Source organism: Lepisosteus platostomus, chromosome 4 (assembly GCF_059453375.1).
Source record: "Lepisosteus platostomus isolate fLepPlt1 chromosome 4, fLepPlt1.hap1, whole genome shotgun sequence".
Taxonomy (NCBI): Eukaryota; Metazoa; Chordata; class Actinopteri; order Semionotiformes; family Lepisosteidae; genus Lepisosteus; species Lepisosteus platostomus.
In genome coordinates, this window is record NC_142614.1 from 28,114,012 (window position 1) to 28,186,100 (window position 72,089).

General features: G+C 39.4%; 1 protein-coding gene across 1 annotated transcript; it reads right to left on the bottom strand.

Moving 5' to 3' along the window:
• Positions 1-10,552: 10,552 nt before the first annotated feature.
• On the bottom strand, positions 10,553-56,240 carry LOC148673081 (uncharacterized). Its single transcript, XM_088627275.1, has 3 exons — positions 56,024-56,240; positions 55,094-55,267; positions 10,553-12,719 (listed from the first exon to the last, which is right to left on the bottom strand). The coding sequence occupies exons 1-3, from the start codon at positions 56,238-56,240 to the stop codon at positions 10,792-10,794; spliced, it is 2,319 nt and encodes a 772-aa protein (XP_088483401.1). The 3' UTR covers positions 10,553-10,791.
• Between the last annotated feature and the right edge of the window lie 15,849 nt (positions 56,241-72,089).

Genomic DNA, 72,089 nt, shown 5'->3' on the forward strand with positions numbered 1-72,089 from the left:
ATTGTTTAGTTTGAGGTTAGTGCCTTGTGACACTGTATTATGTATACATAAGACTATGGACATATAAAGTGAGTGATCACCTCCAGACTTGGTTGTTTGATTATAGAACTCAATCACGGTTTTGTTATTTTAATTGATCTTACTATGATGAAATACAGAAGTCAACTGTTCTCCAGAAGCCATTTTATAGTCATCACGTGTGCAAGTCACAATATCACACGTTTTTTGTTAATGTCAAATCCTGTTCATTACTGTACTGTATGTATACAGTATACTATCTATCAAAACTTTAGCTATCCTATGCACTGCATACCAGTTTTTTTATGTGCTATGTAATTTTTATTTAATTAAAACAATATAATTTCTCTCTGCGTTCCTTCATTGCATCCTTCAATGTCCTCCATTCTTCCATTTCTCTTACTGTAGGTGAAAAAGTTTAACCTAAGTGATGAACCATGATAGTTAAAGCACAATAACTCCTCCTTGTTATGGTCTGATTTATTCATTGATGTGTAGTAGACCTTGCACATGGTGTCTGTTCAATAATATCTTAAGGGAGATTACATTTTCTATTAATAATTTTCTACCTTTCTTCTTTTTGTAAATACAAAATCTTGAAATACCACTAAACTGAGAGCAGCATATAAACCAGAATCATATTGAATGGTAATTGTTTGTAAGTATTGATGGCAAGATCGATCTTGCAAGGTTCTCTTAAATACATCACTTGCCTTAAACCAGAGATAACAATAGTTGTGACCAATTAAGTAAATAATTGGCTAATTCAGTCTGAGTGCAGGGCTGTGCAATTCTGGGGCTTGTGCAGGTTTTCTAGGTCTCTTTTAAGCAGCAGCATTTGAAGAAAGGGGGGAAGCAGTTAAATTGGTCAAGTTAAGCCAATAACGAGCTGACAAGGTCATTAGTTGAGTTGAAGCGCCACTTGGGTGGAACACAAAAAGACTATTGACAGCCTAGATTTGAGCACACTGAAATCAACCAAAAGTGGCCTTTGTCACAATGTCTGAGTGAAAATTCATTTCCAAGTTGCAGGAAGACACCTTCCTTTTGTTCTTTGATCTACACGTATATCACTACTTCTGGCATATGGAAGAGCATGATCCAGACATACATGAATATAGTGATAGCCTGTGCATTCTTGTTTTTTTCCTTATCTCTTAAAATGTGCTCTGAAGACAGAAAGGTAATTATCTACGGTAGTTCAATTAATGCTGTTGTTATCTAATAGTTTAGTTGCAGATATTCATTACCCGTTGACAGTGAAGTTTTTTTATTGATTGATTTCTTTGAAAATTTGAATTCGGACTAACAGTCCTGTTCTTCCAGTAATTCTGGGAACACACATACACATGATAAAAGTGAATCATCACCATAAAGCAACAGCTGTCACTGTCATCCCACATCATAAGTGAATGAGTAGTAATATTTGGGTAAATGTTGTGTTCTAACATAATGTGTATGTAGAAATGTTACGATCCCTGCCTCCCGGCAACGGAAGAGGCAGAAGGCGTAGCCTTACTTCATCAGTCTACCTATCAGTTTTCTTATTCACCACCAAACCCCCGTCTCATCCTGTACTTAAATACCTGTCTTTTCCTACCTCATCGCTCAGTATTGGTTTTCCTTTCGAGCTTCCTAGTTGCGCTACTCCTTCTGCTTTGTGTCATTCTTGGTTTTCGGATTACGGTTTTTCCCCCTTTGACGACGGTTTTTCGGATCACGGCTTGGCTTCGGTACTCACGCTCTGTTTTGGATCTCTGGCTTCCCCTGGACTCTCGGATTGCTCTATTGTCTACGGTTTCGGATCATGGTTTGGCTTCGGTAACTCATTCCCTGTTTGGATCTCTGGCTTCCCCTGGACTCTCGGCTCGTTTCTTCGACTACGGCTTTCTTTGGATCATGGCTAGGCTCTATCAGCTCCTGCAAGTGAGTTCATTCACTGGTTTCGGTTTCTCTTACCGAATCCCTGACAGAATACTAAGCCATTTAACATGGACCCAGCTGAGCAAGAGGAGATTCACTCGGTTTTGGATCAGCACTGGGAAGCCTTACTCCAGCTACAGGCTTCCGTCCAACAGATTTCCGCGCACCTGTCGGCAATGCCGCCTACCGGCAATCAAGAAAGCAATGCTGGAGGTGCCGCTTCGGCTCCGCCCCCGCTAGCTCCTACACCTGCCCCTCGACCTCTTCCACTTACTCCACCTGATAGGTTTGACGGCAACCCTACGAAATGTCGGGGCTTCTTAGCACAGTGTGCGCTGGTTTTCAGGCTCCATCCGGAAACTTTTTTTTCTCCTCAGGACAAGATTGCCTTCATAGTTTCACTTTTAACCGGCCATGCTTTGGAATGGGCTACTGCCCTGCTAGATCGTGGGGCCCCCGAAGTTCAGGATTATGATCTCTTTTTAGGAAAATTTAAGGGGGTTTTTGTCGTCCCTTAGTTGGTCAAGACTCCGCCTTCCGCCTCTCCTCCATCCGCCAGGGCCGCAGGTCTGCACAAGACTATGCCATAGATTTTCGAGTAGCAGCAGCGGAGACTCACTGGGATGATGAGGTCCTTATTTTTCTTTTTCGTCAAGGACTTTGTGAAGAAATAAAGGACCACCTGGTAAATATGCCGCAGTTGGGCAGAACCTTGGAGGAAGTAATTTCCCAGGTGTTGGAATTAGAGCTTAGAATTCGTCAGAGGAGTACAGAACAGATCTCGGACACCAATACTAGAGGCTCCTCGGCCATCACCTATCAGAACTTTACACTCAGAACAACCTATGGAAATAGCCCGCACCCGGTTAACCCCTGGAGAAAGAGAGAGACGCCAACGAGAGGGTCGCTGCATGTACTGTGGAAAATTAGGACACTTTAAAGCTGACTGCCCTGCTTCATACTCATCCTTGAGGCGCCGCCCACTTTCTCAAGGTCCTAAGGTGAGTGAGATAACGCAATCCCCTCAGTTTTCCTCAGGATTTTCTATTCTATCTACACTTTTCTGGGGGTAATAAACAGATGCTTTTATTGACTCAGGGGCGGCAGGAAACTTTATTGACGCCTCCATCGCTCAAACTTGGAACTTACTCTTGACCCTGGTGAGTCCACCTCTTCGTGTTCAATCTATTGATGGTTCCCCAGTATCTCCAGGACTTATTAGGTGGCAAACTGAAATTATAAGCTTGCAGATTGGCCCCACCCATGTGGAAGACATCTGGTTTTATCTCCTTGAGACCCCAACACATCCCCTTGTACTAGGCTTTCCTTGGTTACAACAGCATGACCCTAACATTTCATGGTCCCATAAAGAAATTTTAACTTGGGGACCCCGATGTATTAGGAATTGCTGTCATCTACCCGTAAGAATTGCACTCATGGCGACGTCCCCTTCTAGTGTTCTTACCATACCCCCTCAATATTCTGATCTACAGGAAGCATTTAATGAGCAGGAGGCCTTGGCCCTCCCACCTCATCGACCATATGATTGTGCCATTGACCTTTTGCCAGGTACTATCCCTCCTAAAGGTCGTATATTTCCGCTCTCCAATTCTGAATCTGAGGCCCTGAAAGTATACATACAAGATTCTCTGAAGGCTGGACTTATACGTCCATCCACTTCACCTGCATGTGCCAGTTTTTTTTTTGTGGAAAAGAAGGATGGTGGGCTCCGTCCCTGCATTGATTATCGTGGCCTCAACGAGATCACAATCAAGAATCGGTACCCTTTGCCTCTAATTCCAGCAGCACTCGAATGTGCACGGGGCCAAGATCTATCTTCACCAAACTGGATTTACGAGGGGCGTATAATCTAATCCGCATTCTGGAAGGGGATGAGTGGAAGACGGCATTCATGACTACCCATGGATTCGAATAAAGTCTCCGCAATTACTGATTGGCCCACACCCAAGAATCTCAAACACATACACCGATTTCTCGGCTTTGCTAACTTTTACAGGAGGTTTATTCGAAACTTCAGCTCGGTGGTCGCTCCAATAACCTCTTTAACTCAAAAAGGACCAAGACAAGGTAAATGAACCCCTCAAGCAGAAGAGGCATTTCAGCGCCTGAAACACCTATTCACAACAGCCCCCATCCTAAAACACCCTGATCCTTCCTTGCCTTTTGTTGTTGAAGTGGACGCTTCTGGCCATGGTGTGGGTGCTGTTCTCTCTCTCAACGTCATGGAGAAAAACAGATTCTTCACCCCTGTGCCTTCTTCTCTAAGAAGCTATCCCCTGCACAGATGAACTATGACGTTGGTAACCGTGAGCTCTTGGCCATTAAGTTGGCATTGGAGGAATGGAGGCACTGGCTAGAGGGTGCTCATCATCCATTTTTGATTTACACTGATCACAAAAACCTGGAGTATTTGCAATCGGCCAAACGTCTTTGTCCTCGCCAGGCCAGATGGTCCCTTTTTTTTACCAGATTTAATTTCCTTATCACCTACACTCCAGTCTCCCAAGAACATCAAAGCAGACGCTCTCTCACGGATCCACGACCCTCCTGAGGCCGAATTGATTCCTGAACCCATCATCCCATCTGGTAAGTTCCTGGCAGCTGTAAGATGGGACATTGATCTAATAGTTCGACGAGCCTTGGTTGGACAGACGGTACCTCCTCAGTGCCCTCAGGACAAATTATTAGTCTCGAATCCAGTCAGATCTGCAGTTTTACAATGGGGACATGACTCCCGTTTCGCTGGACACCCTGGATTCCGACGTACCTTGGATTTCATCTCCAGAGACTTCTGGTGGCCAACTATGGCCAAAGATGTCAAGGAGTATGTCCAGTCCTGCTCTATCTGTTCTCGAATGAAGTCTTCCCTGATGAGGGCGGCAGGCCTTCTTCAACCCTTACCCATCCCTGACTGACCTTGGACCCACCTCTCAGTTGATTTTATAACTGACCTTCCACCTAGCCAAGGACACACGACTATTATGGTAGTGGTAGATCGCTTCTCCAAATCTGCTCATTTTTTTTCCCTGCCTTCTTTACCTATGGCTCGAGAACTAGCAGAATTGTTCGTACTACATATCTTCCGTCTGCATGGCATCCCTAAAGATATTGTTTCAGATGGGGGCCCTCAGTTTGTCTCCCGATTTTGGAGGGCCTTCTGTAAGTCGCTGGGCGCTTCAGTTTCACTTACTTCAGCTTATCACCCTCAGGCCAACGGTCAGACGGAACGCATGAATCAAGAACTGCTGACCTACTTACGGACCTATATCTCCTCTACCCATGATAATTGGGTGTCCTTGCTTCCATGGGCAGAATATGCACACAATTCGTTGTATACTGCATCTACTGGCATGTCTCCCTTTAAGTGTGCCTTAGGTTATCAGCCTCCTCATCTCCCAGACTCCCATCCCGACACGGAGGTCCCATCTGTTCAGGACTATATCGCAAACCTGCAGACCTTCTGGAGAAAGGCCAAAGCCACCCTCCTTCGCACCGCAGCTCAGCAGAAGAAGGTGACTGATCGGCGCCGCAGAATCCCACCCAGATTTCGACGTGGTCAATTTGTTTGGTTGTCTACCTGTAACCTTCCTCTAAAGCAACCTTCTGGCAAGCTTGCTCCCAGGTACATTGGTCCTTTTCGTGTCCTCACCCAGGTTACCCCAGTAACTTATCGGCTGGCCTTGCCTCCTTCCCTTCGGATCCACCCTACTTTCCATGTTTCCCTCCTTAAGCCCTTTCACAGATCCACCCTGTCTAAACCACAACAAAAACCCCCACCGCCTCGAGTAATTGATGGACTCCCTGCCTACACTGTCAATAAGATCCTGGATTCCCGATGGTCTCGTGGATCCCTGCAATATCTAGTTGATTGGGAAGGCTACGGTCCAGAGGAGCGTTCGTTGGTTCTAGAGAAGGATATTCTGGATCCCAACCTCATCCGAGACTTCCACCTCAACTTCCCCGATTGTCCCGCTAGGGCGTCAGGAGCCGCCTGTAGAGGGGGGGGTAATGTTACGATCCCTGCCTCCAGGCAACGGAAGAGGCAGAAGGCGTAGCCTTACTTCATCAGTCTACCTATCAGTTTTCTTATTCACCACCACACCCCCGTCTCATCCTTTGCTTAAACACCTGTCTTTTCCTACCTCATCGCTCAGTATTGGTTTTCCTTTCGAGCTTCCTAGTTGCGCTACTCCTTCTTCTGCTTTGTGTCATTCTTGGTTTTTGGATAACGGTTTTTCCCCCTTTGATGACGGTTTTTCGGATCACGGCTTGGCTTCGGTACTCATGCTCTGTTTTGGATCTCTGGCTTCCCCTGGACTCTCGGATTGCTCTATTGTCTACGGTTTTGGATCACGGTTTGGCTTCGGTAACTCGTTCCCTGTTTGGATCTCTGGCTTCTCCTGGACTCTTGGCTCGTTTCTTCGACTACGGCTTTCTTTGGATCACGGCTAGGCTCTATCAGCTCCTGCAAGTGGGTTCATTCGCTGGTTTCGGTTTCTCTTACCGAATCCCTGACAAGAAATTCTGCTCATAAAATCATTGTATGATTTTTTCCCAAATGAAAGTTGCAACCTTGGCATTGTGTTTTCTTTTTGACAAGAGCAAGAAATCATCATGGAATGGAAACATTATTAAGTATAGATCCTAGATTAAATGTTCTGGCCAATCTTCTAATTATAACCCTTTAACCTATAGATGTAAACATTTATATTCTAAAACTTACCAAAGAATAAATGTTTGGTATTACTATTCTAACAAACATTAGTCACTTTGTTTTTCTATATTGTTGATTGTTGTATTACTGTCTGTTAGTTCAGATTCTTCACTTATGATTAGCCTCTCTTTTTGGGAATTAAAGGTATAAGAGCCTAAAAATTGTTCTCTGAAATTTTGATTGTGTTTGTTAAAGTTAATACCTCATATTATACTGAAGGGGCACCTTGAAGTGCCAAAGACTATACAATATAAAACACTTTATTATTGACATAACCACAAAAACATCATATCAAAGCAGCAATGGGGAGGTAATCACATACAACTCAGTAAAGTGGAAATTTACAAGGGAATGTAACACTTTCATAGGTAAATGCATTAAGACCACGATCATACAGTGAAGGACCATGTATCATTCTTTATACATAATGCATTACAGATCCAGGGAGAGTTTTGTTGCTCTTTCTGCTACTTTTTTCTTTTCTTCACTTGAATTTATTTTTTATAGGAAACCCTACTTCTAAATAGTCGGTCTATACTTGTTACTGGTTTATATGCTTTCTGCTGTGGTTATTTCACAGCCCTTTGTATGTCCTTCTGAACATCTAACATCACCTGCTTGTGATTTTCTGCCTCCTGCAGTTTTTGCTTGATTTCTTATTAAATTATTCTGAGCACAAGGCTGACATTGCATGATAAGAGCACTTAATACAATACTCAAAAAAGAAATGTAAAGAAGTAAGAAATACAAGAAATTTATATCCGAGTGGCTACAGTATCTGTCTTAAAATGATGGGTAAAAAGGAATATATTTCTGCTCGTACAGGTTAAATGTACATGATGAGAACTTGTAAATTATGTTTGTTGCTTTACAACTGACCTGTAGTGAGATGAAGTCAATAATGTTAAAAGACCTCTAAATTGGAGGTGTGGTGGCAGGGTAGCTGGTGTTGCAGCCTCACAGCCGTCGGACCCTGAGTTTGATTCCAGACTTAGCATGTTAGCATGTTGTTGCAACTCTGTGTGGGCTTTCTCTGGATTCTTTCTAAAGTGGCCCTGATATTAATGTGCTGTTACGCATTCCACACGCGTTCTCGCTCTCTCTCTCCTGATTCCTGACTCCTGCACAGGATCCATTCTTCCTACCTGTCCCTTGTTACATGTGCGAATTAATGCATGTGTCCATCCTGCAATGGACAGGCATCCCATCCAGGGTGTACTCTGCCTTGCATGATATGCGTGCTGGATTAGGCTCCAGCTCCCCACGGCCATTCGGGGATAAATTGGTTGTTGACAATGGATGCACGGTTGGGTGGACAGATCCCTGATTGAAGATTTGTTCATTTTTGATTAATATGATTTAGATATTTAGATTCATCTGTTCTGAACAAACTATCCTATTCTCCTCCCCACATGTCCGGATGGTGCCCAGAAAGGAGATCCATGGGAAGTCAAATGTCCAGAACCGGGTGGTCCATCCATGACGGAGACAAAACGAAATTAAAAGCCAGAGCGGGATTCAGCCCAGATTGGTAGGAGCGTCTTGCTTTTGTAGGAAAGGGGCTGGAACCGGAGGCAGGTGCAGGAAATCAGGTAAACAAGGAAGGGCTGGAGCGTCCTTAAGAGGAGGGGTTTACAATCGTGACATCTGCATGGAGTACTGACACACAAAAGACATGATGGATGGATTAATACCCTCATTCATTTATCTCTTTTTTAAATTGTATAATGTTAGCATGCCCAAAGGGGTTGGGCAGCCAGTTGACCTTGGACCCCTAGAGGTTTTTGTTTCTCCTTACTAAGGAGTTTTTGGTTCCTCTCCTCCTTTGTCTACTGGTCTTTTCTGTTTTGTATTCACAACATGTATGATCACTTGCATTGTTAAGTACCTTAGGGCAACTTTGTTGTGAAAGGTGCTATATAAAAATAAATTGAATTGAAGAATTGAATTGAATTTAATATTTGATCAAATTATGGGTGGCATGGAGGTGCGCTGTTGCTTCCGGCAGAATCCGGACGGGAGTGAAACAGACACGGGGAGGAGACAACGAGGAACTGGGGTGGTAGATGAACAGGGGGGGTTTGACAAGTGTGCACTGGTGCTCGGGGGGGCGTGGTCCAGGACAAAACAAGACAAAGTAAAAAAATGGAATGGGATACGGTGCAGGGAGAGGGAATAAAAATGGGGATAATGGGACCAGGAGCTCTGAGCCCTGGACTCAGCTGGGTCAGGATGCCAATAGGAGGCCTATGCCCTCAAGCTGTGGGCGTAGGGTGATTTGGTGGTAGATGGACTTCCAGATGTTCATCTTCCAATGCAGAGCCTGGAATAAAGTGAGCATCTGGCTTAAAGGAGGATCTGGATTGGAGGCAGGTGCACATGATCAACTAAAATGTGAAAGAGCCGGAGTGTCCTTAAGAGGAGGGATTACAATCGTGACACTGGTAACCTGCTTTTCTCCCACATTGCAAAATCATGCTGTTCAGGTTAACAGGGTCTCTAAATGGCCACCTGATCTGTGTGTGCATATCTTGAAATACCGGTACACTGTCCAGGTGCAAGGACGCCCGATGTCCTGTGATGCTGGGTCAGATAGTTAAATACTAGTTTTAAAATCCTTTTATATTATTTATATATATATCACTATAAAATGTATTATTAATGTACAAAGTATATTGATTTCAAGTAGTAAATATAGTTTAATAATATATAAATATTAAATCAATGTTCATGATGTTGAGTACATTTTCATGGTGAGTACCATCACAAAATAATGATTCAAACGTTCATAATGAGGTGCAGTAGATGACTTAGAAGCAATACAGAAAGTACAAGAAAGACAATTTTATGTTACAAAAAAATCAATTGCATTAAAGTAGTAAACTAACTCAGAGCAATTTCAATAATTTCCCAGACACTTACTGGAAGCTAAAAACAATTCTGTCCAAGGTTAGAAAAAAAATCCTGTTCTATTAAAAAATAGCATTCAAGGAAAACAACAAAAAGGGGCACAGTGGTTAGCATTGCTAAAGTGGGATTGTATGAGTTCCCCATGTTTGTGTGGGTTGTTTCCAGCTTTTCTCACACAATCCAAAGACATATTGTTAGGTTAAAAATTGGATCTGGCAGGAGTGTGTGTATGTGCCTGTGTGTGTCCAGCAATGGACAGGAATTCTGTTCTGATTGTATCCTGCCTTGCATATTTCGTTTGCTGAGTTAGGCTCTGGCTCCTACCTACAACCCTGTTCTGGATAATGCGAGTTGGATAATGGATGGATGGAAAACAAAAAGAGATAAAAAATGTCTTCAGACTTTTTATGAATAAGAAGGTTGAGGTCTCTTTACCACTACCTGACTGGGAATTCCTGAGTGAAGACAGGAGTAAATCATCAAAAATAAAATTGGGGAATTAGTGATACAAGCAGAATCTGAGGACATCTCTCTCCGCCCAGGAATATCAGTGGTCTATGCATGTTGAGTGATGCACAGAGTGACAAAAATTGGAAGAGGAGTCTTGAGTGATTTTCAGCTTAATGATGTCAACTTTCTTTACCAACTTTAGCCTGTTGCTGGACTGTGATATAGCTCTTGCCTTCATAAAAGTAAAAGAAAATTAATATTTTCAACAGAGAGAGAGGGGGGATAATAAACAGTTTTAGATATAGAGAAGGGAAAAAGGGAGTATTTCAAGAGATGAGTCATGTTTCCAGAGGTTAGAAAGGAAACGCCTGTAAAAAAGGCCTGTGGGACACCAACAGTATAATCTTTAAACAGAGAAAGTCCTGCAATGAGATATATACTGTAACATTCAGTGCATATACAGTATATATATAATTATCAAGCTGCTAAAGGCTAAATTTAAAGACGCAAGTAATAGGTTTATTCCATGCTGAAAAAAAGAAGAAAGAGAACACAACGTTTCGGCCGTGGAGCCTTCTTCAGGTGTGAGAGAGACAGGGCAGTAGGCAAAGGTAAAGTAGCGGGAGAACAAAGGTTGAGAGGGAGGAGGAGTGAGAGGCGGGAGCAGGGGACAGAAAGAGAGGCCAATCAAGAGGTGTGAAGTCAGAATGGGTGCAGAGAGGTGTGAAATGAAACTTCCAATGAATGGAGAAAATTTAAAAGAACAGTAATCTGTCGTTAAGGGAAGGGAGAATGTGTGATCCTAGCTGCAGAATAATTTTAGTTTCTGTGGTCTTTCTGATGTATGAGTTCGGAAAACCGTCTTTGAGAACACAGACGGAGAGATTAGAGTGGTCGTGGCCGTCAGAGGTGAAATGAGAAACAATGGGCTTGGTGAGATCTTTAATCTTCACAGCCCTGACGTGTTCTCTGAAGCGGTCTCCGAGTCTCCTTCCTGTTTCCCCAATGTAGATGGCTGAGCATTTACTGCAAGAGATACAGTAAATAAGGTTGCTGGAGGTACAAGATGCTGTCTGGGTGATCCGGAATTGTCCTGAGGGGCCTTGAATGAGTGTGGTGGTGGCTGTGTACTTGCAGGTGATACAGCGAGCTCTTTTGCAAGGGAAAGTGCCTGGTGTGGATGGTTGCTGAGGGCGGTCAAGGGAGCTGTGGACAAGGAGGTTACGCAGATTAGGTGGTCGGCGATATGAGATGATAGGGCGATCAGAAAAGAGGGCCCCAATGGAGGGATCATCCTGTAGGATGGAAAAGTTCTGGTTAATGGTCCTGGGGATAGGAAGTGTGTTAGGGTGGTAAGGAAGCACCAAAGGAATGCGGTTGTTACGGCGGGAGTTCCTGATCCGGTTGATGGTCCGGGGGGTGTTTTTGGCTCGGGCAAGGGTCCTGTCAATCACACTGCTGGGGTATCCTCTGTTGATAAAAAATGAGTACATTTCGAGGGCTTGGTTTTCGAAGTCGATGTCGTCACTGCATAATCGTCGTAACCTAAGGAACTGTGAAAAAGGAAGAGAGTTTTTAGTGTGGTTGGGGTGAAATGAGCTGTACAGGAGGTAGCTGTGTGAATCCGTGGGTTTGTAATAAACTGAAGTGGACAGTCGGGGGTAGTTGATAGACAAGTGGATGTCTAGAAACGGAAGAGTGGTGGAAGAAATGTTAACCGTATATTTGAGGGACAGGTGGAAGTTGGTGAAATGGTGCAGGAAGAATTCAAGCTGATCGTTGGAGCATGTGGCGGCACCGACGCAGTCATCGATATATCGTTTGTAGAGGTCAGGGACATAGCCAGTGTAGGAAGCGAAGAAGCGTTCTTCTACCCAGCCGACAAAAATGTTGGCATAGCTGGGTCCCATTCTGGTGCCCATGGCAACTCCACTGACCTGTTGGTAAAAAAGATTATTGAAAGAGAATGCGTTCAGTGTGAGGACCAGTTCTGCAAGGCGTACCAGGGTGTGGGTGGGTGGATCAAGCACTGTGCGCTTGTCCAGCGTGTGCTTGAGGGCTGTAAGGCCGTCATTATGGGGAATGACGGTGTACAGAGATGTGATGTCCATGGTAAAAATGTGGCATTCGGTACCCTGAAATTGGAAATCATTGAAAAGTTGGAGCGCGTGGTTGGTGTCTTTGATGTATGAGGGAAGATCTTCAACCAGCGGTCTCATGAGGCTGTCGAGAAAGGCTGAGATGTAAGTAGTTGGACAGTTACATGCTGATACGATGGGGCGTCCAGGGGTGTCCGGTTTGTGGATTTTGGGGAGGAGGTAAAATTGAGATACCTGTGGGTGTTCCATGATGAGCCGGTTCGCCTCCTGGGGGAGCTCGTTGCTGCTGATAAGAAGGGAAATGGTGGATACCACTTCCTTTTGGTAGTCAGTGGTAGGGTCCTGTTGGAGAGGGAGGTAGGCAGAAGTGTCAGTTAGTTGTCTAGAGGCTTCAAAGATATATAGATCTTTACGCCACACCACAACAGCACCTCCTTTGTCCGCTGGTTTGATGACGATATCATCCCTGTTGCGGAGAGACTGGAGCGCCTGATTTTCTCCTTGGGTGAGGTTAGACCTATGTTTACTGGGTATAGAGAGTGCCTTGGGAACTTGATTAGTGCATTGGTTGATGAAATAATCAACTGGTGGAAAACGGCCAGAGGAGGGAGTCCAACAGCTCTGTTTGGGATTAATGTTGTTAATGACATCAATAACCGGGTTGTTATCAGCTGCCTGTGAAGAGGAATTGTCGGCAAAATGTGCTCTGAGACGGATCCTGCGGTAAAAGCGGTTAAGGTCGACATTGGTCTGGGGGATGTCCAGCTTCCTGGGAACTGGTACAAAACTGAGCCCTTTGCTGAGGAGGGATCGCTCATCCTGTGAGAGGGAAAGGTCAGAAGGTATGGTGACAACAAGGTTAGGGTTGGTGAGGGTGTCCGGGGTGTTGATGGTTTAAAGACATCATGCTGGTGTCTGTGTGAGCCTTGAGATGGACCAGATTGCGCCCATTGCTTGCCAGGATTGGCTCTGGTTCCCCTGTGACCCTGTATTGGATAAAGCAGTGAGAAAATGGATGGATAGATAGAAAATGTAAGAATTAAAGAGAGAAATCTTGTGAGAAATTGTGAATAATTAAAAGGACTCAAAAGGAATCTTTTTGCCAGTCACCATTCTTCAATTGATTTATGCACACTGAAACCCATACTGTATGTTTTACCCAATTCAACATGAGGGCTACACTTAGGTTTATTCTTTGTGATTTAGTTGCACAGTCATTTGTATATATATTTCTGACAAGAAAGTGCAAATATCATGCTTGTCAGGTACCCCTACATAATCGATCAAATAATATGAATTCAAAAATGCAACATTTGTGACACACACCTGAAGACACATTGTACAAAGATGAATTTTGTTTCCTACTGCTATATATACAGTACCCCAGTACTAGTAAGAGTTCAAAGTTAGGCTAAGATATCACAAAGCACTTGCGACAGTGCATAATTTTGATCCCAGATTTATAGAGAAAGCCTTGTCCTGTGGGGACAAGCATTATCACAGGGAAAGATGAATGAATCAAAAAGCTATTAGGCAGAAAATCAACAGCAAGTTGACTCACAAAGCTATTAGAGTTTCAGGTATAAGATCAACAGAAAGTTGACACTTACCACTGGTCAAATCCAGTTCCTTAATTGATTAATTTCTGCTCCAGTTTCCTCCCAACAGTCCAAAACATACTGATGGGTTAATTGGATTCTGTGAAAATCTGTGATGGACTGTCGTCATGTCAATGGTGTATCTTGCCTCACACCTGTTGCTTGAGAGGTTAGGCTTCGGCTCCACCACGACCCAGTATTGGAGAGATTAAGAAATCTCTGATGCATTTATGCCAAGTAATTTATATCAGTAACCATTTACAGAGTATTTTAATGATGTACTGTAGTCTGAATGAAATATAGTATATTGCTCAAAGGTACAACAGCAATGCTCTTTGTACAATACCTGGATTTTTTACCTACAATTTTCCAACAGCAAGCCCAGAGCCCTTACCCTTTTCATGTCAAACACTTAAACAGTTTAATCAGTGTTGCACAATGGATGATAGGGACTGAAGAAGTGTTTCAGAAGCACTTGTGTTTTCTGAAGTGCTTCAGTGTAATTAGATTTCTTTAGAGCAGTTGATTTCAATGCAATTCATCTTAAGCTTTCCTGGTGGAAGAACTATATGGCTTGATCATGGTTCTAGCAAAAGTACACAGAAGAGAAACCTGGTTTATCTTTACCAGGGTCGAAAAGGCACATCCTTAAACTACAGAATGAAAGACATGAAGAGCTAGAGCCAACTAAATAAAGACAAGGATAAAGTTACTGCAGATAACTCTCTTTCCTAGATCTTAAGCTTTAAAAATAATAAATTATGAACTGAAAGACAAAGGGAAAATTTTTCAAAAATAGTTTTCAAGGTAATGTAGAAGCAGAGACTATCACTACCTTTATAACAAGACTATACATATACTGTATATATTTAAGACTGGTGCCTGTATAAGCATATAACCCTTTCTATAAAACCGATAAGACTTTTCTTCAGCTGAGATAGGATAAGATGGTGTTTTTGACATAGACTCCTCAAATGTTTTTTCTTTCCTAGTTATTTATGAAGGGTTTTTAGTTTTGATTTATTAAAAACTGACAAATCAGACTGAAAATAAACAAAAAGAATGCAGAAATGAACTTTGGACTTCCCTATAATGCTATTGTATTTTTCAAAAGCCCAGACTGGCCTTCAGATACATTCTGGGCCTTATCCTATTCCACAAAATAAAATGTACTCTTACTGTATACTGTATGTTGCATTATGCTTGAAAACTCCATTCTAATGGATACATTGTATAAATACTGTAGCACTGTGTCTGTTAGATGTTTCTAGTCATATCTTGTCTTTGTTATTATACAAACAATGCTGCTCTAGTACAGAATTTTCTTGTTATATTGTGATCTTGCAAAGATCACAGAGGAATGCATAATTCTCAAAGATTGATATGTGGGCTATGAATGAAATAAGATAAGATTAAAAATTGCTTTTAATATGTTTAAGAACAAGAAAAATGGTCATTTAAGAATGATACAAGTCAAATTGCAAATCTCTTTGCTTAGCTGTGGTGCTGAGGTCACACTAGACTCATGACCTTTTCTTCCAGTTCCTGGCTGACTAAAACAATTTGACCCTGTGTAGGATGTCTGCCCCTAAATATAGACACTGAAATTTTTATTAGTGAAGCTGATAGGTTTTCACATTACACCCATGTAGTGAGAACTAGGGAAAATATTCTGCTAGGAAATCTCTTAAAAGTAACTTTTAAACCTCTTTGTTCTTCTCCAAGATTCTCTCTAAATAAGTGTTCGTCGGTTAGTCCTCTCTTATTGTCAATATTTTAATTACATTCAAATTTTAAACATTCAAACATTGAAATTTCAAACAATTTCAATATAGCTTATAGAATACAATTATTTTATATGCCGTACTGTATATTTGTGAAGCTCAAAGTAGGAAATGCTTTCAGCTCCAATGAATTGTTGAAGTAAATAAAAACAAACTTTGGTATAATAGAATACTTCCACCTTTTTCTTTGTTGGTTTAACTGCAGGCAATTATTAATCAAAGGCAATAGAAGCCACATTGAGGATGGGATTTTTAAACTGAAAATCAAAGGGGTTGTTTTCAGTAAACAGTGTTTATACAGTATGTGTCATATTGTGTATACAGAGACATAATTAACTAGAAAAAAAGAAAACTAAAACAGAAAAGAAGGTTATTGATTTCTAACTTCCAACAGAAATGAACACCATCAAACTAACAGCTAAACTGATCTTCTCTTATAACACAGAAACTTTAACTTTGACTCACAATACTATGTATCAGAAGAAATGCTTCTGTATTTCCTGTTGAATCAAGACACAAGCATAAAATCTTACGGAGTCTGCTGTCAGTTTTCAGTAGCAACCGTAGCACATGGGCACCTTCGTAGTTATGTTGCTGAGTCCAGTGCTGCCACGTAATGGTGGATAGAATTAGAGAAAAAATTCTCCAGAGCAGAGATGCAAGGTTTAACTGTGTATCCTCTGTGTTAGCAGACAATTAAGCCTGTTTTAATACCTATTCTAAATTAAAAATGCAGTGAGAAAGTTAATAAATATACTGCTTAAATAAGTAAATAAATAAATTGTTTACGACATGTACTATAGAAACTATACTGATTCCAGTTTTTATCTTTATTTATTGATATTTGCCTGGAAAATCTTACATTTTTTGCAGTTTTCCACAAACATTTTTTTGCAGTTTTCCGGTTTTCTCTTTGGTGAGCCATGTCCTGAATGCTTTTTGGTTTAAGATGCAAATTGGGCTACTGGAAGGTCATCACCAGTAAAGCATCTTTAGAAACCTGTGGTGACTCCCCTATATCACTTTGTGTTCTAGCAATGATTTGCAATCCTACCAGCTCTTCTTTTAAATGTGCAAAAGTAATATTTCATTTTGTCTTTGACATTTATCCATTATGTATTCAGCCTATGTGTGGGTGTAAAGACATACACATATATAAAGAGACAACCACTGAAAACCTGTTAACACTGTATTATATACACATTACTGTAAGTATATTCTCTTTTTTTATTGATACAGTATATCATCTCATTTACCAATATCAGTGGGAAGTTAATTAATGTAAACTGCATCAGTTAGGTTTTTTTAAACATATATAGATATCTAAAACCAGGAATAAACACAATCACAAATACAAATGATAAATAAAAGTTATCTCAAGGTCACATTGATACAATCAATATTGATGGTGTAATTTGATACTTTTCACTTAGTTTTTTTAAGCTAACCATCAAATGACCATCAGGTAGCTTGAAAGAAAATACAAGAAGAACTTAGGAAAACGCCTTAGGAAAAGTTACACTTTTTCATGTATCTGGGAGGTGACTCTTTCATCTTTCCGCATAGTGACTTTGTACCAGAAATTTCCTCTGCATTTTAAGACACGCATTACATCACCCTCTCCTTTTAGCGCATTATGTCATTTCAGCTGAGATGCATTATCCAAAGATGGATCAGCACAACTGTTTTTGTGGGTCTGCTGCAGTACCCTCTGAGGGATCACGACCATCTATTGCTGAAATCTGAAACAGTCTCTCAAATGCAGAAATAAGCTCTGGAACATCCTTTTCTGCCTTAACAATGCTATCAATTAAACTTTAAGAATCAGCAGCCCTCCTCAACTTCTTACACTTAAATGTTTAAGAATTGTTTTTTTTTCCCACTAGCTCTCAGATCCTTTATGCTATTAGGCCTCATTATCCATAATCTGATAATGTGATACAATGTTAAGTAATTTCTGACAAAATATCTTTGCATTTTACTCACCATAGATTATACATAGATTGATTCCAGTTCCTTTACTTAAAGGTAGAAGAGAAATAGGATCAGAAAATAAAATATGTTGTACAGTATCTGCTTACTCACAGATCTGTGTCTCTTCTAATGCTTTTTCACTAAAAGGTGAAAGAAATTTTCATTTTGTGAATTAATTTTAAGTGACAACTGAGATAAAAATATAATTTGATCTAAATGTAAAATAATCTGGAAATATATCTAAACATTACTTATCCAACTGGGAAATGTTTTATCTACCATGCTTTCCTTGATACTATGGTGCAATATGATGAAATGTGTGATCTCTACTCAATCTCTATCCTCATAGTCCTTGAAAAAGAGAAATTGAACCTAGCAAAATCAAAAGGTTATAGTGTATATCAAATGTTCCACCGAGGATTATGGTGTAGGATATTTCAATAGTCCTGGTCTGACAACACATAATAGTTGCTTCCAAATGCAGCTTTAAACAGTGTTCTTATTTGAATCAAAAGATGAACCAATGAGCTGCCCACACGTGGAAACAAATACTCCTTCAGTCTAGTGACCAACAAACAACATATTGAAGGGTATTCGTTTCACCTTACTTCTGCCTGGGTTACCTCAGAGACTACATCATCCACAAAATAAACTTTAACAGCTTGCTTTTGACAACAAAACTAATAACTATGACACCTAGCTATGCCTGCCACAGAACAACACTGATCTCACTGTATCTACAAATCAAAATAGCTTATCCATAAATAGTTCTAACTTTAACACTGTAAACCTACAGTATAAAACTATTTATTAATTCTTTAATTTTAATTAATTTAATGTTGTCTTAGGAAGCCATTTGTTGCCAGTGTTGCATAAGGAAAAACAAATAGAAATACTGTTGTACTAAGTGCAGCATGCAAAGACTTACTCACCCCCAAGAGGTGAAAATGAATGCTTCCCTCTAAAAGACTCCATATTTAAAAAGCAAATAATGTACTCAGTGAACCACGGTGGAACACATATACTACTGTCTTTCCTTTGTGGATCAGTATGCCTGGGCACCTTTTGTTGGGACCTGGCTTAACTTGAGGAACTGTTTGATGTTCGAAAAGTTTCTTTTGGATTAGCTGTTGTATCACACCTGAGAGATATTTAAGCATTGTTGTTGTGCAAATTGGAAATAACTTTTTTAATTGTCCTAGATTATATACTGTATGCTATTGTGACTAATAGAATTTATTTAAATTCAGCCTACTAATTCACCTTTTAGTAGAACCTATGCACTTTCAGTAAACTCAGAATGTACCAACACTGTTTTGAGGAACATTAAACACTTAAACTCAATGAGACTGCTCTAAAGCAATCAATAGTTTCAGTCCCGTCCATGGTGTATCCTGCCTTGTGCCAGTTGATTGCTAGGATAGGCTTCGGTTACTCCACGACCCTAATTGGAAGAAGAGGTTAGAAAATAATGGATGAATTAAATTGCCTCATTAAATTAACAGCTACTGTACTTAAAGTTTTCATTTTCAACATATGCTAGGATAGTTTATACCCTTGGTTCCGCATCTTACAAGCACCAAGAAAAATGCTTTATTCTGCTTTTAAAGATATAGTTTGTTGCTCATTTGTAATCAAACCAGTTTTGAAATGTTCATTATATATAACCTATATATTTACAAATCTATAATATTGAGATGTAGAGCTGGGGTTAGTCGGAATTGTGCAGGTTCATGGTGAGGTCAGTGAGGGCAACGCCTCTCTGCCTCTCAGTGCTGAATGTCTTGTACATCACTTCGGTGTCTGCGGTCTGTTAAAAAACATTCACTTGATGGGTGGGCGAGGCAGAGGTGCCTGTTTGTACTTCTTCATTCTGCCTGTGTGGGTATGAGCAGCATCCTGTGAGCTGATAAGCAAATTGAATATTCCAAACTGGTATACTGTAAACAATAATTGAAGACTCTGAAGTCGAAAAAAAAATTGAAGTTATGAAACACTGACCATTTCCTGAAGGAGGGCTGAATTCCACGTCAACACAAAAAAGGAAAAAATATTGTTTTGGATGCTAAAGGAGGCTTTTTTTCTCTGCAAAGTGTGTCTCTGTCCTTCAGTAGGCAAGTGGAATCCAAGACATGTGAAAAAAATCTGACTAATTTAAAGGAGAATTTACTATGATATGAAATTACTACTGGGGATGGATAATATACTGTTTGATATTGAAATCACACAAAAAAACTCTTTAAAGCAGCAGTTATAGGATTATGAGGCACTTGGACTATTTGTCCTATAAGAACAGCAACCTTATTGTTTTTCTTTGTTAGTTTTTACGATAAAGCACATTACAAGTCTTAAGATTTTTATATGGCTGGTGATGAGGCAAGCCATTTGCTTGTAGTTTCCTGCTGAGGATGTAATGGGATTAAAACCACTCCTACTCACTCACAACAGGGGTTCTTGTAAATTATGGTATACATTGCACCTTGTGGAGGTATTATTAGGGGACAGCAGCCTGTTTGTAGATGCGTGTGGTTATCTGCACAAAAGCAGTTAGCTAATAATGCAGACAAGGAAGGTTATGTACTGAATTCAAAATCCCTCTGGGTTTGCGGACTGAGAGAAAATATTAGCAGATTTTCTCCTGACATGATGTACTGCACTTCTAATGCATTACTCATTTGCATTCATATTTTGACATTACACATTCCATGTCCTGCTACATGAACACAAATGGCCTAGAGGCTTAATAAAGATTACAAGCCATACATTTGTGTTTGTCATGCGCACTATTACATGATTTAATAATGCAATGAAAATATTAATACACCCCATTCTGTCCTGCTGTGTCCCTAAATCTGGCTTTCTGAGTCTGAACTGTCTGTTCTGCTTTTCTATGTGATAAAAAGAAGCAACACTAATAAACATGGCAAGAAGTGAAGCAATTACTTAAATGAAATGTTTTTCTTTCTTGACACAAGGAAACACATTAATGCCTGTTCCAGATGAATGACTTCACTTCGTAGTACATGCATGTAATAGGTTGTTGACACAATAATCACCGGAATAAGCAGCAATAATTCTTTCCTTATTATGTGTAATTAATACCACCCATATGTAATGAGGAGCTGTTATGCAGAAGCATCACAGACAAAAGCTGAGCAATGATGGATGTGTGTTTCTCATTTTGTGAAAGTACATTCTAGGCTTTAATCGGAAGTGCAAGAACTTTAACCCATTAGTGTCCCTCTTTTAGCAAAGCAACCAGTTCAACTTGTACAAGTCCCGTTTTTCCCCGAAGTGCCCATCTTATCTTACAAAGTTACTTGATCATACCCAGTCGCGTCCTCAGAGCCTGCACCAATCAACTGGCGGGTGTATTCACAGACATTTTCAACTTGTCTCTGGCCCAAGCCGTAGTCCCCACCTGCTTCAAGACAACCACCATCATCCCAATACCAAAGAAGACCACAGTGACATGTCTTAATGACTACCGACCAGTGGCACTAACACCTGTCATCCTGAAGTGCTTCGAGAGGCTGGTCATGAAGCAAATTAAGGACACGATTCCAAACACACTGGACCCGTACCAGTTTTCCTACCGGTCCAACAGATCCACAGATGACGCATTGCCATACACACTGCCCTATCACATCTGGACAAAAAGAACACATACGCAAGACTACTATTCATCGACTTCGGCTCAGCTTTTAACACTGTCCTCCCAGAGAAACTAGTCAAGAAACTCAGTGCACTTCGTCTCAACACCACCCTCTGCAACTGGATTCAGGACTTTCTGACAGGCAGACCTCAGGCTGTCAGGCTTGGAAACCACACCGCCGGCACACTAACTCTGAACACTGGGGTCCCCCAGGGGTGTGTGCTTAGTCCATTGCTCTACTCCGTCTATACCCACGACTGTAAGACCAAACACAACACCAACTCCATCATCAAGTTTGCCGATGACACCACAGTTGTAGGTCTGATCACAGACAATGATGAGAGGGCCTACAGGGAGGAGGTCAATCTCCTTACAACATGCTGTGATGACAACAACCTCACCCCCAACGTCAGCAAAACCAAGGAGCTTATCGTTGATTTCAGTAAACTGCAAATTGGACATGCCCCTATCCACATCAAGGGACTGAAGTGGAAAGGGTCAGTAACTTTAAATTCCTTGGCGTCCATATCACCGAGGACCTCACATGGTCTCTCAACGCCACTTGTCTGATCAAGAAAGCGCAACAGCGCCTGTACTTCCTAAGATGGTTGAAGAAGGCTAAGATATGTCCCCAGATCCTCACTAACTTTTACAGATGCACTACAGAAAGCACACTGACAGGCTGCATCACAGTGTGGTATGGCAACTGCAGTACTACTGACCGCAAAGCCCTACCGCGGGTGGTGAAAACTGCCCAGTCCATCACTGGGGTTGTCCTCCCATCTATACAGGACATTTATGATAGACGGTGCTTGAGGAAAGCTCTAAGCATAATCAAAGACCCCACACACCCCAGCTACAGACTGTATGATCCGCTACCATCTGGAAAACGGTACCGGAGCATTCGGGCCCGGACTACCAGACTCAGAGACAGTTTTTACCCCTGCACTATCAAACTATTAAACTCCCAGCCTCTCTCACTCTCACCTCACCTCTCACCTATGATCTGAACCTCACAGTGCCTTCTTTCTTACCAAAAACCCAAACACACATTGAAAATCTACCTCTAGAGCTCACTCCCCATAATTTCTATCCCTTTATTTCATTCTGTTGATGCATGTTTTTGCATATAACCTGTTACCTTTTTGTTGTTTTTTCACATTGCCTGTTGTTGTTTTTGCACACTGCCTGTTGTCTCTGTCCTTCTTTTGTTATACAATTGAATTGTTGTTTTTTTCTTTGTACTACTTATGTCCGAGAGCTAGCTAAATAGCATGTCGTTATACCATACACCTGTATATGAGTATAATGACAATAAACTTGAACTTGAACTTAAGTGCATATCTTATAACCCTAAATCCCTTTTCTCTGCTTCCAGTTACAGTATGTTAAATTTCCTTATTTCAGTGTGCTTCCCTGGGTTTGTACTTGACACTAGTAGATATCCGGATAAAGCAACTTTAGATGTTCTTCCCCTAGGTTCATAAGCCACTGTATATCCTTAAATGCGTCTCCTGTGGCCAGAAACCTACCCATTCATTCACTGAGATCTACTGTACAACCTGGGTAACGCAACATATAGGATTCTTTTGCTCATGTACACTATACAGTTTACAACAATAATTGAGTCCCCCTACTATCCCAGCCTGCCTTTTACTACAGGAAGGTGGCTCCTGGGTGACTGGGACCATTCAGTCTTCCCATTTCCCTCCAATTCCGAAAACTTTAAGATCCAATAAGGTGTGGAAGTAGTAATTTATCTCAGGAGAATGCCATTCCTTGCAGCTGAGGCAGTCAGACATGTGTCATTTTTTTCTTGTTTGGAGCCTACTTCAGCTCTGCTCATGGTGCGTACACAATATCCCTAAAGGGTATGCTAGCTTGTTCATCCAGTTTGCAAAATCTTTATGCCCAATGTTTCCAACTAGCTGACAGTGTTTGCAGAGGAAAATGTTTTTGTAGATGTACTCACCCAGAAAGCCAATCTTGTAAACCACCCACCTCAATGGCCTCATGCATTTAATTCATTGTTAATGTAATGGCAATTTAGCCAATTCTAAGGTGCAAACAATCTGAAGAAACAAGTTATTTTGCTGTTTCTAAATTATTGCTTGACATATTATTTTGTGCAATTGAACAATTAGATAACAAGCAAAAACAAATACCAAGCTTAATAAATGCAGAATTAACTTGAATAAAGACAGAAAAAAACTTTTCCCAGAAGCAAATTAACCTACAGGTACCAGTATATTTTCTGACTGCTGGAGAAAGACATAGTACCTGGAGGAATTAATGGGGAGAACATACAAACTCTACATAGATAGTACCCCAGGCACAGAAATAAACCCAAGGCCTCAGCGCTGCAAGGTAGAAATGCTAACCATTGTGCCAACATGCCTCCGATTAGTGAATTTATTATCAGTTGAAATTCAAATATATATTGATTTGTTAGCCAAAATATTCATGGTGTTATATTATATAATACTGTATATGTTAGGCAGCAGAGAGAAAAAAAATCACAAATCAAACTTTAAAAATCGTGTTGGAGAGAGGATCTGTGTTAAACTGATTCTCTAAACAAAAAATATGACCTGTAAAAGATATAATTCCATTTCAAGCTTTATTGTCCCATTTGGGGAAATTCATTTTACAGCACGTTCCCAATATAACAACACAATGACAGAGGAAAACCAAGAACCAGTGCATCAATGCTACAGCAAGATAAGGGAGAAGATAATTATAGTAGAGCTTATATAATTCTGCTATGATTAGCTATAAATGTGACTTCTTCAGAATGTATATCCTTCTAGTTTGAATCTGTTGTAAGACTATTAATGAAATTTGCATGTGAAGAAGCAAGTAGAAAAATTGGAAACCTTATCTTTAACTCTTTTGCAAAGTTCCAATAGTTTATTTTGAACCAAAATGTAAATGAGAAAACATTACACAGTAATCCACATCTAGTAAAAGCACTTCCACTAAAATCTGATTTACTTCCTGTCTCAGTCTCAGTAACTTCCTGTCTTACTTTGAAGTACTAAAGGGGAAATAATAATGTGTACACTGTATGACAACGAATACACCACACTTCAAAAAGATTCAACTAAAAAAAGTCTTTGTGTTATTGTGCCATCGAGAAAGTTCAGAGACGGTTCCAGGAAATGACATTGATTTTATAGTCATGATCTTGCTGTCATGACTGCAGAACTGCAAAAGCTGATCACCTGAAGCCACAGCAGATAGTCAGCTTTGTGCTGTGCTCAGAATTGTAATGGCCAGTGTGTTATAACTGACTTGAAAAGTTGCTTCTTCGTCCTCCGTTGATTACTCCAATGTAATGAATCAGCATTTGCTCTATGCTTTGCTTTTACCTTATTTCAGTTGTTATTATGAGTATGAATAATTGAATTTGCAGTACATGAAAATGCTGGCTGGATAGGCTCCAGCTCCCCTGTGACCCTGAATTGGATGAAGTGGTTAGAAAATGGACGGATAAATGGGAAAATGAAACAAAAATATTATATTTTAGGAATTAAGAATGTATTTTTAGAAAAATGTAAAACTTATATGTTATATGAAAATATGTTTTTCAGTAATACTGACAGTACCTATATTAAGAGAATAAATATATTTTATTGGTTATTAGATATTGGTTATTCAATTAAGAGTTTTAACCCTGGAAAACTTTAGAGTTTCTATTTCTTTAACTGACTGCTGGAAATTAATAACTATTATTTTTTAGTTCCACTGCACTTAGATACATACAATCCTTAATGAGCTGTCTAGTGATTTAATTCAGAAACAAATTTGATTAATGTCTGCCTATTAAAAGTTCACATAGAACAGTAAAGATGAGAAAAAACTCCAAATTTATCATATATCTTCTTTTTAGGCAAGCTTTCTGAATGATTTTATTGATTATCACACACTCCAAATTGCTTTTCATTTTAGCCACATATTAAAAATCTAAATATTGAATAATGCAGTTACTTTCTTAGGTTTATTTGCTTATTTAGGACAAGACCATACAGATTTAGAAACTGAACACAAGCCCAGTACAGTTGTGCCTTGGTGGAAAAACTAGTACAATTTGAAGCTATGAAATACTTTCACAGAAAAACTTAGAGTGAAATGACAGAGCTCATCACAATTTGTCTGAAATTACTAAACAAGGGTGTTGATACATTGTTGTGATGGTTAGCACTTCATGGGTGGAGTTTGCATGCTCTTTTTTATCAGGTTTCCTCCCATCTTCAGAGGATCTGTTTGTTTTAACTGCTGTCTCTACATTTTCCATGTGTGTGTTACTTTGACACACTGGCATTCAGTCTAGCACCCTGTGCTTCTTATGGGATTGGCTCTGGATTTTCAATGGAGCAAGCAAAGCACACATTTCAATTGGAAAACGCAACTGCTCAGATATCAACAATAAAAGCAAAGGAAGAAAGTAAAGTTTTTAGCACAAAAAAACTATAAAAAAGAATATAGCTATTCATTTATACATTACAGCTCACAACTCTCAAACCCACGTTTAACTAACATGCAGTGCTGGATCCCTATCCATCTAATTAAACCTGTTCTACCACAACTGCTTTTTCTTGTAATAATCTTTTCTTTTACCAGGTTTGCAGAGTTGCCATGGTTACTGGGATGAAACCAATTTGTGCAGAAGAAGGCTTCTTTTCGTCTTATAGTGCCATCAGCCCTGAACTCTGCAAGCAATACATCATTCATCATTGAATATGTATAAAGATAAACAATTATTAATGTTAGTCCATCAGTACAGCCCTCTAATGAGGATATGGTGTGCAGAAAAAGGCTCCAGCTTTCTAGGACACTGGAAACCCTACTATCTGTACCATTGTGACAGATTCATCTACTGTATATGAACTAAACACCAAATTTTGCAAAAGAATCAGCCAAGAAATCCAGAACTAGAATGCTAAATCCTGAAACATTTAGACCAGAATGGAAGGGGCGAAAAAAACAAAAAAATAAATGATCAGGTAAATAAATGCTTAAATGTGAGGAGAATCAGAAACAAATTAGATGAGATAGAGGCTACCACATTAGCAAGCAATTATGATGTTACTGGAATCACTGAAAACTGGCTAACTGAGAATGATGGAGAGGAATGTAACATTAGCGGATACACTGGTTATAAATTATGAATACAAAACGGTAAATGCTGAGCTTGAAGAGGCTACTTAAAAATAAAATGACTTACCTGTAGGTGTTCATGTTGACGTGCATTCTTCTAAACAATGTGGGGAAGGAAAGCAAACAAAATGCTAGGATATGTAGTTAAAAGCATATAATTCAAATCAAATGACAGTTGTGTAAAAACTGCAGAAAACACTAGTAAGACCTCATTTAGAACTTTTGTTCACCACATTATAGGGAAGATATTGCGATCTGGATTCCAGATGGATTTCTTCCAAATGAACAGTGAATCACAAATCACAGGGAAGTTCAAAGTGAAAACTACATGAAAGTGCTTTTAAAGCAGATACCTTTCTTTACTCAGAGAGTTGTGTGATTATGGAAGAAGCTACCCAGCCATGCTGTTGAAACTGAAACACTGTTTTTTCTCACGAAATGGCTGGATAAGATCCTTGGAATGTTAGACTACTACGTACTAAACATGCTAGATGGGCCAAACAGTCCCTTATTGTTTATAGTCAATCTTATAGAGAACATAAGACAAAATTCTTTCAGGATCTTTCAAACCACCTCTGTCATGCTATCAAGGTGAGATCGGGAGATCTCATTTGCTTCCATCTTGTTCATGAATATTGTTACAAATTTGATGATTACGAAAATAGAGAAAATCAGCAAATGACTGAGTGGATTAATCAATCATTAGATTAGCAAAATAAATAATCATAACACCCAATTTGTAAAGATAATTACCAAAAATATACCTCAGCTGTTGGTATACTCTACTATATATTGCCCTGTGCTTTTGGGGGAATTTGGTGCAAAGATAAACCGCCATCTTGTTTTCATTGACTGCCCTTTTACAAAATATGTAGAAGAATAGAAACACAATTGCTGCCATTTAGTAGCTGATCGCTGCTTGGATGAAACCAAGCACAAAACGAGTATGGCTTATTCCACTTTTCATGTTGCTTAGTTTATGCAGAACAAAAGGTTGTTTTTCCTATAAAATTTCAGAATGAAAACAAAGGTATATACTTGGGGGAGTATATATTTTAGTCAAAACCCAACAATCCTTCTCATGTGCTCCTGTAAATATGAGGTAATAATGCTTGAGGTTGCTTCACACAGCATATAAACACACTTTTCTTAAGTGTGAATTAAGTCAGAACAGAACCCATACTGTTTAATGGACTATATTTGCCTACACAGACAATTTTATAAGTATCAATGTGCATGTCCATTGTTAACTAAGACAGCTGATATGTACCTTTACAGATAAAGCCCTGTCTGGGCATTTTTATGGTTAAACTTTGAATCATTTGAAAATAACCAGAACATATGACTACGATAGAAAGCTAAATAATTATAATTTCCAAAAGAATTAGCCATTTACTTCACTATCAAGGTTAATATGAGTGAGAAACAGAAGACTCAATTGATTGGCTTTCATAGATCCCAGGGGATCTCATCAACTATCTCCTGAAGAAATTAAATAAACCATTAAAACAACACAGCCTGACAACATATAATCTCATAATTAACTTAACAATTTATGCCAAAGCCCATTCATTTCAAGGTCATGTTGTGTAATGAAGTAAAGAAAGATGATATGAGGCTGATACCTATTTAAAACAATGTTTTGTGAATACAAAAATATTTTCTTATGGTTTCTGAAATTTTATAATGAGTCATAAAGGTGGGAGCGTTTTATTTACCTTTTCTATAATACACATTGACAACAACATTAATACATTGTTTTGCATTTTGTCCTAAAAATCAACCCAAGGATAATGTTTTGACTTCATAACATATTTTTTTATCATTTATAGTCCAAGAAAAAGTTTGTGAATCCCAAAAAGAAATATGGAAATGTCATAGTTTTACTTTGACTGCCTTCTGAAATCAAAACCAGTCTTTATGTACAGTATATATTCAAGTGTTATAGTAACCAATTACATATCTTAAAACAAAAAGATTAATTAATTACACAATGAGTAATTAAGATATAGGGAATGTGAACAAGGAAATTAACCCTTAGTTTAAGTAGGTCCATTAAGGAAATTCAGGTGTTTAAATAACTGGGTAGATTTGGGGAGCTGGGTTTGGAAGACCCCACAATATATGGCTAGCAGTCATATCACCCTGCAGCTCACAACTGGCAACCCACTGAAGCTAAGCAGGTGTGAGCCTGGTCAGTACCTGGATGGGAGACCTCCTGGGAAAAACTAAGGTTGCTGCTGGAAGAGGTGTTAGTGGGGCCAGCAAGGGGCACACACCCTGCAGTCCATGTGGGTCCTAATGCCCCAGTATAGTGATGGGGACACTGTAAATAGGCGCCGTCCTTCAGTATGGCTGAATCATGAGATGTTAAACCGAGGTCCTGACTCTCTGTGGTCATTAAAAATCCCAGGGCGTTTCTCGAAAAGAGTAGGGGTGTAACCCTGGCCTCCTGGCCTTTACCAATCATGGCCTCCTAATAATCCCCGTCTATGAATTGGCTTCATTACTCTGCTCTCCTCCCCCCTAATAGCTGATGTGTGGTGAATGTTCTGGCGCACTATGGCTGCCGTCGCATCATCCAGGTGGATGCTGCACATTGGTGGTTGTGGAAGGGAGTCCCCATTACCTGTAAAGCACTTTGAGTGGAGTGTCCAGAAAAGCACTATATAAGTGTAAGCAATTATTATTATTATTATATATAAAGATCGGAAGTGACGTGAGTTTCATCACACAGATGTGTGGAAACAAATCTAAGAAAATCTCTGAGGACCTCAGAAACAAATTATTGATGCTCACTAGTCTGGAAAGCATCCAAACCATTTCTAAGGTTCTGGGGCTCCACCAATCCAATTTCAGACATATAGACATGGAGAAAGTTTAATACCAGAGTCACCCTAACCAGGAGCAGTCGTCCTACCAAAATGTCATCAAGGAAGTCAGAAAGAACCCCAGAGTAACATCTGATGAACCACAGGCCACATTCACCCTGGTTGAAATGACTGTTCATGACTCAGCTATCAGAAAATAACTGAACAAGAATGGCCTTCATAGAAGTGTAGTGGCAAGGCTTATTAAAAATACAGGAATTAAGTTTGCTGCTCCCTTGCCAGTCCTTCTCTCTCTCATCTCAAGTGGTGCTGGATACAGAGAGGCCATTCCATTTGGTTCACATTTAAGGTGTTTTTCTAGATGATAGCATGTCCAACTCCCAAAGCTGAGATTCTCCAGCAACCCTAATAAATGGTCATCTCTGGTGCCTTACTGTCTGGGAGATTCCAAGGGACAGTCTCATCCCAAGTTGTTTACAACCCTAAGGTCAGAGTGCATTGTTACTCATCCTCAGCCAATCAGGAACTGGTAGGGCAGGGTAACCCCACGTGAGTCTCGAATGCCCACGGAACTTTCAACCAATGAACGACCGTAGTTCCTCCAGGTAAAACAGGCAGCACAGGGCTCCTCCGTGCTACTCCTGGACATTCTCAGACTCAGCTCGGACAATCACATAACGGCCAGTGTGTCCAAGTGCCAGGTCTTTGTTCTAAGAGTCGAGAACGGAGGTCGCCAGCGCATAACCAAAGGATCCACCCGAGGTTAGCCCAGCAGCAAGCCTCGTGAACCCATCGCAAACGCTCACCTGATCAACAAGTGAACTACGGTCAGAACTGTGGACAGCTGAATATCAGTATTCAGGACTAGCGCTACATCAGGAACGACCCGCAGTCACTTTTCTCATGTGCACAAACTCTTGGTAGTAAGCCAGAACTAACTAGCCGGTCTTCAGAGAGCATCAGCAGTGCGTTGCAGCAGAAATCTCTCCCTCCTTCTCCCACATCACATGCCAAACCGGCACTGCCTGGCACCGGGCCAGAGAGTGCCTATTGGACACAGCAACAAGACTGCTGCTGTTCCTTTGTGTCTGCGGGAGATCTGAATCCACACAGATTGGATGAGTATTCAACATTCTGCATTACAGCTCGAGAGTTCAATTGTTACCTTAACCCCAGTTGATATCAATTTAATTCCTATGAGTGATGTGCTTGCTTTTGAGTATCTAGTGTAGAAGTTGTAATCCAAGTTCATTTACGAAACGGTCTAAATGAATGGTATACTGAATGTATGTCCCTCTTGGTTTGTAACTTTTGGTGATTAAATATATATCCTTTGTATTCTGCTAACCCTCACTAATAAGATCTGTTATGTTTATGCACATTTAATGTATTAATAAATGTATTCTCGTGTATTAGTATCCTGGTGTGTGCATTGCTGTTATCCCGCAAGGTCGGTCTTCTAATAGCCATCAAAGAATCATTTGGTGACTTACTGCCTAAATTAATAATTGTCCCAGTAAATTCACAAAACCCCTACATTTATTGGTGCCTTGTGAGAAGATGCCTACAGCAGGATAGCAAAGAGAAAACCATTGCTCTGCAAAAAGAATATTGCTATATTGCTACCTCTGAAGTTCGCCAAAGAGCACATACAGTAGATGATCACAAAGCTACTAGAGCAACATTCTAGCAACTAAAAGCTAGCCCCCAAACATAAGAAATGTTATGTTTGGTGAAAACCCAAACACTACTTTTAAACAGAGGAACCCCACCCCATCCACTGTGGTGGGAGGGTGATGGTTTGGACCTTGCGGGTTTGTGGCTTTAGGATCTGGACAACTTACCATCATTGACACAACTATGAATTCTGCAATGTATCAGAAAATCCAGAAAAGAGAATGTCAGGGCATCCGTCTGTGACCTGAAGCTTGCAGCAATTAACTTTTGTTAAAAAAAGCAGATCCACAAAATAATTGCTGCAGAAGAAGAAATTCCATGTTTTACAATGGTATATTCAAAGTCTGAAGTGAGCTGTCCATGTAAGGTAGCCCTTAAATATCACAGAGTTTAGGGAGTTCTGTAGGGAGGAACGTACCACGATTCTCAAAACCCATGTCAAAGACTGATCAGTGGTTACAGGAAATGTTAAGTTGTAGTCATTGTTGCTCAAGGGGGGTGCCTCTAGTTAATGAATCTAAAAGCTTCTCATCATATTTATCATTTCAGGATAAATTAATGTTGAAAAGCTATCATGTTTTGTGTCATTTGTTTTTTGGAGTTAATTGTATCTGTTATTGGGACTTGGATTAAGATTTGATAACTCTTTAGGTTTCAAATATGTGGAATATGTTCAGACATTCTCTAGGGTTAACAAACTTCTAATCAGCACTGATATAGCAGTACAATTATCAATGATAAAAGAAATGAATACAGATAGCTAGCCTGCAGTAACAACACAGCAATATAAGGATATGGTGAAGGAATAAGGAATGCTGTAGCACCTCCATTACCAAACCTCATAATTTATTGCTATACAGCTCAGCTACTGCATTGGCTCATAAGACACAAACACAACATACCCATGACCTTCAAATTGTGTACTGTAAAGGCCCACTTTTCTATTCCCATTCTAGACACAAACTAGAATTTACTTACTGATAACACAAGGTTGAAGATGTTCAAGGAGTAAACCAGTTCACTGATGCATGGCAAATCAAAGATCTGTTTAACTAACTCAGTCTGTAATGGAAGATGGAAGAAGAAGCAATTTTAGGAGTCTCTCTGTACTAATGAGGTTTGGTCATTTTGTGTTGTTTTTGTTATTGATCGTATTTGTAAGGGAAGTACATCAAAAGCATTGTTAAGGTTATTAGAAAAGGGAACAAAACCTTTTTCTAGCAGATGCACAATTTATTGAACAGACACGAAATAAGTAAATTCATTATGTACGATTAACGTTTGCAAGGGACCTGTATTCATTGACAGAGCATGTGCTTTAAAAGTTACAGTTCGTTTGCGTGGCTGTGATGGTGGTGTGGCTGATTGCTGGGAGGAATATGAGATGTATGTAATCTCTGACACATGATTTGCAGCATGTTGCAGATGCTGTTCTGTAGAATTCTGTCTCAATCCTTTCATAGAGCCTGGATACGCATGTGCCTCTTCACTGGTTCCTGAACCCTAGATAACACATCAACGTTGCTTATTCTACAGATGTTCAGTGGAACTCTGGCCATTCATAGTTTAAACCGTCACATTCTCATCGAGCAAAAAAAACTGTTGTTACATGAAAAGCAAGAGGCGGTGCATTGTGCAGCTGTAATGTAATGCCAGTGGGAAGGGCAGTCAGTAAAACCCCGAGATTTGCTTGCAGCCAGACTGCCACCAATCACTACAAGTGTAGTTCTGTAGTGAGCAGAAAATCCTGGTCAGACCATCACACATGGACCTCTCCCCCTCTCTTGATATTCGTGGGGTGTATATCTGGTTGCCCACATTAATGGACTAAATTTAGATATAATGCCCTCCCAAGTGTGACACCCCACAACCCACAAAATTAAGCAAATAAAAAACACCAAAACAAAGGTCTAGCTCCTTTTTTTCAGCTACTAACCACCTTCTATAATGCCAAGGAACAAGTAATAGGTTTATTCCATGCTGAAAAAAAGAAGAAAGAGAACACAACCTGTTGACACCTGAAGAAGGCTCCACGGCCGAAACGTTGTGTTCTCTTTCTTCTTTTTTTAGACTGACTTAGACTGACTTAGTCCAGCTTCCAAAGTACTACTGTCAGGAAGATGGGCTGCTCTTGATAAGCATGAAATATTCTTCCTTTTCTGTGTCCCTCTTTCTTAACCAGACTTGACTTTAAATGGGCTAAATCACCTCATGCTTATGAAGCACTCAAAGTTACCCATGTGTATTAAGGTCAGTAATGAGTGGTTAATTAATCAATATTCAATATCATATACGTTATCCTCCTTAAGCCACAAATGTTGAGAGTGCATCTATAAACAGAGTTTCATTGATTTACATTGTATACAGTATACTGGTGATTTTCACCCCCAATAAATGATAGCAGTCAGTTGATTTTTTTCCAGATTTGCTGTAAGACATCCTGCATACTTGAAAAGAGAAATATTGTTACAATCCAGGTATCCAGGTGAAGGCTATATAACATTTGCAGATAACATTGCCCTGCTCAACGTGTACAGAAAGTTTGGAAGAATGGGTATGATTTGAGGTATTTGCTTACATTTGCTGCTAGTGATCTAAGATGCAGATAAATTATCAAAGGACTCATAACTCACTATAAGTCTGGATAATTTGCTTCACGGTAAATCATTTGAGCCTTTGACACTCATAGTAAATAGCATAAAGGAAAGACAAAACAGAAGACAGAAACAGAAGACATAGAGACAAGAAGGAACACTGTCATCCTGCACCTTCCTTTAAGCTCGCAAAAGAAACCTTTCTGATAAATCTTGAAGACAGGCTTAATAATGAATAATTCTGCCATCATAATCTCAGCAGTTTTAGAGAGCTTGCTGTCTTATTTTGTATTAGAATATTCTTACTGCCTGTAGGCAGCACAGTGGCACAGTGGCAAGCATTGCTGCCTTGCAGAGCTGGTGCCCTGGGTTCAGTTCCTAGGGTACTCCTGCATGGAGTTTGGATGTTTTTCCTGGGTTCACTTGGGTTTCCTCTGGGTGCTCCATCTTCCTCTCACAGTCAAAAAACCTACTGGTAGGTTAATTGACTTCCGGGAACATTGGCCCTGGTGTCTGTGTTTGGATTTATTACTCTGTTCGCATTAGTGTTAGAGAATATAAAGAACTCATGTTAGTTTTGAAGTGCCTCAAATTGTTACCTACTGCTCTGGTACATTTTATTAAACTGCTGCCCCATATTTTGCAGCAATATTACTTTGTGTACGTACTGGAGGCACAAAGGGATTTGACATGAAAGTAGAGATGGTCGAAAAACCATACAACGTAGTTCTTTAAATTTGAAAGGGGGTTTTAATGTTCCCCGCTTTGTTTGTGTGGGTTTTCACAGGATGCTCTAGTTTCCTCCCTCAGTCCAAAAACATATTTGTTTGTTAATTGGTTTCTGTAAATTGGCACTGGTGGGAATGTGTGCATGTTTGTGATTGTGCGATGGACTGGTATCCCATCCAGGGTGTATATCACCTGGTACCCGCTGCTTGCTGGGATAGGCTCTGTCTGCCCAGCTATCCTGACCTTGAAGAAGCGATCCAGAAAAGGACAGATCTCGATTGTTAACATTTCTGTTGAGCCATATTACAGAGTTTTTATTTTTGAAAGAAAAATAGAAGTCTTAAGGTGGAAGTTTGAAGTACAACACAGCAGTTATGCCGCACCTAGTGTTTATCTGCCACATCTTTCATTTAGGTTTCTTTCTGGTTAGGACATTGGTCACTGCTGTTTGTTGGCATTAAAGAGAAAGATCCATCTAGTATGAAGAGGCTAAGTGAGTACATTTCAGGTTACGATACAAACTATTTTTTAGTGTTTATTCAAAATATAAATTAACACATTATTGTTTTTGCCTACTGGAGAAAGAGGGTATATATGGATTTAAATATTTTACTACTATACTTGAAGACATGATGAAGTGCCAAGATAAAGATCTGACGTTGACATTCAGTCATGTTAAAGAGCAAAAGTTTGAAAAGGGAATCTCCTAATAATCATCAGATTGTTTTTTTTTATTTTAAAATAAATTGGATACAGTTTCAAGATGTGTCCTTTATACATATTTGTCATTTTTATTAATCCTCTTTATAGGTTTTGACATAAATCATAAACATATCATATCCAGACTGCCAAATACATTTTGCTAAAATCTATCAATTAAATATAAATGGTACATTCTCTTTAGTTTACAAGTAAGCCAGTCATGTTTTCATACTTTGTTATTGCTGATTACTAACAAATTAGCCATACATCTAATAAATCATACTTAAGTAAGAACACAACTGTAAGATATTGGCTTGAAAAATCCATGGCATTGATCTACTATGGAAAACATTGCTTGAAACGATGTTGTCTTAATGTGGTCTTTCTGATTAAAAACAACAGCTGGTTTGGTAAAACATATTTTGATTTATGGTCTCTTGAAGAGAATATGAAAAGAGGGAAAGGATTGGAAATGTTGGCAATTAGAACAAAAATTAGAAAACTCTTTGGATTGGAAATAGGATTTCAACCTCCAGGTCACCAGTTACTTTTCTGTCAAAGTCAATAGCGATCGAAAGTCATTTTCATCTCACGGTTGCTTGTGCTTCGCTACGAACAAGTTTTTTTTATGTCTCACTCAAGTTCCTATAATAAATTCACCCCAATTTCAAGCCTTTGGCACATACTACATTAATTAGGTCTTTGATTCAGTTTGGAAGTCCCTCAGGTAAAACAAGAGGCTGAATGGAAACATTTACTATGTAAGCATAAACATACACAGTAGTATGAGAACAATTCTGAACAGTATGAATAGCACAACAAAAGAATAACCAGGAAAGGAATTAACGTTCTTCCTATTATCTGCTCCATGTCTTTTTATGCTGGTAAAAACATCTTATTTCCGGAAGAAACTCACACGATATTTTCAATATCTGCTGCTGCAAACAAAAAGAAGCCCATACTCTTACCCTGGTAATAGGGGCAAGCAATATCACAAAATCTTCTACTTGCATTCCCTGAAAGAATTAGCAGAATAGCTTTGATATATTATAATACAGTCAGTTCTAAAATAATCTTGCTGACTTTCCCTAGGTTGTTGTGTGCCACCATGCAGAGAACCCTGGTCACAGCCAGCCAATGATATGACCAGGGATCATAGAGCCCAATTTGCACCTGGGCAAGAACCCTTACTGACTGAACCTCTCCAGACCCCTATCAATTTCCTGTCTTTGGGAAAAAATAAGTAATAAGAAGAATCCCTTACAATTATATAGTGCTCTTCTGGACACGCCACTCAAAGGTAATGGGGACTCCCCTCCACCACCACCAATGTGGTGCAGCCATAGTGTGCCAGTACACTCACTACACATCAGCTGTCTGAGGCAAGGAGAACAGAGTGATGAAGCCATTTCAGAGATAGGGATTATTAGGAGGCCGTGATTGGTAAAGGCCAGGTGAAAATTTGGCCAGGACACTGGGGTAACACCTCTACAGTTTTCAAGAAATGCCCTGAGATTTTGTAAAGACCACAGAGAGTCAGGACCTCAGTTTTAAAATCTAACCCATAAGGCAGCATCTTTTTACAGTACAGTGTTCCCATCACTATACTGGGGCATTAGGAGCCATACAGACTACAGAGTGAGTGCCTCCTACTGGCTTCACTAACACCACTTCCAGCAGCAACCTTACTTTGTCCCAGGAGGTACTGGCCAGGCTCACACTTGCTGAACTTCAGTGGTTTGCCAGTTGCGCGTTGAAGGGTGAAATGGCTGCTTGGTACTTTTTGCTATGGCTGCTTTTTATTTTGATTAGTGAATATGTATTAACTATTCAATTTTCAGTTATATACTTGTATAACCTAAATGGGAAAATGTAAAGGTGTTCACAATGTTGCTAGAATATTTCTTTAAGACAAGCACAAAGCATGAGTAAATTCTTTGACACCTACTGTACATGTCTGGGCTGTACTTCACTATCTTTAAAACCTAAAACCTAATCATCTGAAGATGGAAAAATAGAATTGGTGTACACAATTAACCAACATACCCCGTTTTAAGCCAATTACTGTTTAATAACCACCACTGATATTCTAAAACAATCAAGCCCATACAGCACAACTACTGGAATCCCAGTATCACAGTCAGGTATTGTAGTAACAGCAGCATCACACCAGCAAAGCCTGGACTACAGGACATAACCTGTGCTTCACGTGAGCACTGTCACAAATTGGGTACTTTAATTCATGTAGAAAAATAACACCTCTTGTTCCAACAGCATGCAGACAGGAGAAAAGATGACTTTCTGAGTCCAATGTGCTTATTCGAAGGTAGTAGAGAGACATTAACTGCACAAGTGAACATGAACCTTGTGCACTTATACTGTATATGTTCTAATTATGTCCAAACACCCTGACTGGACTCAAAGTACACTTTGTATTTCTGAGTTTCAAGGATGTATTCTATGACACAATGCTTCTAGGTGACATTATTTTAATGCCTGGAATTCTTTGTTAAGTAATTCAATGACTCATTGAGCACAAAAATGTTAAAATGTTTAATCTGTTAAAAATGTCAGTGCATTATGGAACTTTTAAGAACAATTAGGATTTACAACCCATTTCTGGACATAAGGAGGTTACCAGGGGTTAGTGCAGGGGACACCAGCTCTTGTCCTGGAGGGCCCCAATCTCATTAATCTCATACTGTATATCACCTGTTTCTAAAGATTGGCAACAACTGTAAATTACTGACCAATTAAGTAATATGTTCAATTAAGAAAACTCCCTCCCTTGAAAAGTTATTGGATTGGACATCAAATTATCTCTAGATTATTTAATTTACCATATTACATTTACAGCCAATGTCCTGCGGCATTACTCGGCCCGCAGTTGCCCTGGGAAACCAGTGCATTCTCGTGGGGGCTCATGGTTTTTCAGGGCTTCTGTGACCAGAAAACACCTTTTAACCTTCCAACTGAATTACCAATCAGGAATCACGTAGCCCTTTTTCTATATCATGCCAAAGCACATCTTTTGCAGTGTTTTGTCATTGTCATCTCCACTTCACTCCAGTACATGGCAGTACTCTCTTCCTCTCTGGAAGTGTGTGCCTCCATTCCTCTGTGAAAGCATTCTCTGTGCTGTCAAACTGCCCTGATTTCTGACCCCCCCCCCACTTCAACTGCCCTCAAACTTGTTGCTTTCCTGGCACCTTTTCAGGGTGTCCTCCACTGTCCAACACCTCAGGGCTCATGTTGAATTACCTTCTTTCTGCACTCTGCACTCTGTAGGCCAAGTTGATCAGGAGCCAGGGAGCCAGAAGGAGACCCCCTTTAGGGCGTTCACCCTGAATTGGCCATCTCCTCATGACCTCCAACCAGACCACCTGACTGGAGTTACCTACCTATCCAGCCTGCAAGGTTGGACTTCTCCATTCCTTGAAGTCCATCAGACGGAGTTCAGTTCTGGATCTGGGTGACTGTCCCCTTTTAATGTCTTAATTCCATTCCCAGGGCTCCATCTTTGACTTCAGATCGAAATTGGGTTGTCCATGGGCTTCTGGAAGAGAGAGGGCCAGAGGATGGGTTTTGAAGCGAAGCCCCGTCCTCAGCAGATGTCTCTGTTGGCTCAGTCTAGAATACGCAACGGAGTCTGATTCCCTCTGTACGGACCGCTCGGATATGAGTTTCTGTGCCAGGTTTGTTAGAAAGCCTGTGCCTCCTAAGTCGAATATTATTCACTGAACTACAGTATATAAATTGGATTTCAAAATGGTTGTACTCCGAAAAGGCATTCCAAATTGTAATTGACTACATTGTTATCTGTTCTTAGTGGTTTATTAAAAAATATGGAAAGGACAAAAGCATCATATATTTTCAGTTCTTAGGAGGTTATAGTTCTGCATACAAAAACACATATGTTTGTTGCACGCATACACTGAAATTGATCAGGTCAAAAATTCAGATTACTCTCTCAGACAAGCCTTCTCGAGTATGGATTCTTATCACTATATCCTAAATGAATGCAAAATCTGCAATTCCAAAAGCTTGGCCCCTTAACACATCGGATTGAAAGCATAGCCTAGAGGTGTGACATCAGTGTAGTAGACTGACCATACACTATGAGCCCTGGAACTCCCTGCCCACATCCCTACCTGGAAAACTCTGTCTAAAATAGAGCATGAACAAAGTGTACAAGTTTGAAATGCTGCTCTGTGCAAACAATTGCATAACCACTAGCAAATATTAGCTGTCACAACCACCAGCCTTATGCATAATGCTTCCAAACAACTCATTTCAGTTGCAGATCACACAGGTGAAAATCATGCTCAAGTCACTAATGTTGTATTAATTCATATGCAAATATCCCCATTAAAAAATAATTTACAATTTTGCTTTAGAGGGGCATTTTCATGACCTAGAATTAAATAAAGTATGAATAAGAATCTTTACGTTTTCAAAAATTCCTTTCAATAGAGGTAAATTGTTACCTTGTATGCTTCATTTACAGAAAAAGAAGTAAAAGATGGCTGTTCTTAAATTGCGAAAGTTCAGTCTTCAATGTTGCATCAATAACACAAATAATTTAGTTGCTCCATGTTAGTAAGGGTTATGTGTGACTATGAGGTGAAATCATTGCCTCCTAAGACTACCACTAAGGAGACATCATTTACCTCTTAAGGAGATAAATGGGTTGCAAAGATGTCATTATGGAGGCACAGTTATTTTTATTTATTAGCATTAATTAACATGCATTAAAGTGTAAAGCCTTTATACACAGATGCTACAATAATTCAATGTCTGCAATACTATTGTTCTTTTAACATTGTACAGCGTTAGCCTGCTTTATCAATGCTGAGCATAGCTTTTTGGATAATTGAATGTCTTTGTGACTCCTAGTATAACCAAGAAAGATGCAGTTCAAGTTTGTTTTAAATTAATTGGGTAATTCCAATGAATTGTGAATTGTTTTTTGCAAAAGGTCCCGTAATTCATGAGGAGCAAAATCATGTGAATTGTACGCTGCAGTACAATGGTGCACTACAATTTCACTACAATGGTGTTTTGAATCTTTAATTGTCCTGGTGTCTGAGTGGCTTGAAAGAAGAAAGGCGAAGGAATATAAGATTATTATCAAAGATATACAGTATTTAAGCAAAATGATGCAGAGTAATTTTACAAGTTTTACAAGCACAAGGAGAAGATTCTCATTTGGTAAATGTTTCACCTATTTTTACTTAATTACAGGATTTATTTAAGTGCAGATAAACTCTACTCTAATTTCAATAATAATAACAGAAGATTAAGAATATACCTTTGAACATTTTACAGGTTTCAAAAACAGGTTTTAATTTAAAAAGTTTTAAAAATCACATCATTCATTTTAAAATAAAAGTAGAATATATCAGAACCACTCTGTTTATGTCAGCACTAGTAATCCTCATTTCTAAAACTGAATAAGTATTTTATCTGAGTACAAACAACCACTGGGTAACTCTTGAGCTTTTTCTTTCTAGTATGATGTACTGTAGGTTATATAGTATGCTATCATGTATTCTGTTATATGTATATGGATGTTTTATTTTGACAAATTAGTCATATGTAGTAATTATAGAACAGAAATGTTTGCAAAAGCAGATATTTAATGAAAATCACTAATAGGATTGATCTAAAATATTTTGCATTACAGTTTAGTACAGTACATCTACTGGGATGAAGTACTCCTTATGGAAAAGGAGTACCATCGTATAACTGACTCTCTATTAAAATTTTAGATAACATCTGGTCTCAGTGTGTTTTAGACTATTCTAATTCCTTTAATCTTGCATATAAAAGCAATCCATAATAAAATTAGATAGATAATCCCATTCTTACAGTAAGTAGCCATTGGGAATCAATTTAACCCCCATTTTAGTTTTACCACATAAGATGACAGCCATGCTAAAGCTCCTAGCAATATCCTAATTAGAAAGATCCCTTTCTGTTGTTTTGTTTCAGGTCTCTTATTTTATTTTATTTTATTTTTCTTTCTAGAAAAGAATGTTGTAGTTTAGGAAATTAAGGTCAATTGCTTCATTGCGGATAAAAAGCAATCAGGTTATCTGTCTAAGAAAACTACCTCATATTCAGAACTAGGCTTACAGTATGTTACTGCCTTCCAGAAAATTTCCTGAGGTTTAAGCTGCCCTTTGATTTATGGTTTAAGTGGTACTCCCAAGAAAAGCTTCATGTAGGAGGATGTAGATTTATTTTAATTTAGTAGTTCTTCATTATCCATATTTCGTGACATTTTTACATGCAGTTACATCCTTATTTGCTTAGTGGAAAAACCCATTAATCTTCTCAACAGACATGAATATTCCTTATGCTATTAAAGGGTTTGATTATGTGAACATACATACCATTAAAGGCAAACATGCATGCTCTGAATGCACATGTGAGTACTGTACAGTATATAAAGTAGGTGTATTACTTTTACCTTTACCTAAAATTGAAAGATGAGAATTGCTAGACATCTGAATGAATGAAGAATGTGTTTGTTTCTGTTTGGCATGGGGCAGGCCAGCGTAAACTTGTGAAGCTGCCTAACAGGAATTAGAGTTTTATAAAGGTTGACATAAAGATTCATTCCATGCTTAAAGGTAAAGAAACCTTCACACCTGGAGAGGGCTCCATTGCCGAAACACTGTGTTTCTTTTCTTTTTCTTTCAGCAACAGAACAAACCTTTACCTGCTCCTTTGCAGCCTATGCATGCTGACGCAGCTTCCTACTCTAGCGATTACAAATTTATGTACAATAGCATACATTTTCTAGCATGAGCAGCATGCCTGTTTAGGCAGCTAGATGTAGAAAAAGCCCCGAATCTTTTATACATAGCTTTGGAGTAGACAGTTATTAATAGTCTGCTCTCTACTATAGCCCACATACTAACAGAGGCAAGATGATGACATGTGCACTGTCAGTTCATTCTTTATCTCACCACACAGCATGAGCACCAGAGATAAGGCATTAGACAGAGGAGCTCTCACTGAAAGACCTGGATGCAACATAGAGATCACTGTTGCATGTTATGCTGGAAACAGCTTCAAACCTGATCAGCATTAGTGGGGCAATTGTGCACTGTCACCAGGGAACTCCTGGTTACAGTCAGGTAATGTCATAGCCTAGATTCAAACCTCTGCACTACTGGGCCCGACTTGTATTCCTAGCGAGGGTTGCTTTACGCTTCTGAGAAGCTCCACCTGGACAGTTTTTAATGTGACCTGACACCAAATGAGTACCTCTGGGGCCAATTTTGACATTAACTGCAGTGTCATCTGCAAACACAGAATTACATCAAGTCTCTTCTGAATAGAAATGATTCTACAGCTCTGTGGGGCTGCGTTGCTGCTAACTGAAGACATACATGGAATTAATTTCTGAACTATACTCCCTATAATTTTAAGACAACCCCCAGTAATGACACAGTCCTACAGATTAATGTTTCTGAGTTCATTGGTTTTGCAAATGTGCTTCAGTTATCTATAATAATTCAGCTCTTAGTGTCTTGAGTACCATGTGGTGCATTATTGAACCTGATCAGTATTGACAATTACAAAACAGAAAACTCATTTTAGTTAGGTCTGTTGCACATGTATATATGCAACTTTGTGATAACTGTATTACGTACCAGTTTCTTTTAATCTATTTGCTTAAATAAAAATGCCAGCATGTCTTGCAGTGGATTGGCACTCAGAAATCAGGTCACTGCTGAGCTTCACGCAGATTAGTGAACAGACACATTGAGCAGGATCAGCCACCAAAAACCAAGGCCTCCAGCTGGCCAGTCTGGATCTGCTAAAAAAAATCCAATCCTCGTCTGCACAGGAAACTGATGAGGAAGAGCAGAGATGGATATCACTAAACATATAGTTTTTCTAAACTGCTCCAAAATTGATTCTGAATAAGGGTTTGAGCTGTTTTTTTCCATGATATTGAATGGTTTCTATAAATTGAATATAAAGCAGAGAACTCAGAAGTCATTAGCAAAATGGGTTCCTAGATTATAACCTTACCCACAATACTATCAGAGTCTAAATATATTCTGTCAGGAGAGAGCTTCAGACACTGTAGCACTGAGCCAGAACTCAACCTGCCTGCTCTCGTCTTACTTCCAGACTGTGAGGGCTGATGAGTATATGCTGATATTTCTTCACATTATCTCAAATAGCTCTACAATTACACCTTTCAGGGAAATGGTGTATCAATCTGTCTCTGTGATTACAGACTGTCCTGTACTACATCAACAGACCCCTGCTTAAGTACCCTTAGGGATACTGGTCTTTCAAAGACCATGTTGATATGTAAGCAGAAGTAGCTACTAACTGGCAGCTTGACAAACAAAATATACACCAGCCCAGAAAAGGAAATCATGTGCTTCTCCTGATATAAATGAACTCACTCTTTCTTTTCCTGTCTCCATTACCACAGGTGGATGGGGATTATGAATGATACTAGGCCATTTTTATTCTTCATTTCACTTTGCATTTTTTCATTTGCTGTAACACTTTCACTTTTTCCCCACCACAGAACATTTCCTGGTTTAAAAGCTGAATTAAAAGCAAAAATTTATAATTTATAATAACAACACACTTCACTTTTTTAATGTCAGTTATTATGTATCCATGAAAACTACTGCAGCAAATACAGTACCACAAAACACATGATTTGAATCCTATAGATGCCACATTCTAATTTAAAATGATACTTTTAGCATACTGCTTTCTATGCCCCATCTTTTTGCTTACTAGACTTCAACTCTATCCCAACAATTCATTTCTGTTTCAGAAAAATAACACATACTTTATGATATTACAGGCATGCTCAATATTTTTAGATGGAAATGATGTTGACCTCTGAGGCTTGTCTGAAGGGAGTATACAATGTTTAAACCTATGTAATCGATTTTAAATCTAAATCTACAGAAAGATGATAAATTGGAAAAAGATTCAATAACAGGCTTGTAGGTCCAGTGCAGGGTTTTGATATTCCAAAGTACAGCTGCCTTACTTATTTAATGTATTCAACTATAACACCCAGCAGTGCTTTCAAACCTCTGATGTGAAACTATTTACTTCCTCAATCACCTGTCATCATTTCAATATTTAGTACTTTGTTTCCTTAACATAGTCTGAAATGCTGTTTTCCTCTTACTTTCCATAAAGTCTTGTTTACATAAGTAACTATTCACACCCTAAAGTAATAAGGCCATAATTTTAACATAAAGTAACAAGGCCATAATCTTAGAACACAGTTAAGTAAGAATCCCACTATTGCATGCATTAGAAATAAAGCTTGGGATACAATTATCACCAGAACTGTAAAGGTTTTGACAGGTTCCAGGTCAGATCTATTGTTGTGAACTGAAATCTAGTAAAGCACTAACATAACACTAAATGAGGCACTAACACTGTTATCTAAATGATGTAAAAAACAAAGAAAAAAATATGTGCAACTCCTTTGTGGTTTATGTAAATTATTTACTGGTTTATTAACCTGTTATTATTATTATTTTTATTATTATTATTATTATTATTATTATTATTATTATTATTATTATTATTATTATTATTATTATTATTGTTGTTGTTGTTGTTGTTGTTGTTGTTGTTGTTATATGGTACCCTGAAACATGTTTTCTAAAAATGTTTCTGAATCTTCTTCTTGGAAACCTTCATACCAGTTGAACAGAAATTTGCCAGATACAGTTTCATCGGCATCCGAACCTACCACAATTTTGCTCTTTTTGAGCTCACCCACACTATAACACAGCGCAATGACATCCGTACAGGACAACCCATTAACTAAAGGATTCCCAACCTTCTTGTCTTTCTTTAAGCTTGCAGACTACTTTGATTGGAAAAAAAAGAAAAACAGAAGGAAATCTTGTTCTCCCTCTATTGTCCAATAATCCTGGACTGCCCTAAAGGACATGCACCTTCTCTCACATCGTGTTCATTACCTTTTTAACATCCTTCTAATATATTCATACAAGACAACATTATGCAGATAAAAACAAATGAATTACAATTTGTTTTAGAGGAAAAAACCTTGGGCAACTGATTGCAGCTTAGCAACCCACCCCCCTTGCAAACCTTTGTGTCAGCATCTGCAACAGGGAATAGCATAGGAATAGCGAATCTAATGTTACAGCAAATCAAAATCAAATCAAATCAAAGTTTATTTATCAAATGCACAACAATACAGCATGCAGCAGTAGTTGCTGACAATGAAATCTCTTTTCTGCGAGCTCACAAAAATCACAAGAATCACAAAAATCACAAAATTAGATAGAAATTGAATAAAACTCAATATGAATCGAGCTGCTATGTGTCCATGGTGTATGCAATATATGATGTCCAAGTAGTGCAGTATGCTGAAAACAATTAAAACTGTATGTCCATGTAGCCATTACGGGTGGTTTGCTAAAGGAGCTGAAGGTTGGCTCCTTGTTGGGGCAGGCTGGCACAGCACAGAGTAAGACAAAGAAACACATAATATACAACAAAGCTCATTGTTTGAGCTTTTTCTCTAAGATAATTTAGTGAAATTATGGGTCGGTAACATGTATTGATGCACTTGCCTCTACCACCAACTATTCTTGTTTTTATCTTGATAAATACCAGGTTTGGTTAAAAATTTTCATCTGACACATCACGATGTGTCACTGATACTGGATGTAATTTTTTCCACAATTTCATCATCTTTGATACCTCATTTTGCTTTAGAGGAACACTTTTTTGGAAAAATTACTAACTTTTATACCATGGATAATACCTTTCAAATGTACAGTCAGATGCCTGAAATATTTTTGCAGTTTGAAATTTAAAACTGGTGGACAGAGATACAGGAACCCCATTTCATCTTATTTGAGTGATATTGTCACTACATTAATGCCTATCATTTTTTATTAAATTATGATCTTTAAAGTAGGGGGCTGATATAAAAAAATTGATGACCAAGTGTGGATACAGTAACTGTCACAGCAATTTATGAGTAGGAAAACTGAAGCAGGTTTGAGTATTGATGACATATGCCACGGTTAGCTTAGAAATTAGTTCTGCAATCCTCAAGAAGTTGATTTTAAAAGGTTTTTTTTTTAATATATGCAAATATATGGTTCTTGTCCGCCAGGCTGCACTAATGGTATACTGGAAAAATAACTGGTGGCAAGAAATTGTCCATATTGTGATTATCTGATGAGAAATCACAAATAAATGCACTCTCAACTATAATACTTATTCCTCTAAGCATTCAGCATTACTTTCATTCAGCAATATAGATACTGTAAATACAAATTGCTGTTCTTCTTGGTATTAGATACAGGATTGTTCGTCAGTAAAACTCTGGACAGAACATTTTCAGAACATTACATCCTTTCATCTTCTGCAGTCAGTGTATATGGCCATTTCCGGCCCAAAATTCCTGGACACAATTTAGCCATGATATATCCTGTAACACCACAAACCATAGTTCTGTGATAACTTGGCTTGTTTCAAGTCATAATGACTGTATTTGCTTTGGTCAAACCAGTTGCAAAGGTGATAAGAACATGTGTTCTAAACCTGTCATGCTTTGCTGACATGTGAGGTTGGAGAAGGATAATCATTAACTCTACCAGCCACTCAATACAGTTTAACCTATGAAAAATGGTTGCTGGGGGGACATTAAAACGATGTGCAACTAACTGCTGTGATGTTCCAGCACTAATCATTCTAAGTGCCTGGTTTCTCTCTACAATCGTCAGTCAATCGTCAGCCAATACTATCTTGCAGATGAATGTATTGGTTGTTTTTCTAGGATGTGGATGTGAACAAATTCAGTATGTGCATCATGAAATCCTCTCACTGAATGGTATTCTACAATTTTCATACATTGCTGCTTTCTATTAAATATTAGTACTAATTTGCTTGGCAGTTAACTTTAATAGTGTGCAACAATACATAAAGTAAAAACAAAATATTCAGGACAAATACAGGGAAGACAGAAAAATAATGCAATGACAGAAACAAAATCAATGAGGCAGGCATACAGAAAGTATGTTAGATGTACAATGCTAATGCAGTGCAGAGTTAATACCATCTAGCAGTAAAGGATATTGAGTTAAGGAGTTAGACACATAGGAAAGGAGGAATGCCACTGAGTAAAGTATAGGATCAATGGCGTTAAAAGTTCATGGGACTTCAAGTGAAAACACAGAATGTGTTTAACTAATGTGAGTCTAATGACTATGACTCATACCTGTATATAAAGAAGGCTCCACGGTTGAAACGTTGTGTTTTCTTTCTTCTCTTTTCAGCATGGAATAAACCTATTATTTGACTCGTATATAGTCTAATATGAGCCAGCAGACATATTACCCTGCAACTCACAACTAGTAACCCACTGAAGCTAAGCAGGTGTGAGCCTGGTTAGTACCTGGATGGGAGACCTCCTGGAAAAAACTAAGGTTGCTCCTGGAAGAGGTGTTAGTGGGTCCCAAGGCCCCAGTATAGCGATGGAGACACTGTACTGTAAAAAGGTACCATTGAATAAAATGCAATAAATACCAATACCAGATAAGAAGGTGAAATCGTATTGCAATGATGTGATGGGCAGCATTAAATAGCAGTAATAAAGATGGAGTCAGGGGCTATAGTAAGCTAATACTTTAATTAGCAAGTTATTTTCATTTTATGGTAGCCACCATTGAGAGAGCTTAGCTGATGACAGTGCTGATGCAAAAACTTTGGCAATGCCTTGCTTTAATGTTGCATTTACTACTTATACTACTGATTGCAGTGATTTTGAACCCATTAACCTGTCAGTATTTCCTAACTATTGTTAATTGTACACAGTTTGTGCCTAAAATGGCCCCACAATATTAGTCAGCTATTGTATTGTTGTAGATCATATATTAAAATCTGAAAATATACAGTAGTTTCCCTTCTCCCTAGAACACATAATTTGTGGTACTTTTTGAGATTAACATGGCAGGTGTTTTCTTTGGCATTGTATGACATTAAGTCTTGTTTGTTGTAGGCTATATTAGTTTTGGTTTGGCAAAGAGTGTTTCACCAGATGAGATTAAAATGGTGCAACAGGTTTTAAAAGATCACGATTCATTGTATATGTGTCAAATTCTAACAGCATACTACTTTTTGACATTGTGATGCTCTTTAGTGCTGAAAATAATCCACAGCAAAACTGTAAAAATGTAAAGGGCAACCTGCATTCCCCAAAACCATCTATGCCCCTGTCACGATGCTAAAGAGGCAACCCTGAGCTCAAATAATAATGTAAGGCTTGTCCTTCAAATAGTTCTTTCTCAATTTATTTCTTCATTTTTATTTAGTAATGTCACAGTATATAAGAAACTACCAGGCCAATGAGAACATATTTTTTATATCATATATCCATTTTCTAACAACGTTATCCAATACAGGGTCACAGGGCAGCCAGGGTCTGTCCCAGTAAGCCTAAACAGAAGCAAGGAAGAATAAACCCTGGACAGGAAGCCAGCCCATTGCAGAGCACACACAGATACACACTCACACCAGGGCCGATTTTTCCAGAAGCCAATAAGGCAACCAGTATGTCTTTGGACATTAGAAAGAAACCGGAGCACGTGAAGGAAACCAAATTTCTAAATGGAGAATGGTATTGCCGGGGAAATAATGTTTAAAAGCTAATTTGCTAATTGCAAAATTAAATAATATATTTCACCTTCATAAAACAAAAAACTATTCATTCAAATATTATGTCACGTGACTATGTATTCTAACGTGCAACCTTGGGTTTATCTAAAATGTAATAGCAATTTCATTTCTACTTCAGGCTTTTAATTAAGCACCCAAGCACTTTACAAAATCACCTTCAAGGATACATATACTGTAACTTTATACTGTATACATGTGTAGTTACTCAACAAAAAACTGCAATTGTGTTCTAAAATCTTGTGTAGTTGTTCCATTCATGTTTTTAAGCCTTTTTTTAACTAGATACATTTTTATGGTATCTTCCACAACATTTGTTTGGGGTCATTGTTTGTAGTTCTATGTTAAGTCAAAGGCTAATTAAATTCACCATCTTTATCTTCCCTTAAACATTACAGGAATACAACATCCTTCAGGCTTCACTGCTTTTCTTATCACATTGTTTAAAAAACAAGCTACAATAGAAAATACCCTGCCATCAGTCATAGTTAAGTGATAGTAGTCTGATCCTGTAATGGCTAATCTAATTCTTTCAGCACTACATTACTCAACTGCAAGTTCCGCACAGTAAACAGCAACAGTAAAATGGACATCATTACACATTTATAGCTGAATAGTTCTGAATCCATAGATTTTGTTTGGAGGAAACATGCTTTTTTCTGAGACACCACTATGATATTGGTACATTTAATGTTCTTTATTTCTTTTTTCATAATCTGTTGTCTAGAACTGTGTTACTGTATGCTACAGAGTCGCATAAAGAATTTACTATAGAGCACTAAAAAGGGACATTAATGTTCCCTACTACCTGCAGTGTGAGATCCTGTTTTTAAACATTTAAACACCTATTTGAGCCTAAATAAACATGTGGATAATGTAGCCACAGGATGTTAGATAATAAGGTGTTTTATCTTGTTTCTCAAGTGAATGTGAATTAGAGAACAAATTCTGTTTGTTAAACATCACATAATTTCCACATGTAAAAGCATGTTGGTACCAAATGTCAGGAGATACCAGTTGCTCTAATTTTAATGGAAGTCAGCTGCCTGTCCCCCTGTCACAAATGTGGCTTTTCTGAGACCCTGGAGCCTATGGAACGTTTATAGCAACACATGTCTCAAACTGAAGTCATACTCAGTCATCAATTAAAAGCATTTGCTCCTGCATGGAAAGAAGAACATTGCACAGTATAAAAATGCAAAATTAGATTAGCCATGGGTGTGACTAATTCATCTGCCACTGGTGGCTTGGGGGTGTAATCAACGCATTTGTATATTATTTTGTCACACTTAATATCCTGCTTATAAGAGTTACTAAATATGGGCAGTATAAAATATTAGATTTTGTATAAGATGACATGGGCTGCTACTCTTAAAACAAAAAGAGTGGTATGTTTAGACACTTTTTAATTGATTTTTATTTCGACTTAATGAATGCAAAAACGTATAAGTAATGTATGTTTTGATCCTTGAGCAAGGGACCAGCCATCACATAAAGCACGCACAATGACACTTACAAAATAAGGATTTTTAGACATGCTAGTAAATCAAAAATATCTTAGCACTTCTGAAAGAGAGCTGCTTAAATAAGAAGAGGATTTCTGCTTAAATGGCGACATGACTGATTGACGGTCAAAATAAATCCATACTTAATCAGGCACATCCAAACAGACAACTCCCCCACACCTGTCCAGTGCATATATTTTTAGCCATTGAGCATCCATCTATTTTCAATAATCATGTAGTCCAACACAAGGTCATGATGAGCCAGAGCCTAACCCACTAGATAGCCCCCACTAGGCAGACTTGTTAAAATTACTGTTGTTAGTCTGATGGAGCTTAATTCACTGATATACTTCCCTGTGTAACTGGTGGCTTGAGTTTGCTTATAGGTAAGATTATTCCCATCATCTCTAATAATTAAATACCAGTAATTAAATACCAGTAATTAAGGTAGCACCACTTTCATCACTTTTAGCATATTGCTGCTTTGTGAGCAAGAAAATTAATCAGCCAACTGTTTAAACTCAAATAGTAAAAATAATCTGTACAGTATATGTGTGTGCTTGCATGTTCTAATTTCACATACTGTTTATTTTATTCATTGACATATAATCACATTACCACTAAACTTCACAAGCATTTGTCAGCTATTACTAATTCTCTACAAATTCCTTCCATTCCCAAGGAATAGATATTTTTAATTAGACTGACAACAACACAGGACGTTAGCTGTCTAAAGGTTACACCAAAGGAAGTGGTAACATTTAATGTCTGTAGTGAGTACTAAATAAAGAAACTAATCTTACATTTTGAGTTTATCTGGGGTTTGTGAAAGGCACGTATCTAAACTTGATGTTGGAACTTAAAAAAATATTTTAAGTTTTGCTTTAGTGTTTGTGTCTGATTTGTGGTGTATTTAAAATTAATGTGATAAAAATATTAAACACATGCTAGACAATTCTTCCAAGCAGAACTTCTCTGAAGTTTAAAGGCGGAGAATCGTGAGGTGTATTTAGATATCTTCTACCTTCAGAACTATATATACTCATTGTGATGGCAAAAATAACATTTTTTTAAGGCTGGATCACCCAGATGGCATCTTGTACCTCCAGCAACCTTATTTACTGTATCTCTTGCAGTAAATGCCCAGTCATCTACATTGGGGAAACAGGAAGGAGACTTGGAGACCTCTTCAGAGAACATGTTAGGGCTGTGAAGATTAAAGATCTCTCCAAGCCCATTGTTTCTCACTTCACCATGATGGCCATGATCACACTAATCTCTCCGTCTGTGTTCTTAAAGATGGTTTTCCAAACTCATACATCAGAAAGACTACAGAAACTAAAATTATCCTGCAGCTAGGATCACACCTTCCCCCTTCTCTTAACGACAGACTACTTTTCTTCTAAATTCTCTCTATTCATTATAGGTTTCATTTCACACTTTGCTACACCTATCCTGACTTCACAATACCTGACTGGCCTCTCTTTCTGTCCCCTGCTCCCACCCCTCACTCCTTACCTCTCCCAGCTTTTATTCTCCCACTTCATTACCTTTGCTAACTGCCTGTCTTTCTCACACCTGAAGAAGGCTCCACAGCCGAAATGTTGTGTTTTCTTTCTTCTCTCTTCAGCATGGAATAAACCTATTACTTGTTCCATGGTAATGGATACACATTCCTCCTGTATGCACTATGGGTGATGTGTCATGTTAAGTACAGAAACATCAAAAAAGGTTGCAACAAGCTTATTGGTGAGCAGGAGAGATGCCTAATAATAATAATAATAATAATAATAATAATAATAATAATAATAATAATAATAATAATAATAATAATAATTCCTTACACTTATATAGTGTTTTTCTGGACACTCCACTCAAAGTGCTTTACAGGAATTTGGGACTCCCCTTCAACACCACCAATGCGAAGCATCCACCTGAACGATGCGACGGCACCATAGTGCACAAGTACGCTCACTACACACCAGCTATCAGTGGGGAGAAGAACAGAGTGATGAAGCCAATTCATAGAAGGGGATTTTTAGGAGGCCATGATTGCTAAATCCTATAGGGAATTGGCCAGGACACCAGGGTTACACCCCAACTCTTTTCAAGAAATGCCCTAGGATTACCATAAAGAGAAAGGCACCTCGGTTTCATCCAAAGGATGGTGCCTTTTTACAGTATAGTGTCCCTGTCACTTTACTGGGGCATTAGGACACACACAGACTGCAGGGTGAGCACCCCCTGCTGGCTCAACTAATACCTCTTCATGTAGCAACCTTAATTGTTCCCAGGAGGTCTATCATTCAGGTACTGACAAGGCTCATACCTGCTTAGCTTCAGTGTGTTGCCAGTTGTGAATTGCAGGGTGATATTGGCTGGATAACTGACAGAGCCAAAAAAAATAAGGTGAGATTTGATCACCGTGCAAATAAAGCCAGTTCCCTGTCAGGAATCCTTTTGTGATGCCACGTAGGCATGTACCTTGGGAGGTGTGATTTTTCATGTGGTTTATATTTTTCTTTTTGAAAGCTTTCCCATTTCCAAGATGGTGGCATGCAGATCATGAGCAGTATGACATTATGACAGGATATCAGCAATCACTGGAGCAGGAACAGCTGTGCAACCTTCTTAAGACAGGATAAATCGAGCACTGATCGGGTTAGGAGATGGTGTTGACAGGGAGAAGAAACCAAGACTAAGTTTGTCTCTTGTCTGGTTTGCTGCTGCTATTATTTTTCTCCAACTCTGGCTGAAGGACTGTACTGCTACTTATATTTTTCCTCTGCAGCTCAGGTTGAAGGGGTTTTCATAGTTAATTAGTCCTGGGGAAAGGGTCTTATTCTTTCCCAGAGTGGGCTGTTTATTTTTCCTGAGGTCCTGTTAGAAGATTATTTTTATGAGAGGACAAGACTATTATAAATAATCTATAAACAAAAAGCAATTTTCATAATAATCTTATGTGTTGGGTGTGTTTGTGCTCAGGGCCCACCTAAAACTTGTGTCCCTACTGTGGGCTGCCCCACATGACATCACAATTTAATGTTTGTGTATTTATTTCACTTCAGTTTATTATGGTGGGTGTGAGTTTTCAGGATTCCCTACTATAGTTTGATAAGTGGATATTAAGTAAGGAAGGATGAGCAATTAATTTGGGTTTAACTGGGTTTACCTGAGTAAGTTTTAGAACATTGAAAAATAAAGATATTTCCTCATAGATATATGATAATAATAAAAAGAAGCCCCTCATATACACAAAACATTTTTACATGTTCTAAGAATGTAAGTTGTAAGTAAGGAGGTTGTCATGCTCGTAAACCCCTCCTCTTAAGGACGCTCCAGCCCTTCCTAGTTTAGTGTTTATCTCCTGCACCAGCCTCCGGTACCTGCCCCCCGTCCTATAAAAGCCAAGTGTTCCTGGCAATCTGGGCTCTGCTTTGGAAGATGGACGCCAGGAGGCCTGCCTATCTGTGTTCCAGGAGTGACTCGGCGGTATCGGCTTCAATGGCATCCTGACCCTCTGAGTCCGGGACTGGGAGCGTCTGGTCCTGTGACCCTCCTTTTATTCCTCCGACCCTCTGCCAGACTCCGCTCCGGCTTTTAACTTTGTTCGTCTTTGTCTGGATGGATCTCCCGGTTTTGGACATTGGAACATTGGATTTGCCTTGGACTCCTTTGGACTGTTTTATTCTCGGCTATTAGTATTTATGAAGCACTGAACAAATTTATCTCACAAGCAAATCAAAGTTAGTAAAGCAGATGACCAAATAAATCAATAAAGAAAAAATAAGGAGAATGAATGCACTTTATAAAGCATTGAATAAAAGTTAGTTATTGGAAAAACTATAATGAACTGCAGAAGTTAAAGAGGATATTAAAAAGGCCAAGGGGGAAATAGAAAAGAAAATTGTAATGGAAGCTAACATAAATAATGAAAGACATTTAATAATGAAATAAAATGTCTAAAAGTTAAAGATAGAAAACCTTTAGATGCTGATAGGGAAATGATTGATGTATTAAATTAATATTTAATTCAGGTATTTACCAGTAAATGATCAGACAATATGCCCGAGCAGGAGGAACAACAAACTTCCGTATGAAATAATATTAGAATATTAATAGACAGCAGGACTACAGGTATTAGAAACACTTAAGATGAACAACTATCCAGGAAGTCTCTCAGTTTTACTTAAAACTGTTATTCATTCCCTAAAAGTCTCCCAGTAGGCTCCCAAGACAAGAGTAACACCCACTGTATGAAAAATTGTTAATGTAAAGTCTATCCATAAAATGGTGACAAAACTGAGCAAAATAATAGTAGACCAATAATCCCTGAGTCTAATACGTACTGTATAGGGTTGTGGAAGCAACATTAATTATGAAGCGTTTCAGGTTCCCTCAGGGCAAAGGACAAGTGGAGACGTGATAGTAAACCAAGCAACTGCTTTATTCTCCTAACGAAACCACACAAAAACCAAACACAGAATATACATACACATGAGGAGACTGACGGAACATGTACACATATTTAGGGTGGTAATTACTTAACAACAGGCTATACACTTATAAGGCTACACAGGACACTAAAACTACTATGATACTATTTACATATGCAGGGTCAGCTGCTGGTCATTGTGCTGACCCTCAGACTTCCCCCGGCTACAACTCCCAGCCTGCTCCTCGGTACTATGAGCGCCTAGGTGCACCGTGGTAGCAGCTGGTGACCCGCGGATGCCCCATTGTCGTTCGGCTCTGGCCCCAGCTGCTCCTCCGGAGCCTTCCCACGGGGCTCCTTCTCCCAGACCCGGTCGGGGGCCAGGCAGTCTCAGTGCAGGACCACCACTTTCCCCCGTGTTCGCAACCGGACCCAGTAGCAGACCTCACCCACCACCCCAAGGACCTCAGCGGGCCCCTCCCACGACAGGTCACGCAGTAGTTCCGTTCAGCCTTAATCAAAGCCCGACTGTAGTAGGCAACTACAGGCTCCCCATCTGGACTCTCCTGCGCCAACACCTCACCCACCACCGAGTCACTCGCGTCGGTATCTAGGATATACGGTAACCGCGGATCGGGGTAGGCCAGCACAGGGGCCCCCACCAGAGCTTCATGTAACTGGCCGAAAGTCGTCTCACAGCTCGAGCCAGTCGAAACAGCGGCCCTTGTCGGTGAGGCGGTGCAGCAGGGCGGTGATGCTGGCAAAGTCCCGGATGAACCTCCGGTAATACTAAGCCAGCCCCAGAAAGCTGCACAGCTCCGCGACGGTGCGGGGAGTCGGCCAACCCCTCACTGCAGCGACCTTACCTGGGTCTGTAGCCACCCCTCGCGGTCCAACAACATGTCCCAGGAAGGTCACCTCCCGCCGCAGGGGGTTCGCACTTACGGGGGTTGAGCCTCAGGCTAGCACGGCGGATGCAGGCCAGCACCGCCTGGAGGTTCGTCAAGGCCTGGTCGAAACCCCGGGCATGAACCAGCAGATCATCCAGATACAGCACACACTGGTTCCGCGGGACCGATGCCAGCAGCCTCTCCATCAACCTCTCGAAAGTCGCCGGGGCATTGCACAGGCCAAAGGGCATGACAGTAAATTGCCAGAGGCCCTGGCCGATGGAAAATCTATCCTCGGCAGGGGGTAGGAATCTTTCCGGATTACCTCATTCAGCTTGCGGTAGTTCACACATAACCTCCACGAGCCATCTTTTTTTCAGACCAGTACAGCTGGCGCCGACCACGGGCTCGCGGAGGGCTCAATCACCCCCACTGCAGCCATCTCCCAAATCTTTTCCTCGGCGGCGGTCCGCTTGGCGTGAGCCATGCGTCCCGGTGGGATGCGGATGGGCCGAGCATCGCCGGTGTTGATGTCGTGTTGGACCAGGGCAGTGCGGTTGCAGTCCTCATCTCTCGCCGCAAAGAGGTCCTCCGCTGCCGCTGGTCCCGATCGAGGCCCTCGCAGCTTCGCTGGTAGAGGTCCTCAACGGTGCGGCTCGCTTCCACACAACGCTCAGCCCCCGCCACCACCGCCTTGTTTGGCCCCCCGGGTGCCTCAGGGGCAGGATCCGTCACGCTCGCTCCCCGGCTCGCATGCCCGGACCGCCCTGGCGCTGCCGCCGCCGCCGCCACCGCCACTGCCTCTTTTTCCCCCTGCATCCCTCGGCCTTCACCGGGCATGCCTTCCACCAGGTGAAGTCACTCACCTTGCCACACCAACTCCTGCCAGCCCAAGCTCAAACTGGCCCCCGTCCGCTGCAGCAGGTCCAGCCCCAGGATGCAGTCCTCCTGGATGGGTGCAAGGTAGCAGGGGTGGCGCACCATCGCTGTACCCAGACGGAAGGCAAGCACCTGTTTCCACCGGACTGCAGCAAGCTGTCCCGTCACTGTCCTCAGCCGCAGGCGCAGAGCCGCCCCGTTCCTCTCTGGGGCATCCGCTGGGCGGGAGTAGCGAGCAGTTGCCCCATTTCTACCGGCGGGACCACTACTGGGTAGTCCTGGTAAGGGCTGTGGCCACCTGTCGCACCCAGGAGTTGCTCAGGCTCCATATGTGCGCTGCCAGTGGGTTTGGTCTCTTTTAGGGTCAGCCGGCGCTTGACAGAATCAGCTAATGTCTGCCACGGTTTGTCCATCCTGCCCGCTTCTGACACCAATGTAGCGTTTTCAGGTTCCCTCAGGACAAAGGACAAGTGGAGACGTGATAGTAAACCAAGCGACTGCTTTATTCTCCTAACGAAACCACACAAAAACCAAACACAGGATATACACACACATGAGGAGACTGACTGAATATGTACACATATTTAGGGTGGTAATTACTAAACAACAGGCTATACAGTTATAAGGCTACACAGGACACTAAAACTACTATGACACTATTTACATATGCAAGGTCAGCTGCTGGTCATCGTCCTGACCCACAGACTCACCCCGGGTACAACTCCCAGTCTGCTCCGCGGTACTATGAGCGCCTAGGTGCACTTCCTCCTCACCACCGGGCGAGGGTGTTACAATTAATACTAAACTTAGGCAGCATCCCTATGACAAGGGATAGTCAGCATGGATTTTAAAAAAAGATTTGTGTTAGCAAGAAAAGTTCTAAATAAGTGACACAAGTGATTAATATAAACATAGTAAATGATATGATATACTTGGATTTTCAGAAGGCTTTTCAAAAAGTTTCACGTAAAACCTTAATTCTGAAAGTGCAGAAAGCAGGCTTTCAAGGTGACAGATATACTTTAATTAGAAATTGGTTAATGGACAGGAAACAGAGGACACAGATGAAGGGCAAATACTCAAACCAGGATGAATTTGTACATTTAGTATGTGGGGGATGTTTTAGGGCCACTGCTTTTATAAATTTATATCAATCATTTAGATACCATTCCACATACCATACCAAAATAAGGGGATTGGCAAACACTCTATAACCTGCAAAAGAAGTTAAAAAAGACCAAATTCAAGACTGGGAAAACTCCTGGCAGGTGACAATTAATATAGCAATATTATATAATAGAGGAAAACATAAACTACAAATTTAAAACATGAACCACTGAACTTAAAAACAGGTAAGAATAATTAAACACTTTTTTTGAAGCACAGAAGGACCTGAATCACTTATTGACATGAATCATTTATTCAAAATCCTCAAAGGCACTGATAAAGTCAATTCTGATGGAGTCTTCAAAATCAGCTGTGAAACATAAGCAAATGGCACAATTGGAAACCACAGAGAACTGCATTTAAAGCTAATAACAAGAAGTCTGTTCACATGGGGTTGTAGGATTATGGAAAAAAACTTCTCAAACAATCAATATAGTGGATACTTTCAAGACAGCTGCATATAGACATGTATAGTGTCTGGCAAAAGTATTCAGACCTTTCCTATGGTGTGCCATGATGTGAATTTAGAAATTTAGATACATACCCCAAATGCTGAGACTCAAGACTTCTTAGGGTAGTACTCTCTTAGTCTTACGCCACACTCCAGTGTAGCTTTTGTCTTGTGCTTTGGATTATTCTCAATCTAAAAGGAACATTTTTGCCCCAAAAGTCTTGAGCTTTGAGGAAGCAATGCTAACCTCCACTCTAACATGCTTCTTATACTGTATATGGTGCAAATCTGGATGGATGGATGTTTGCCCATTGGCATGTAGGGGCAGCAACATCCTGTTGCTGTTTCCGTAACATTAGTTTTTTAGGGGACAGGGTTGATAGCCTTGTGCCCAACCTCCAACATAGAGGACCTGGTGCACAACATGGGATACGAACCCACTACCCTGAGATTATGAGTCTCATGCTCTACCAACAGAGCTAGTCAGGGCCCATGGTGCAAATGTATAATATATATATTCGCAAAATTGACAATTTGCATTGCTCTGATTTTTTTATTTTCCCCTTCTTTACACAGAAATTTAATAATTACACACAACTTAATCATTTAGACGTAGAAATGTAAAAATGTAAAAAATGTAATAACTATTTTGTTTCAAACCCAGGACACAGGGACCAAGAGTGCCTACTACATTATAACAAATCAAATTCTGCAATGACATGCAAGACAAGGCAGGGAGGAGGAGGATAAGCCTGATAAAAGTTTGAACCTGAGAAAAAACAACACCGTAGACAGGTTTTTTTAAGAAATGTATGCCTTTTTGACACAAAAAGCTCCAGTAAACACTCTGGTCGTTAACAGGCTAGAATTATTCTGCACATGCAATTTTGAAATGATGGGCTGCTGTTGGAAGATGGAGACACATAGAGCTGAATCTGAAGAAAATGGACATTTAACAGCCATTACAGCTAACGTATTACCTGAATCCATGGCAGTCTTATTTAATTTGAAAGAATGGTATCTTGATGGATGGCAGAAATGGCTATCAAAATGTATAACCTTCTACTCCCCCAAGACACATCAGGCAGTTAATGCAAAGAACAAAACAAGAGTGAAACAAAGCCTAAAAGAGGTGAATTTACTCCTGAAGCAAAGCAGTGCTTGAAGCACTACTTTAAGACTTTTTTACCCTACTGTACATCAGGCCCTCTCCCAGCACAGCACAGTCAAAAGCTGTTTAGAGCAGTCGGCACACCTATGAAAAATGATGCTTTCAAGGTCTTGCCCTGCGGTGCAGTAAATTTGAAAGTACTCTTAATAATAATACGGATTGGCATTGACTTTAATGGGCCTCAGAGCCATCCTGTAATTTCATTAGTCTTCCGACTCCCCCCACTGCAGACACAATGGAGTAGGGTGATGTCATGGTTTTTCCTCATACTGAAACCTGAGTCAGGTGCCAGATATAGAAACCAGTTTTACTGCTTCTAATCGGATTAAAGTTCCTTGGCGTACTTTTTTTTAATCAATAGGAGGCTGCTGGTGTAATCTAAAAATGCTGAGGACTGCCTTGCGTGCTCTTTAAGAAGGGGGTGCCTCCTAAGCCATATGGGCCAGCTAATCCATATTTACACCCTCAAGAGACCCTTTCAGCGAAAAACACCAAACAAAACCGCAGCTGCATACTGTATATCTGGAGATACATTGATCAGTCTAATATGAACTTCTCAATGTACAGTACAAGCACAAGGCAAATTCCACATTATCAAGATACTACAGGTAGTGCATTCAATTCTGTGTCGGGAGCAGGAGATAAAAACGAGCTCTAATTGCTCTTGCCTGTGATATTATGTGTCATTTGCTTTTAATGATATACAGAAAAGAAATGCAAATTTGGCATGGGACAAATGGAAATTCTTCACTCTTTGAGAAAGGCCAGAGGGGAGCTGCTGGCGCTTCAAGGTGTAGGACAAATAGTAATCTGAATTGTGTGTTAATGTTGTAATGAGCTACCATTAGCGTTGAACCTACAACATTCATTAATTTATGTATATCTTTAGCTGGATTAAGTCATTCATTATTGATCAGTAATGTTATTTAATCAATACTAACTCAATAATATCCTATTCGGCTGCCATTTGCTTGTCATCTGTCTATTGATCACCAGAAAGCTGCTTGTCATGGTGAGGGTCAGGGCAACCTGGAGCAACAGCACAAGGCACAAGGTGGTACTGAGAGCACATGACTGCTCTCGCCCTGGAGGAGGTGGTAGTCACAGAGAAAGGGACATTTTGGACTTGCCAGAGAAACCTAGTCAGTGTGTGCCTTTTAGGAAGAGAAAATATCAGAAACCCTTAAAAAAACATGAGGACAGACAGAGATCATGTAAATTCCACAGTGAAGGCAGCCCAGTCTGGAATTGATCCCAGCACCCATGAGCTGTTAAACAGCAGAATGATCCATCACACCAACATGCCTCTCACATCTTAAAATTATATTTCAGATTTTTGAAATTATTACAAATCATGTTTAATTTTGATGTATTTCAAAGACAGCTTTAATATACTGTGTGTTTACTGCTTATATTTACTGTTTAATATACTGTATCTCATGCACCCTAATAAATGTGATACAGAAAAAACCTTTTTGCATTGTAAACATAATGAATAGATATTATTTATGTAAGCCACGAGATAACAAAAGGGAGAATTGCTTCCAGGGGGTTGTAGGTCACCTTCAATGGCAAACAAATGTAGTTTAAATGGGATTTGAAATATTAGTCAGCACATTCTATCAAAGGAGGAAGATAAATGCATTCATACAGACACGTTCTGTCTAATGGAAAGTCATAAAATTTAGACACCAACTGCCTGCCAAACGCTACTTGGATGACACCAAAGAATCCCATAGGAGTGTCTGAGGTCATGAAACGATATAAATACACTAGAGTGCTAAACAAAAACATGGAGCCATGCACATGTGTGATGGGACTGCAATCCCCTCTCAACTTAACATGAGCTTCTAACGAATAGCACTGTGTTCCATGGCACTGGACCATATGCCCTAATGTGTTGCATCAGATTTACTATATGTGCAATAACATGGCAAACATAGAGTTACACCATTATTTGTACATAAACGTTTAAGTGAACTGTTGCTGAATCTTCAGTCTACATGGTTATTTATCACATGTATCACCATAAAATGAGTCACAGGGGAGCCAGAGCCTGCCCAGGCAAAAATGGGCATAAGGCAGGGTACACCCTGGATGAGATACCAGTCTATTGAAATAGATATTTATTTAGTCAAACTATTATAAAATAATGATTTACCAGTACGGTATTTTATTTGTTAATTTTCAGTCATTTTGTAATCTTTCATAACAGAGTTTTTGGGGGGTTGTTTTTCATGTAAAAACACATAAAAATAGTACAGTGATCATTTTAAATTTGTATTTTAATTAATTTAGAATTAATTACAAGTGTTTCTTTCTGGCACTAGGCATAATGTTAATTGTTTTTCTTAATTTATAACTCATACTTGTGCAGTATTTAATTACACAGTATGCAAATATATGTTTAATACATTATTAATTAACTAATTAACTCTAAGAATAAATAATTAACTAAATTCGCATTTACAAATTAGAGTTTCTAAGTTTCTAACTGTAATTTAAATAATTACTAAACTCTAAAATTTTATTCTCTTGTTCATATAACAAAACGGTATTTAATAGTCTAATGAGGCACATTTCCCATTAACCAGTCCAATACAAGATATATATATATAAAACCCTTGTTTGTATTTCAGACATATACCCCAAAACAGACAAGTCATTAGTTGTTTTTTTTTAAAGGTAGATTTGAAGTTTTTAGATCCACAAAGGATACATCATACTCATTGATGCACATTATTTGCATTTCTTTCTTTTTAATATGCCATAATGGGAATAATTATTGAGACACGGGACAATGTATATAACTGTATATAATTAATATTAACATTTTATGGTCAGGATGTTTGTTTTGTGTAAAAAAGTAAGTAGTGCATATTTATGGTTTATGGTATAATTTGATACAACAATAACTCAAAAACGTTTTCACTGTACTGTACTACAGTAAGACTGACAAGTCCTGACATTATCTGCACACCTCTGTTTAATATTCTGATGTTATTAGTTTGTGAAATTATTATTTTATACAAGGTGTGCATACAATAATATTTTATTAGATACATATAAGTATTGGTGTTATACATTTTAAGGTTAATTAGTGAGCTACATTAATAAAAAACTGCACTGACTCAAGAGTTTAGTGAAAAACAGATCCTATTAATTTGTGATAAAAGGTATAAAAGCAATTCTTTTTCATTCACAGAAAGGAAATCTTTGTAGTTTGCACCTTAAAGGTGACCAAGATTCATTTTTTTAGGGGAACATAATTTGCCTCTGGCTCTTTGTAAGACAAAAACTGTCCAGTATCCACATATACAGTCTAATATTTTTTAAGCTACTTAGCAGTCCTGACACATCAGAAGCCCAGATTCAGAATTTATAGATTTGATGGGACTTTATAACTCTCTATAAAAGGTTATTTATTCAGCAAATATGTATATTATTTTAAGGTAACATGCACATAGGCAAGCAATACTCATTATTACAGAAAACATGCGTTTATACATTTTTAAGGACATTAATATTTAGAATTACCTATTCATATACAAACTTGACATATTGTTTTCATTCTCCTATATACGTTGTCAATGAGGAAATATCTTGGAACAATTTCCATAAGTCATCCAAGTTGCTTGGTTGCTGTTTGACTTTTTTAGCATCCCTATGAACCTGTCTGGCCTCCACAAAAGGTAATCTTTGACCGTTTTGAAAGCCATAATACCTTTGTGATTGTTCCATCAGCATCTTTATATTCCTTTATATTTATACTTTTTCACGACAATGGCTGTATGCTTGAGGTAATTTTCATTTTGGAAAAAGCATCTATGCCTTTAGAAATACATTCCTGAGGGAATGGCATGGTGGATAAGAATCTGCCTGTATCTGTTGGAAATCTGCGTATGTATGATTTTCTGCAAGATACATCCCCACACATGCTCCCTGTGATTTACTGTAGCTGCCTGCCATCAAAGAATCTGCCTTATCTGTTGCAGATCTCAGTCTTTTGGTTGTTTTTTAAGTAGCTACATATTTGGAGTCTGTTTTGTGCTGATATGTCTTTTGCCATTTTTAAAGACATGTTTTTGAAACTTTTAAAGAGACCTGTTCTTGCAGCGGGCTTATTCCCCAGATCATTATTGTCACACTTCACTCAGAGCATTTATGCTGCAGTATACAGTATGTCCCTAACTACTTTTGTTGTCTACAATAGCACACACTCTTCAGGTCTTCAGGTGCAAAATAACCGGAGGCACTCCTATGAAAATGTTTTCTCATTAACAAAGCGTTTCTCTGCTCACTTGCACTTTAACACAAAGAGAAAAGCATTGCTTACGATTTGTGAAGGCTTCATTGATAGTAAGAATGTGAAAATAGCAAAGCTAATGTTAATTATAGTATTTACAGTACTGCACCTTCAAAGTCCAGCGAAAGAAATATGGAGCACTGAAATGTATTTCATTTTTCCTTGTAGAGTTCATTCTTGCATGCATGTTTCTTGAATACCATTAGAAAGCTGAGATTATTATTATTATTATTATTATTATTATTATTATTATTATTATTATTATTATTATTATTATTATTATTATTTGACTAATAATGGTGGGAGTCAGCTTTTTCTTGCTTTTGAAACCTTCTAATCACATAATGGAATCCGTCAAATCCATTTTCAATAAATGCAGAATCTGCCTTTATAGACAACCTTATTAAGAATCTACCTTTCACATTCAATTTTTGCAAAAACCCTTTCTCTGTCTCACCATTAAATTTGAGTCACTTTTGAGTGAATGTTTATGCACACGTTTGTTTAAATGTTCGGCCTTTAAAGTTTTGTTGAGTAATTGGCTGCCTCGTCATCATTAAACTCACTGGAAAATATTTTTTCTGTTACCATCAAAAGTCAAATTATATACAGATACTGTGGTATGTTTTTGAAGTGTTGGTTGTTCAAATTATACATTTATCCTCTCCTGAAATACATAATATTTGTTAGGTATGCTCATTGGCAGTGGCCATCCTGTGGACACATTTTCAGATCAAATAACAGTTGTTTATGATTCATTGATAAATTGTTAAATGAAAAATCAGCTGAATCATAATTAACAGTAACATCACAATTAGACAGTAGCAATAATAGTAGAGTAGGGAACAGAGCAATTTAAAACAAGACATTAAAAAGCGGAGAGCAGAGAAGTAACAGAACTTAAACAGAAAAGGACATTATAAATAACAATTATGCTCCCACCCCAGTTGAAAGAGCGAGATTATTCAAACAAACTGTAATCCCGAGGCCCGGAAGAACAATTTTGTTAAACAAGAAACCATCTTTATGTCTGTGCCAGGTTTCATTCAAGCACAGAAAACCATGCTTTTTCTCTGTGATAAAGTCATTAAGTAAAACAACCTTGTTGTTCACGGACTGGGTGTTGAGTAATGCTAATCTGGCTGGTCTCGATGAGCCAAGGGGGTTGTTGGAAAGTGGAGTGGGTTCCCGGCACAGAAGGGAGAATAGATTGTTGGACAATCTAGCAGCCGCTAGTGGACGAAGGAAGAAAACATTGTCCAGAGCTGTGGTTTTTGTATCTTATTGTATGCAGGATCCCAATAATGTGGTGAAATTCATATGTAGATTTTATTGCATAATTCTGTTTAAGATGCATTAGCTGTAGCAAGAAACAACTGAGCATTTTGGTCGGATGCGGGATGTTGCATCAAAATGTTCATTATTATTCAAACATTGCGCCAATTAGTGGCAACATGTTGCACGTTGCTCCTCGTCTATACATCTGTCTGTTCTGTGCTGTGGGATTTTTGTATCCAGTTTGTTTTTCCAGCAATTATTTATGATCAACAAGTGCCTGAGGACATTGGATCGGGAATCACTGATTTAAACTTAGATATATCCTGTTTGGAACTGACTCGGCTATCTTGTGTGCCTCTGCGTGTGACTCAGCCGTTCAGCTTGACAGATTCTCCACCTATCATATAAACCATTCTTTTCATCTGGTAAGAAAAAAAGCGATCATGTATATCTTATGATAAAGAACTCTTGGTGTTTAGATGTGAAAATTCTGAAGCGATTCTGCTCTCCGGATCTGGAATATCTGACTGTAAAATGTCATCTTTTCTATCTACTGAGAGAATTTTCATCTGTTATTACTATACAGTATGTCTGCAGTGTATATTCCATCCCCAGATGGAAGTGAAAGCATATGCCACCATTAACAACTATGCAACTGCTTACCCTGATACTGTATCTATTGTGCTGGGGACTTTAATCAGGCCTTGGTAATCATACACTTGATCACTGCTATATGACTATCAAAGATGCCTACTGACAGTCTGTTGGACAGTCTGATAAAATGCAGTGCTTATCCTACATACAAGCAAACAGTACAACACTGGGTGAAGGAGAAATACTGCAGGGCTGCTTTGACTGGGCCGTGTTTAAAATTATATCTGTGAACCTGCATGAGTACACTACAGTCATCATTAATTTTATAAAGAAATGTGTGGATGACTATGTGCTTACAAATACAGTTTGCTTTTTTGATATCCATAGCTTTTTTGATATCCAAAGTAAGCTGTGAGCGTGATTGAAAGCTTTTATATCTGTCAATCTGGACCTGTATAAGAGGGCTAGGTATGACATGCAGAGAGCTATCTGGGACGCTAAAGAGCAATATTGAAACAAACTATAGATACAAACTGCCTTTTCCGATGTGCACCTAATGTGATGGACTATTTAGTCTATAATAAATCATAAAGATAAAATAAACAGTGTTGCATCCACTAATACTGATTTCTCTTTACTGGATGAGCTGAACGGCTATTATACTTGGTTCGAAAAGGAGATCACATTCTCCCAGCCTCTTATGGTATTGCTGTGTCTGTCATAGCAACTGTTAGACAGCACATGCAGGAGGCGACTAACCCAGATGGAGTTCTTGGATGGGTCCTTAAATCCTGTGCTGACCATGGTTTTTATATTTTTTATATTTTTAATCGTTCAATTTTATAATCTTCCGTTCCCGTGTGTTTTAAGAAAAAAATATATAATACCAGTGCCAATGAAAAATATTATGACCTGTTTAAATGATTGCAGATTAGTAGAGCTCACATCCAATGTAATGAAATGCCTTGAAAGGCTGATCATATGGCATATTAACACTATGGTATCTGAGTGCATAGATCCCCTGCAGTTTGCATATTGGCGTAACAAGTCTACTAATGATGCTATTTCCCTGCACTTCACACTGCCTTGACTCATCTGAATTATAAAGACACATAAATTAGAATGCTATCCATTGAATACAGCTCCGCCTTTAACACTATAGTTCCATCCAGACTAGACAGCAAGCTTGAAGATCTGGTTATCAGCACCTCTCTCTGCAGCTGTATTTTGGATTTCCTGGCTGAAAAGCACAGACTGTGAGGGTTGAAGGAAAGCTTTCTTCCAAACTGAATGTGAATATAGATGCCCCTCAGGGCTTAGTTTCCTGCTGTTTTCCTTGTTTACCCATGATTGTGTGGCCAGACACAGCCTCAACTCTATCTACAAGTATGCTGATGATACTGTACTACTATTACTGGCCAAATCACCAGTAATGATGAGACATCCTACAGGGATGAGGTAAAAAAAAACTGGTGGAGTGGTGCCTTGACAATAATCTCTCCTTCAATGTCAGCAAAACCAAAGAGCTACTTGTCAATCTCAGAAAGCAGGGAAGGGACTTCGCCCCTATCCACACCAATGGCGTGGCTGTAGAGATGGTTAACAGCTTTAAGTTCCTGAGTACCTGAGTAATGAATTTATGTGGTTCCAGCCTGCAACTGGAGCTAGAAAGAAGGCACAACAGCACCTTTGTTCCTTGTGAAAAAAAGAAAGAAATTGAAGTTGGAAAAATGTGGTCAACTTTCAACTATTCTTACTACATTCTATAGGTGCACCATTGAAAGTGTGCTCAAGTGTGGTATAACAGTGTGATAACAATCATCCTGGCTTCTCACTTTTCTTTCCCCTGTCCTCTGGTAAGCATTATAAGAGCATAAAAGAATTCTTCTCCAGATTCAGAGACAGTTTCTTCCCACAAGATACCAGAATTCTACCTCTACCTCTTACTTACATTGATGTTTTTTTTGCACACTGCTTTTGCTGACTTTCATTTAAGTTGTACAGTATGTTATTTAACTTTGTGTTGCTACTATTGTTCTGTGTTTAAGTTTGGTATTTATTTAATGTATTTGTATTTGAGCATACATGCAAATAATCATTTCATAGCACTTGTGCGTATGACAAATAACTGAATTGAACTATTATTAATACAGAATACAGAACATGACATAATAATATCTAGCATAGTTATTTCCCAAATATGTACAAAGTATAAATGCATTAACTCCTGCTTTGTCAATTATACGTTCATAAAATATTGAGGGTGCACACACACACACACACACACACACACACACACACACACACACACACAGCTTACATTTAACTTCATTTCTGCATGCTTGTCATATGGGATTTCAAACTTCATCAAATCAGTGCCTATACATAAAAAGACCTTATGCTAGATTGGCACAATAAAATAAGTTGCTGCACAAATTGAGTTATGTTAATGCAATGATACAATAGGGCATATTAGATTATTTTTTTAAAGATATTATAATGTGTAGTTTGCAAAGTATCTAAATTTGGCCTTTGGTTCTTGATCATTTTCAGTGGTGTGGATTTGTCTTAGAAGCACCACAATTTCTAATTAACAAACAATGGTTGTGCATTGAACATGTTGCATTACCAATTAAAATATCTATAATAGATATTTTAAAAATAAAAATAAATCTTAATGTGACATCAACAGGCATCATTTTAACTTTTCAGTTAAAGTCAACCTGTTTTCTAGATGAATAATAATAATAATTGCTTATACTTATATAGTGCTTTTCTGGACACTCCACTCAAAGCACTTTACAGGTAATGGGGACTTCCCTCCACCACCACCCATGTGCAGCATCCACCTGGATGATGCGACAGCAGCCATAGTGCGCCAGAACACTCACCACACATCAGCTATCAGTGGGGAGGAGAGCAGAGTAATGAAGCCAATTCATAGATGGAGATTATTAGGAGGCCATGATTGGTAAAGGCCAATGGGAAATTTGGCCAGGTTACACCCCTACTCTTTTTGAACTTGAACTTGAACTTGAACTTGAACTTTATTGCCATATGTAACCGGTACTGGTACAATGGAATTCTTACTTACAGAAAGTCTCTCGATTATAAAACAAGTGTTAAAAAACAAAACAAAGTGCAAACAGTGCATCAAGACAATGTACAAACAAACAATAGACAATGTGCAAGTAAACATGCAGACAGTTTGACTGTAAACAATACAGACGTGTAAACAATGACTGGAGACGTACAATTAATAAATTACAATGAGGTAGATGGTGATGGTGTAGGTGTGGTCCGAGGGGGATGGCTAAATGTGTTCGCCAGTCTCACTGCTTGTGGATAGAAGCTATTGAAGAATCTAGTGGTAAGTGTCCGTATGCTCTTATATCTCTTGCCTGAGGGCAGTGGGGTGAAGAGCTCATGCCCGGGGTGGTGACTGTCCTCTGTGATGGCCAGAATTCTACCACGGCAGCGGTCCTCATAGAGCTGTTTAATCTCGGTGAGACCGCAGCCGATGATCTTCTGGGCCATATTGACCATTCTCTGCAGTGCCTTTCTTTCTCGCGAAGAGGTGTTGCCATACCACACGGTGATCCCGTTGGTGAGGACGCTCTCGATAGTGCAGCGGTAGAAGTTCACCAACACATGTGTTGGCATCCCCCATCGCTTGAGGCACCTCAAGAAATAAAGGCGCTGCTGAGCCTTCTTCATGATAGAGTCAGTGTTCACAGTCCAGGTTAGATCTTTAGAGATGTGAATTCCCAAAAACCTAAAGCTGGTGACTGTTTCCACTTCCGTTCCATCAATACTGAGTGGGCTGTGAGTGTGTGGCCTGTGTCTCCGAAAGTCCACTATTAGCTCTTTCGTTTTCTTTATGTTCAAGTCCAGGTTATTGCTATGACACCACCTAAGCAGCTGTACAACTTCATCCCTGTAAGTGGACTCGTCATCATCACTGATCAGTCCTATTATAGTGGTGTCATCGGCAAACTTAATGATGCGGTTATTGCTGTGTCTTGCTGTGCAGTCGTGAGTAAATAGGGAGTACAACCTTGGACTCAGACAGCAGCCTTGTGGGGTTCCAGTGCTCAGGGTGAGTGGTGTTGATGTTTTATTGCCTATCCGCACCACCTGTGGTCTCTCGATAAGAAAGTCCAGCAGCCAGTTCCAGACAGAGTTGCACAGACCTAATCCCCTGAGCTTTGTCACCAGTTGACAGGGTATGATGGAATTAAATGCTGAACTGTAGTCCACAAACAGCACTCTCACATACGAGTTCTTAGTGTCCAGGTGTTCCAAGGCTGTATGCAGAGCCAGGGAGACAGCATCATCCACTGATCTGTTGTTCTGGTAGGCGAACTGCAGGGGGTCCAGGGACTCTGTGATGGAGGAGTTGATGTGTGACAACACCAGCTTCTCCAGGCATTTCATCACCACAGATGTTAATGCTACTGGGCGGTAATCATTCAGGCATGTCACTTTTGTCTTTTTGGGGGTTGGAACAATAGTGGTTTTTTTAAAGCAGGTGGGGACCATGGACTGTGACAGGGAGGAGTTAAAGATGTCTGTAAACACTGTGGTCAGCTGGGCTGCACATGTCCTCAGGACGCGAGGTGGTATCCCATCAGGCCCTGCAGCCTTACGGATTTTCACCCTGCTCAGAGTCTTCTGCACGTCCTGCTCTGAGAGTTTCAGAACAAACTCGCCCTGCACGCTTGGGGTCTTCTCAGCAGTGCCCGTATTCAGAGCATCAAAGCGGGCATAGAAGTGGTTCAGCTCGTCAGGCAGGGATGTGTTGTTCGTGTCAATCTCCTGGCTGCAGCCCTTGTAGCCTGTGATTGACTGTAATCCCTGCCACAGCCTCCGGGTGTCAGCGCACTCCATTTCAAGCCGCACTCTGTAGCTCCGTTTGGCGCGTTTTATGGCTTCTTCTAATGCATACCGTGATTTCTTGTACAGCTCTTTGTCCCCCGATTTGAACGCGGTGGATCTATCTTTTATTTTATTGCGAATGTCGTGGTTGAACCACGGTTTCTGATTGGGAAATGACCTAATTTTCATTTCTGGTACACAAACGTCGGTGCAGTATTTAATATAGCTGGTGACCGCGTCCGTATACTCATTTAAATCTGTGTCGGGAGCTCTGAATGCGTCCCAGTCTGTACTATCAAAGCAGTCTATTAACTTGCTTTCCGCCTCCTCAGACCAACAACGCACTGACCTGTTCGCAATGGGGGAGGTCTTCAGCTTCTGTTTGTACTCAGGAAGCAACAGGAGAGCTTCCTGTTCAAGAAACACCAAGGGATTTTTAATGACCACAGAGAGTCAGGACCTCAGTTTTACGTCTCATCTGAAGGAAGGCACCTGTTTACTATACTGGGGCATTAGGTCCCACATGGACCGCAGGGTGACCGCTGGCCCCACTAACACCTCTTCCAGCAGCAACCTTAGATTTTCCCAGGAGGTCTCCCATCTTCCAGCAGCAACCTTAGATTTTCCCAGGAGGTCTCCCATCCAGGTACTGACCAGGCTCATACCTGCTTAGCTTCAGTGGGTTTCAAGTCGTGAGTTGCAGAGTGATATGGCTGCTGGCTAGATTAAGTGGTTTTAAATCAGCAGTGCCCATGTAATTGAGGAGTATAATGTCATTGTTTTTGTTTCCACCCCAAATATCTAATTATTAGTGCAAAGGGACTGGTTCTTCAGTTGTCAAGTTGTAAAGAGGACTATCAGACCTGCTAGACTATGGCCATCCAGGAAACATTTTACAACAGTGTTCTGAAGAAATGCACAGCTATGAAATCAGATGATGATTCCTCTTTGTTGAACAAAGTAATTTTAATTAACTCTGTCTTTCTGTTTCATCTCTTTAGTGCACAAGCAAAAACATTTTCTCTCTGTCTGGCCACCCCAACCCCCACTCATAAACTAAACGAATCACCTTGGTGCTGACACATTGAGTCTCATAACTCTTTTAAGGGTGTGATTAATGAATACTAATCCACCCCCTGTAGTGTCTTAATGCTTCAATAATGCCTGTTTTTATGGCATATGATTGACTGAGAAGGCAGAGTAGAATAGTACAATAAAACTAAATATAGAAGCATAATTTTGCTTAGTGGGAAGCTTACTGTAATGTATAATGTAAAGTACAATATAGCATAACTCTCCTATTTTCTTCATTTTCTATGTTTACACAAGGGGTCAAAAATATCCATTTTATCCATCCAAAGATTGGAGACTTTTTAATGCTGTAAAGAGACATGAGAGATATATGTAATTCGAAAGGCAGAATAGAAGCCGATGATCTTATCTAAATTCATACGCATGCTCACAATCTGTCCAAGACAACTAGGAATTTCACCTCATCTACATAACATTTTTAATTAAATAGTTTTTTTTAAGCAGAAATTTTATTAAAATAATTTATTTTAATAAAACATTTGTGGCTATACAGCAGTCTGGTTGCATTGACATTCTTATACAGTATGTATATTTGGTTTTACGAATTGTCAAGTTATTACTGAGTGTATCACACCTGAAGTACATACTGTAATACATAATAGTGATTTGTTAGATAAGTATAATTAATAAATAGATTATTCAGTATTTGAAATGAAAATGTTAAATTCAATTTACTAACATATTATGTGAAGTGTTATAGGGATAACTTCTTAACTTCAAAGTGGAAAAATTTAAGTGTTTAACAGTATATTCATGCCTCCTCACTCATAAATCTCCTGTTACCTAGCCTCTCACTCACACTCACTGTAAAATTACATGTAAAGCACAAAAATAATGCCAATGAATTAGGAAAATGTACAGTTATCCAAATTA

What these genes read in the sequence shown, in the direction of transcription:
- LOC148673081 (XM_088627275.1), bottom strand. Translation starts at nt 56,240, where the DNA reads ATGCCCGGTGAAGGCCGAGGGATGCAGGGGGAAAAAGAGGCAGTGGCG. An exon ending in GGACCTCTACCAGCGAAGCT is followed by an intron (nt 55,268 to 56,023) that starts GCGAGGGCCTCG and finishes GGACTTTGCCAG; the next exon opens with CATCACCGCCCTGCTGCACC. An exon ending in CGCGAGTGACTCGGTGGTGG is followed by an intron (nt 12,720 to 55,093) that starts GTGAGGTGTTGG and finishes GTTTTCCACCAG; the next exon opens with TTGATTATTTCATCAACCAA.